The 72,089-nt window shown below is 30.0% G+C and overlaps 1 protein-coding gene across 1 annotated transcript; it reads left to right on the forward strand.

Annotated features, from left to right (window-relative positions):
* Positions 1-32,634: 32,634 nt before the first annotated feature.
* LOC145097003 (2-oxoisovalerate dehydrogenase subunit alpha 2, mitochondrial-like) lies at positions 32,635-39,648 on the forward strand. The gene is made up of 9 exons (XM_079034462.1): positions 32,635-33,067; positions 34,181-34,345; positions 34,444-34,626; positions 34,718-34,875; positions 36,150-36,249; positions 36,792-36,903; positions 37,156-37,295; positions 38,094-38,279; positions 39,406-39,648. Exons 1-9 carry the CDS (start codon positions 32,783-32,785, stop codon positions 39,571-39,573), a joined length of 1,497 nt encoding a protein of 498 aa, XP_078890588.1. The 5' UTR covers positions 32,635-32,782; the 3' UTR covers positions 39,574-39,648.
* The last annotated feature ends 32,441 nt before the right edge of the window (positions 39,649-72,089 follow it).

Here is a 72,089-nt window from a genome sequence, read left to right on the forward strand (position 1 = left end):
TGTTGTACAGTTGAGAGATGTCCCTTATCATGTGCCAGGAGCAGCCACTACCAACAAACCGAAGTTTGATGATATGCCTCCATAGCTGCTCCGACATAGAGTGAGATTAGTTGGTCTTTGGAACCCAGTCCATTTTGAAATTGGGTTGACCGTTTTCAACCTTGCACGGTACTCTCTCCCATGACATATCCTGTTTATCACAAACAAAAGATGAAGAAATATTAAAATCGTTAGAAAATTTGGGAGAGTGAGCCTTTGGAAACCATTTGTAGTTAGGTTTAACCCATTTCTTTTTCGATCGGATGGGTGGCTCAATACTTGCTTTTGAGCTTAATGTCGGCTGTTGAGATGACTTTGACCTAACCGGTCTTTGTTTGATTTTTTTAATTTTTTAATTTTTGTTTGATTTTTTTAATTCTCCACCTAAATTTGTGCCTAGAGGAAAACTATGAACAAATTTAACAAAAACAAAAATATTTGGGATCAAAGTTGCGAGACAGCCTGAACTTGTTTATCAGTACCTTCACCTTTATGAATAGATTTGGTCAATTGCGGGTATTATGGTCCACTTAAACATGAAGGTTATCGACAAATTTTTCTAAATATACCGTTTAGCTGACGACGACCTCGGGTATTGTTGTCCACTTAAATTAAGCAGCGAGATCTACAGACAACCTCTAAATGGTTAAATTTTAGTTGCACTAGAACGTGTTCCCCACTTCCCGGTATACCCTGGTTATCAAGAACTTCCTTAGGACTCCTTAATTTTGCTGAGTAAACAATTATTAAGGAGGAAGTTAGATTTAGAGATAGGTGCATATGTTGTGTCCCAGGTCGAATCTCTTTCAATCACGCAGAGGGGACAACATATGACTAACAGAGATAGAAGGATTGAGAGGTAGAATGTTGCATATACTATGTTCTAGGTCGGATATGTTTCAATCATGTAGAGGAGACAGCATATGACTAACAGATAGAAATAATTTCATAGATAGGAAGGTGCGTAGAAATAGAGTTGCATATGCTGCATTCCAAGTCGGATCTCTTCCAATCACGCAGAGGAAGCAACATATGACTAACAGATAGAAAGGAAGAAAATAATTTCCTACAGACCTACTTTATCAGAACCCCCCAGTCGCCCTATCTGAACCAGAATTAAGGACATAAGTCCATACATCAAGGAAAAGTTGAACCACTGATCTAGATGCGTATTAATTTAGTGTATCCTGTGGGTTCCTGTGTTTATCTCATTGCTCAATCTACTAGAGCATCGTATGGTCAGTCCAAACAATCCTATCTAAGTCCACACTCTCAAATCCTTTGTGCCTACCATCACATTTAACACAGAGTCTAGGCAATTCAGATTTAGTCATTTACACATGTTTTAGACTGCCCGTTATCACTTTATCTTTATATCACTTCCCAAACAATACCTACTGACGAAAAACTATAAGAAAATTAAAGAAAAATGTCTTTGAAATGAATCAATGTAAGAGAAACTCACGAGTATAGAGAGCAAAACGCAAACCGTAATTCACCGATTGAATTTGCATCCAGAAGGTCTGAGAACAGCATGCATAATCTCATAACAGATCCGAAAATTCTTCATGTCATTAAGCACTAACCCCATTTGTGATACCTTCCTTTCTTCCTTTCTTTCCCGCAAAGGACGCATACTCTCAAACAAAGTTCTGAATGTTGTACAGTTGAGAGATGTCCCTTATCATGTGCCAGGAGCAGCCACTACCAACAAACCGCAGTCTGATGATATGCCTCCATAGCTGCTCCGACACAGAGTGAGATTAGTTGGTCTTTGGAACCCAGTTCATTTTGAAACTGGGTTGACCGTTTTCATCCTTGCACGGTACTCTCTCCCATGACATATCCTGTTTATCACAAACAAAAGATGAAGAAATATTAAAATCGTTAGAAAATTTGGGAGAGTGAGCCTTTGGAACCCATTTGTAGTTAGGTTTAACCCATTTCTTTTTCGATCGGATGGGTGGCTCAATACTTGCTTTTGATCTTGATGTCGGTCGTTGAGATGACTTTGACCTAACCGGTCTTTGTTTGATTTTTTTATTTTTTTAATTTTTGTTTGATTTTTTTTTAATTCCCCCCTAAATTTGTGCCTAGAGGAAAACTATGAACAAATTTAACAAAAACAAAAATATTTGGGATCAAAGTTGCGAGACAGCCTGAACTTGTTTATCAGTACCTTCACCTTTATGAATAGATCTGGTCAATTGCGGGTATTATGGTCCACTTAAACGTGAAGGTTATCGACAAATTTTTCTAAATATACCATTTAGCTGACGACGACCTCAGGTATTGTTGTCCACTTAAATTAAGCAGCGAGATCTACAGACAACCTCTAAATGGTTAAATTTTAGTTGCACTAGAACGTGTTCCCCACTTCCCGATATACCCTGGTTATCAAGAACTTCCTTAGGACTCCTTACTTTAGCTGAGTAAACAATTATTAAGGAGGAAGTTAGATTTAGAGATGGGTGCATATGTTGTGTCCCAGGTCGAATCTCTTTCAATCACGCAGAGGGGACAACATATGACTAACAGAGATAGAAGGATTGAGAGGTAGAATGTTGCATATACTATGTTCTAGGTCGGATATGTTTCAATCGTGTAGAGGAGACAGCATATGACTAACAGATAGAAAGAATTTCATAGATAGGAAGGTGCGTAGAAATAGAGTTGCATATGCTGCATTCCAAGTCGGATCTCTTCCAATCACACAGAGGAAGCAACATATGACTAACAGATAGAAAGCAAGAAAATAATTTCCTACAGACCTACTTTATCAGAACCCCCCAGTCGCCCTATCTGAACCAGAATTAAGGACATAAGTCCGTACATCAAGGAAAAGTTGAACCACTGATCTAGATGCGTTTTAATTTAGTGTATCCTGTGGGTTCCTGTGTTTATCTCATTGCTCAATCTACTCGAGCATCGTATGGTCAGTCCAAACAATCCTATCTAAATCCACACTCTCAAATCCTTTGTGCCTACCATCACATTTAACACAGAGTCTAGGCAATTCAGATTTAGTCATTTACACATGTTTTAGACTGCCCGTTATCACTTTATCTTTATATCACTTCCCAAACAATACCTACTGACGAAAAACTATAAGAAAATTAAAGAAAAATGTCTTTGAAATGAATCAATGTAAGAGAAACTCACGAGTATAGAGAGCAAAACGCAAACCGTAATTCACCGATTGAATTTGCATCCAGAAGGTCTGAGAACTGCATGCATAATCTCATAACAGATCCGAAAATTCTTCATGTCATTAAGCACTAACCCCATTTGTGATACCTTCCTTTCTTCCTTTCTTTCCCGCAAAGGACGCATACTCTCAAACAAAGTTCTGAATGTTGTACAGTTGAGAGATGTCCCTTATCATGTGCCAGGAGCAGCCACTACCAACAAACCGCAGTATGATGATATGCCTCCATAGCTGCTCCGACACAGAGTGAGATTAGTTGGTCTTTAGAACCCAGTTCATTTTGAAACTGGGTTGACCGTTTTCATCCTTGCACGGTACTCTCTCCCATGACATATCCTGTTTATCACAAACAAAACATGAAGAAATATTAAAATCGTTAGAAACTTTGGGAGAGTGAGCCTTTGGAACCCATTTGTAGTTAGGTTTAACCCATTTCTTTTTCGATCGGATGGGTGGCTCAATACTTGCTTTTGATCTTGATGTCGGCCGTTGAGATGACTTTGACCTAACCGGTCTTTGTTTGATTTTTTTTATTTTTTTAATTTTTGTTTGATTTTTTTTAATTCTCCCCCTAAATTTGTGCCTAGAGGAAAACTATGAACAAATTTAACAAAAACAAAAATATTTGGGATCAAAGTTGCGAGACAGCCTGGACTTGTTTATCAGTACCTTCACCTTTATGACTAGATCTGGTCAACTGCGGGTATTATGGTCCACTTAAACGTGAAGGTTATCGACAAATTTTTCTAAATATACCATTTAGCTAACGACGACCTCGGGTATTGTTGTCCACTTAAATTAAGCAGCGAGATCTACAGACAACCTCTAAATGGTTAAATTTTAGTTGCACTAGAACGTGTTCCCCACTTCCCGATATACCCTGGTTATCAAGAACTTCCTTAGGACTCCTTACTTTAGCTGAGTAAACAATTATTAAGGAGGAAGTTAGATTTAGAGATGGGTGCATATGTTGTGTCCCAGGTCGAATCTCTTTCAATCACGCAGAGGGGACAACATATGACTAACAGAGATAGAAGGATTGAGAGGTAGAATGTTGCATATACTATGTTCTAGGTCGGATATGTTTCAATCATGTAGAGGAGACAGCATATGACTAACAGATAGAAAGAATTTCATAGCTAGGAAGGTGCGTAGAAATAGAGTTGCATATGCTGCATTCCAAGTCGGATCTCTTCCAATCACGCAGAGGGAGCAACATATGACTAACAGATAGAAAGCAAGAAAATAATTTCCTACAGACCTACTTTATCAGAACCCCCCAGTCGCCCTATCTGAACCAGAATTAAGGACATAAGTCCGTACATCAAGGAAAAGTTGAACCACTGATCTACATGCGTATTAATTTAGTGTATCCTGTGGGTTCCTGTGTTTATCTCATTGCTCAATCTACTCGAGCATCGTATGGTCATTCCAAACAATCCTATCTAAATCCACACTCTCAAATCCTTTATGCCTACCATCACATTTAACACAGAGTCTAGGCAATTCAGATTTAGTCATTTACACATGTTTTAGACTGCCCGTTATCACTTTATCTTTATATCACTTCCCAAACAATACCTACTGACGAAAAACTATAAGAAAATTAAAGAAAAATGTCTTTGAAATGAATCAATGTAAGAGAAACTCACGAGTATAGAGAGCAAAACGCAAACCGTAATTCACCGATTGAATTTGCATCCAGTAGGTCTGAGAACAGCATGCATAATCTCATAACAGATCTGAAAATTCTTCATGTCATTAAGCACTAACCCCACTTGTGATACCTTCCTTTCTTCCTTTCTTTCCCGCAAAGGACGCATACTCTCAAACAAAGTTCTGAATGTTGTACAGTTGAGAGATGTCCCTTATCATGTGCCAGGAGCAGCCACTACCAACAAACCGCAGTCTGATGATATGCCTCCATAGCTGCTCCGACACAGAGTGAGATTAGTTGGTCTTTGGAACCCAGTTCATTTTGAAACTGGGTTGACCGTTTTCATCCTTGCACGGTACTCTCTCCCATGACATATCCTGTTTATCACAAACAAAAGATGAAGAAATATTAAAATCGTTAGAAAATTTGGGAGAGTGAGCCTTTGGAACCCATTTGTAGTTAGGTTTAACCCATTTCTTTTTCGATCGGATGGGTGGCTCAATACTTGCTTTTGATCTTGATGTCGGCCGTTGAGATGACTTTGACCTAACCGGTCTTTGTTTGATTTTTTTATTTTTTTAATTTTTCTTTGATTTTTTTTAATTCTCCCCCTAAATTTGTGCCTAGAGGAAAACTATGAACAAATTTAACAAAAACAAAAATATTTGGGATCAAAGTTTCGAGACAGCCTGAACTTGTTTATCAGTACCTTCACCTTTATGAATAGATCTGGTCAGTTGCGGGTATTATGGTCCACTTAAACGTGAAGGTTATCGACAAATTTTTCTAAATATACCATTTAGCTGACGACGACCTCGGGTATTGTTGTCCACTTAAATTAAGCAGCGAGATCTACAGACAACCTCTAAATGGTTAAATTTTAGTTGCACTAGAACGTGTTCCCCACTTCCCGATATACCCTGGTTATCAAGAACTTCCTTAGGACTCCTTACTTTAGCTGAGTAAACAATTATTAAGGAGGAAGTTAGATTTAGAGATAGGTGCATATGTTGTGTCCCAGGTCGAATCTCTTTCAATCACGCAGAGGGGACAACATATGACTAACAGAGATAGAAGGATTGAGAGGTAGAATGTTGCATATACTATGTTCTAGGTCGGATATGTTTCAATCACGTAGAGGAGACAGCAGATGACTAACAGATAGAAAGAATTTCATAGATAGGAAGGTGCGTAGAAATAGAGTTGCATGTGCTGCATTCCAAGTCGGATCTCTTCCAATCACGCAGAGGAAGCAACATATGACTAACAGATAGAAAGCAAGAAAATAATTTCCTACAGACCTACTTTATCAGAACCCCCCAGTCGCCCTATCAGAACCAGAATTAAGGACATAAGTCCGTACATCAAGGAAAAGTTGAACCACTGATCTAGATGCGTATTAATTTGCGTATCCCGTCGTCTTTATCTCATTGCTCAATCTACTCGAGCATCGTATGGTCAGTCCAAACAATCCTATCTAAATCCACACTGTCAAATCCTTTGTGCCTACCAGCACATTTAACACAGAGTCTAAACAATTCAGATTTAGTCATTTACACATGTTTTAGACTGCCCGTTATCACTTTATATTTATATCACTTCCCAAACAATACCTGCTAACGAAAAACTATAAGAAAATTAAAGAAAAATGTCTTTGAAATGAATCAATGTAAGATAAACTCACGATTATAGAGAGCAAAACGCAAACCGTAATTCACCGATTGAATTTGCATCCAGAAGGTCTGAGAACAGCATGCATAATCTCATAACAGATCCGAAAATTCTTCATGTCATTAAGCACTAACCTCATTTGTGATCCCTTCCTTTCTTCCTTTCTTTCCCGCAAAGGACACATACTCTCAAACAAAGTTCTGAATGTTGTACACTTGAGAGATGTCCCTTATCATGTGCCAGGAGCAGCCATTACCAACAAACCGAAGTCTGATGATATGCCTCCATAGCTGCTCCGACACAGAGTGAGATTAGTTGGTCTTTGGAAGCCAGTCCATTTTGAAACTGGGTTGACCGTTTTCAACCTTGCACGGTACTCTCTCCCATGACATATCCTGTTTATCACAAACAAAAGATGAAGAAATATTAAAATCGTTAGAAAATTTGGGAGAGTGAGCCTTTGGAACCCATTTGTAGTTAGGTTTAACCCATTTCTTTTTCGATCGGATGGGTGGCTCAATACTTGCTTTTGATCTTAATGTCGGCTGTTGAGATAACTTTGACCTAACCGGTCTTTGTTTGATTTTTTTAATTTTTTAATTTTTGTTTGATTTTTTTTAATTCTCCACCTAAATTTGTGCCTAGAGGAAAACTATGAAAAAATTTAACAAAAACAAAAATATTTGGGATCAAAGTTGCGAGACAGCCTGAACTTGTTTATCAGTACCTTCACCTTTTATGAATAGATTTGGTCAATTGCGGGTATTATGGTCCACTTAAACATGAAGGTTATCGACAAATTTTTCTAAATATACCGTTTAGCTGACGACGACCTCGGGTATTGTTGTCCACTTAAATTAAGCAGCGAGATCTACAGACAACCTCTAAATGGTTAAATTTTAGTTGCACTAGAACGTGTTCCCCACTTCCCGGTATACCCTGGTTATCAAGAACATCCTTAGGACTCCTTACTTTAGCTGAGTAAACAATTATTAAGGAGGAAGTTAGATTTAGAGATAGGTGCATATGTTGTGTCCCAGGTCGAATCTCTTTCAATCACGCAGAGGGGACAACATATGACTAACAGAGATAGAAGGATTGAGAGGTAGAATGTTGCATATACTATGTTCTAGGTCGGATATGTTTCAATCATGTAGAGGAGACAGCATATGACTAACAGATAGAAAGAATTTCATAGATAGGAAGGTGCGTAGAAATAGAGTTGCATATGCTGCATTCCAAGTCGGATCTCTTCCAATCACGCAGAGGAAGCAACATATGACTAACAGATAGAAAGCAAGAAAATAATTTCCTACAGACCTACTTTATCACAACCCCCCAGTCGCCCTATCAGAACCAGAATTAAGGACATAAGTCCGTACATCAAGGAAAACTTGAACCACTGATCTAGATGCGTATTAATTTAGTGTATCCTGTGGGTTCCTGTGTTTATCTCATTGCTCAATCTACTCGAGCATCGTATGGTCAGTCCAAACAATCCTATCTAAATCCACACTGTCAAATCCTTTGTGCCTACCATCACATTTAACACAGAGTCTAGACAATTCAGATTTAGTCATTTACACATGTTTTAGACTGCTCGTTATCACTTTATCTTTATATCACTTCCCAAACAATACCTACTGATGAAAAACTATAAGAAAATTAAATAAAAATGTCTTTGAAATGAATCAATGTAAGAGAAACTCACGAGTATAGAGAGCAAAACGCAAACCGTAATTCACCGATTGAATTTGCATCCAGAAGGTCTGAGAACAGCATGCATAATCTCATAACAGATCCGAAAATTCTTCATGTCATTAAGCACTAACCCCATTTGTGATCCCTTCCTTTCTTCCTTTCTTTCCCGCAAAGGATGCATACTCTCAAACAAAGTTCTGAATGTTGTACAGTTGAGAGATGTCCCTTATCATGTGCCAGGAGCAACCAATACCAACAAACCGCAGTCTGATGATATGCCTCCATAGCTGCTCCGACACAGAGTGAGATTAGTTGGTCTTTGGAACCCAGTTCATTTTGAAACTGGGTTGACCGTTTTCATCCTTGCACAATACTCTCTCCCATGACATATCCTGTTTATCACAAACAAAAGATGAAGAAATATTAAAATCGTTAGAAAATTTGGGAGAGTGAGCCTTTGGAACCCATTTGTAGTTAGGTTTAACCCATTTCTTTTTCGATCGTATGGGTGGCTCAATACTTGCTTTTGATCTTGATGTCGGCCGTTGAGATGACTTTGACCTAACCGGTCTTTGTTTGATTTTTTTTTCATTTTTTAATTTTTGTTTGATTTTTTTTAATTCTCCCCCTAAATTTGTGCATAGAGGAAAACTATGAACAAATTTAACAAAAAAAAAAATATTTGGGATCAAAGTTGCGAGACAGCCTGAACTTGTTTATCAGTACCTTCACCTTTTATGAATAGATTTGGTCAATTGCGGGTATTATGGTCCACTTAAACATGAAGGTTATCGACAAATTTTTCTAAATATACCGTTTAGCTGACGACGACCTCGGGTATTGTTGTCCACTTAAATTAAGCAGCGAGATCTACAGACAACCTCTAAATGGTTAAATTTTAGTTGCACTAGAACGTGTTCCCCACTTCCCGATATACCCTGGTTATCAAGAACTTCCTTAGGACTCCTTACTTTAGCTGAGTAAACAATTATTAAGGAGGAAGTTAGATTTAAATATAGGTGCATATGTTGTGTTCCAGGTCGAATCTCTTTCAATCACGCAGAGGGGACAACATATGACTAACAGAGATAGAAGGATTGAGAGGTAGAATGTTGCATATACTATGTTCTAGGTCGGATATGTTTCAATCACGTAGAGGAGACAGCAGATGACTAACAGATAGAAAGAATTTCATAGATAGGAAGGTGCGTAGAAATAGAGTTGCATGTGCTGCATTCCAAGTCGGATCTCTTCCAATCACGCAGAGGAAGCAACATATGACTAACAGATAGAAAGCAAGAAAATAATTTCCTACAGACCTACTTAATCAGAACCCCCCAGTCGCCCTATCAGAACCAGAATTAAGGACATAAGTTCGTACATCAAGGAAAAGTTGAACCACTGATCTAGATGCGTATTAATTTGCGTATCCCGTCGTGTTTATCTCATTGCTCAATCTACTCGAGCATCGTATGGTCAGTCCAAACAATCCTATCTAAATCCACACTGTCAAATCCTTTGTGCCTACCAGCACATTTAACACAGAGTCTAGACAATTTAGATTTAGTCATTTACACATGTTTTAGACTGCCCGTTATCACTTTATATTTATATCACTTCCCAAACAATACCTGCTAACGAAAACTATAAGAAAATTAAAGAAAAATGTCTTTGAAATGAATCAATGTAAGATAAACTCACGAGTATAGACAGCAAAACGCAAACCGTAATTCACCGATTGAATTTGCATAATCTCATAACAGCATGCATAATCTCATAACAGATCCGAAAATTCTTCATGTCATTAAGCACTAACCTCATTTGTGATCCCTTCCTTTCTTCCTTTCTTTCCCGCAAAGGACGCATACTCTCAAACAAAGTTCTGAATGTTGTACAGTTGAGAGATGTCCCTTATCATGTGCCAGGAGCAGCCATTACCAACAAACCGCAGTCTGATGATATGCCTCCATAGCTGCTCCGACACAGAGTGAGATTAGTTGGTCTTTGGAACCCAGTTCATTTTGAAACTGGGTTGACCGTTTTCATCCTTGCACGGTACTCTCTCCCATGACATATCCTATTTATCACAAACAAAAGATGAAGAAATATTAAAATCGTTAGAAAATTTGGGAGAGTGAGCCTTTGGAACCCATTTGTAGTTAGGTTTAACCCATTTCTTTTTCGATCGGATGGGTGGCTTAATACTTGCTTTTGATCTTGATGTCGGCCGTTGAGATGACTTTGACCTAACCGGTCTTTGTTTGATTTTTTTATTTTTTTAATTTTTGTTTGATTTTTTTTAATTCTCCCCCTAAATTTGTGCCTAGAGGAAAACTATGAACAAATTTAACAAAAACAAAAATATTTGGGATCAAAGTTGTGAGACAGCCTGAACTTGTCTATCAGTACCTTCACCTTTATGAATAGATCTGGTCAATTGCGGGTATTATGGTCCACTTAAACGTGAAGGTTATCGACAAATTTTTCTAAATATACCATTTAGCTGACGACGACCTCGGGTATTGTTGTCCACATAAATTAAGCAGCGAGATCTACAGACAACCTCTAAATGGTTAAATTTTAGTTGCACTAGAACGTGTTCCCCACTTCCCGATATACCCTGGTTATCAAGAACTTCCTTAGGACTCCTTACTTTAGCTGAGTAAACAATTATTAAGGAGGAAGTTAGATTTAGAGATGGGTGCATATGTTGTGTCCCAGGTCGAATCTCTTTCAATCACGCAGAGGGGACAACATATGACTAACAGAGATAGAAGGATTGAGAGGTAGAATGTTGCATATACTAAGTTCTAGGTCGGATATGTTTCAATCATGTAGAGGAGACAGCATATGACTAACAGATAGAAAGAATTTCATAGATAGGAAGGTGCGTAGAAATAGAGTTGCATATGCTGCATTCCAAGTCGGATCTCTTCCAATCACGCAGAGGGAGCAACATATGACTAACAGATAGAAAGCAAGAAAATAATTTCCTACAGACCTACTTTATCAGAACCCCCCAGTCGCCCTATCTGAACCAGAATTAAGGACATAAGTCCGTACATCAAGGAAAAGTTGAACCACTGATCTACATGCGTATTAATTTAGTGTATCCTGTGGGTTCCTGTGTTTATCTCATTGCTCAATCTACTTGAGCATCGTATGGTCAGTCCAAACAATCTTATCTAAATCCACACTGTCAAATCCTTTGTGCCTACCAGCACATTTAACACAGAGTCTAGACAATTCAGATTTAGTCATTGACACATGTTTTAGACTGCTCGTTATCACTTTATCTTTATATCACTTCCCAAACAATACCTACTAACGAAAAACTATAATAAAATTAAAGAAAAATGTCTTTGAAATGAATCAATGTAAGATAAACTCATGAGTATAGAGAGCAAAACGCAAACCGTAATTCACCGATTGAATTTGCATCCAGAAGGTCTGAGAACAGCATGCATAATCTCATAACAGATCCGAAAATTCTTCATGTCATTAAGCACTAACCCCATTTGTGATCCCTTCCTTTCTTCCTTTCTTTCCCGCAAAGGATGCATACTCTCAAAGAAAGTTCTGAATGTTGTACAGTTGAGAGATGTCCATTATCATTTGCTAGGAGCAGCCACTACCAACAAACCGAAGTCTGATGATATGCCTCCATAGCTGCTCCGACACAGAGTGAGATTAGTTGTTCTTTGGAACCCAGTTCATTTTCAAACTGGGTTGACCGTTTTCATCCTTGCACGGTACTCTCTCCCATGACATATCCTGTTTATCACAAACAAAAGATGAAGAAATATTAAAATCATTAGAAAATTTGGAAGAGTGAGCCTTTGGAACCCATTTGTAGTTAGGTTTAACCCATTTCTTTTTCGATCGTACGGGTGGCTCAATACTTGCTTTTGATCTTGATGTCGGCCGTTGAGATGACTTTGACCTAACCGGTCTTTGTTTGATTTTTTTAATTTTTTAATTTTTGTTTGATTTTTTTTTTAATTCTCCCCCTAAATTTGTGCATAGAGGAAAACTATGAACAAATTTAACAAAAAAAAAAATATTTGGGATCAAAGTTGCGAGACAGCCTGAACTTGTTTATCAGTACCTTCACCTTTATGAATAGATCTGGTCAATTGCGGGTATTATGGTCCACTTGAACATGAAGCTTATCGACAAATTTTTCTAAATATACCATTTAGCTGACGACGACCTCGGGTATTGTTGTCCACTTAAATTAAGTAGCGAGATCTACAGACAACCTCTAAATGGTTAAATTTTAGTTGCACTAGAACGTGTTCCCCACTTCCCGATATACCCTGGTTATCAAGAACTTCCTAAGGACTCCTTACTTTAGCTGAGTAAACAATTATTAAGGAGGAAGTTAGATTTAGAGATAGGTGCATATGTTGTGTCCCAGGTCGAATCTCTTTCAATCACGCAGAAGGGACAACATATGACTAACAGAGATAGAAGGATTGAGAGGTAGAATGTTGCATATACTATGTTCTAGGTCGGATATGTTTCAATCACGTAGAGGAGACAGCATATGACTAACAGATAGAAAGAATTTCATAGATAGGAAGGTGCGTAGAAATAGAGTTGCATATGCTGCATTCCAAGTCGGATCTCTTCCAATCACGCAGAGGAAGCAACATATGACTAACAGATAGAAAGAAAGAAAATAATTTCCTACAAACCTACTTTATCAGAACCCCCCCCCCCCCCCCAGTCGCCCTATCAGAACCAGAATTAAGGACATAAGTCCGTACATCAAGGAAAAGATGAACCACTGATCTAGATGCGTATTAATTTAGTGTATCCCGTGGATTCCCGTGTTTATCTCATTGCTCAATCTACTCGAGCATCGTATGGTCAGTCCAAACAATCCTATCTAAATCCACACTGTCAAATCCTTTGTGCCTACCAGCACATTTAACACAGAGTCTAGACAATTCAGATTTAGTCATTTACACATGTTTTAGACTGCCCGTTATCACTTTATCTTTATATCACTTCCCAAACAATACCTACTGACGAAAAACTATAAGAAAATTAAAGAAAAATGTCTTTGAAATGAATCAATGTAAGATAAACTCACGAGTATAGACAGCAAAACGCAAACCGTAATTCACCGATTGAATTTGCATCCAGAAGGTCTGAGAACAGCATGCATAATCTCATAACAGATCCAAAAATTCTTCATGTCATTAAGCACTAACCCCATTTGTGATCCCTTCCTTTCTTCCTTTCTTTCCCGCAAAGGACACATACTCTCAAACAAAGTTCTGAATGTTGTACACTTGAGAGATGTCCCTTATCATGTGCCAGGAGCAGCCACTACCAACAAACCGAAGTCTGATGATATGCCTCCATAGCTGCTCCGACACAGAGTGAGATTAGTTGGTCTTTGGAAGCCAGTCCATTTTGAAACTGGGTTGACCGTTTTCAACCTTGCACGGTACTCTCTCCCATGACATATCCTGTTTATCACAAACAAAAGATGAAGAAATATTAAAATCGTTAGAAAATTTGGGAGAGTGAGCCTTTGGAACCCATTTGTAGTTAGGTTTAACCCATTTCTTTTTCGATCGTACGGGTGGCTCAATACTTGCTTTTGATCTTGATGTCGGCCGTTGAGATGACTTTGACCCAACCGGTCTTTGTTTGATTTTTTTTAATTTTTTAATTTTTGTTTGATTTTTTTTAATTCTCCCCCTAAATTTGTGCATAGAGGAAAACTATGAACAAATTTAACAAAAACAAAAATATTTGGGATAAAAGTTGTGAGACAGCCTGAACTTGTCTATCAGTACCTTCACCTTTATGAATAGATCTGGTCAATTGCGGGTATTATGGTCCACTTAAACATGAAGGATATCGACAAAATTTTCTAAATATACCATTTAGCTGACGACGACCTCGGGTATTGTTGTCCACTTAAATTAAGCAGCGAGATCTACAGACAACCTAAATGGTTCAATTTTAGTTGCACTAGAACGTGTTCCCCATTCCCGATATACCCTGGTTATCAAGAACTTCCTAAGGACTCCTTACTTTAGCTAAGTAAACAATTATTAAGGAGGAAGTTAGATTTAGAAATAGGTGTATATGTTGTGTCCCAGGTCGGATCTCTTTCAATCATGAAGAGGGGACAACATATGACTAACAGAGATAGAAGGATTGAGAGGTAGAATGTTGCATATAATGTGTTCTAGGTCAGATATGTTTCAATCATGTAGAGGAGACAGCATATGACTAACAGATAGAAAGAATTTCATAGATAGGAAGGTGCGTAGAAATAGAGTTACATATGCTGCATTCCAAGTCGGATCTCTTCCAATCACGCAGAGGAAGCAACACATGACTAACCGATAGAAAGCAAGAAAATAATTTCCTACATACCTACTTTATCAGAACCCACCAGTCACCCTATCAGAACCAGAATTAAGGAAATAAGTTTGTACATCAAGGAAAAGTTGAACCACTGATCTAGATGTGTATTAATTTAGTGTATCCCGTGGGTTCCCGTGTTTATCTCATTGCTCAATCTACTCGAGCATCGTATGGTCAGTCCAAACAATCTTATCTAAATCCACACTGTCAAATCCTTTGTGCCTACCAGCACATTTAACACAGAGTCTAGACAATTCAGATTTAGTCATTTACACATGTTTTAGACTGCTCGTTATCACTTTATCTTTATATCACTTCCCAAACAATACCTACTAACGAAAAACTATAATAAAATTAAAGAAAAATGTCTCTGAAATGAATCAATGTAAGATAAACTCACGAGTATAGAGAGCAAAACGCAAACCGTAATTCACCGATTGAATTTGCATCCAGAAGGTCTGAGAACAGCATGCATAATCTCATAACAGATCCGAAAATTCTTCATGTCATTAAGCACTAACCCCATTTGTGATCCCTTCCTTTCTTCCTTTCTTTCCCACAAAGGATGCATACTCTCAAAGAAAGTTCTGAATGTTGTACAGTTGAGAGATGTCCCTTATCATGTGCCAGGAGCAGCCACTACCAACAAACCGAAGTCTGATGATATGCCTCCATAGCTGCTCCGACACAGAGTGAGATTAGTTGGTCTTTGGAACCCAGTCCATTTTGAAACTGGGTTGACCGTTTTCATCCTTGCAAAATACTCTCTCCCATGACATATCCTGTTTATCACAAACAAAAGATGAAGAAATATTAAAATCGTTAGAAAATTTGGGAGAGTGAGCCTTTGGAACCCATTTGTAGTTAGGTTTAACCCATTTCTTTTTCGATCGTACGGGTGGCTCAATACTTGCTTTTGATCTTGATGTCGGCCGTTGAGATGACTTTGACCTAACCGGTCTTTGTTTGATTTTTTTAATTTTTTAATTTTTGTTTGATTTTTTTTAATTCTCCCCCTAAATTTGTGCATAGAGGAAAACTATGAACAAATTTAACAAAAAAAAAATATTTGGGATCAAAGTTGCGAGACAGCCTGAACTTGTTTATCAGTACCTTCACCTTTATGAATAGATCTGGTCAATTGCGGGTATTATGGTCCACTTGAACATGAAGCTTATCGACAAATTTTTCTAAATATACCATTTAGCTGACGACGACCTCGGGTATTGTTGTCCACTTAAATTAAGTAGCGAGATCTACAGACAACCTCTAAATGGTTAAATTTTAGTTGCACTAGAACGTGTTCCCCACTTCCCGATATACCCTGGTTATCAAGAACTTCCTAATGACTCCTTACTTTAGCTGAGTAAACAATTATTAAGGAGGAAGTTAGATTTAGAGATAGGTGCATATGTTGTGTCCCAGGTCGAATCTCTTTCAATCACGCAGAGGGGACAACATATGACTAACAGACATAGAAGGATTGAGAGGTAGAATGTTGCATATACTATGTTCTAGGTCGGATATGTTTCAATCACATAGAGGAGACAACATATGACTAACAGATAGAAAGAATTTCATAGATAGGAAGGTGCGTAGAAATAGAGTTGCATATGCTGCATTCCAAGTCGGATCTCTTCCAATCACGCAGAGGAAGAAACATACGACAAACAGATAGAAAGCAAGAAAATAATTTCCTACAAACCTACTTTATCAGAACCCCCCAGTCGCCCTATCAGAACCAGAACTAAGGACATAAGTCCGTACATCAAGGAAAAGATGAACCACTGATCTAGATGCGTATTAATATAGTGTATCCCGTGGATTCCTGTGTTTATCTCATTGCTCAATCTACTCGAGCATCGTATGGTCAGTCCAAACAATCCTATCTAAATCCACACTGTCAAATCCTTTGTGCCTACCAGCACATTTAACACAGTGTCTAGACAATTCAGATTTAGTCATTTACACATGTTTTAGACTGCCCGTTATCACTTTATCTTTATATCACTTCCCAAACAATACCTACTGACGAAAAACTATAAGAAAATTAAAGAAAAATGTCTTTGAAATGAATCAATGTAAGATAAACTCACGAGTATAGACAGCAAAACGCAAACCGTAATTCACCGATTGAATTTGCATCCAGAAGGTCTGAGAACAGCATGCATAATCTCATAACAGATCCAAAAATTCTTCATGTCATTAAGCACTAACCCCATTTGTGATCCCTTCCTTTCTTCCTTTCTTTACCGCAAAGGACACATACTCTCAAACAAAGTTCTGAATGTTGTACAGTTGAGAGATGTCCCTTATCATGTGCCAGGAGCAACCACTACCAACAAACCGAAGTCTGATGATATGCCTCCATAGCTGCTCCGACACAGAGTGAGATTAGTTGGTCTTTGGAAGCCAGTCCATTTTGAAACTGGGTTGACCGTTTTCAACCTTGCACGGTACTCTCTCCCATGACATATCCTGTTTATCACAAACAAAAGATGAAGAAATATTAAAATCGTTAGAAAATTTGGGAGAGTGAGCCTTTGGAACCCATTTGTAGTTAGGTTTAACCCATTTCTTTTTCGATCGGATGGGTGGCTTAATACTTGCTTTTGATCTTGATGTCGGCCGTTGAGATGACTTTGACCTAACCGGTCTTTGTTTGATTTTTTTATTTTTTTAATTTTTGTTTGATTTTTTTTAATTCTCCCCCTAAATTTGTGCCTAGAGGAAAACTATGAACAAATTTAACAAAAACAAAAATATTTGGGATCAAAGTTGTGAGACAGCCTGAACTTGTCTATCAGTACCTTCACCTTTATGAATAGATCTGGTCAATTGCGGGTATTATGGTCCACTTAAACGTGAAGGTTATCGACAAAATTTTCTAAATATACCATTTAGCTGACGACGACCTCGGGTATTGTTGTCCACTTAAATTAAGCAGCGAGATCTACAGACAACCTAAATGGTTCAATTTTAGTTGCACTAGAACGTGTTCCCCATTCCCGATATACGCTGGTTATCAAGAACTTCCTAAGGACTCCTTACTTTAGCTAAGTAAACAATTATTAAGGAGGAAGTTAGATTTAGAAATAGGTGCATATGTTGTGTCCCAGGTCGGATCTCTTTCAATCATGTAGAGGGGACAACATATGACTAACAGAGATAGAAGGATTGAGAGGTAGAATGTTGCATATACTGTGTTCTAGGTCAGATATGTTTCAATCATGTAGAGGAGACAGCATATGACTAACAGATAGAAAGAATTTCATAGATAGGAAGGTGCGTAGAAATAGAGTTACATATGCTGCATTCCAAGTCGGATCTCTTCCAATCACGCAGAGGAAGCAACACATGACTAACCGATAGAAAGCAAGAAAATAATTTCCTACATACCTACTTTATCAGAACCCACCAGTCGCCCTATCAGAACCAGAATTAAGGAAATAAGTTTGTACATCAAGGAAAAGTTGAACCACTGATCTAGATGTGTATTAATTTAGTGTATCCCGTGGGTTCCCGTGTTTATCTCATTGCTCAATCTACTCGAGCATCGTATGGTCAGTCCAAACAATCTTATCTAAATCCACACTGTCAAATCCTTTGTGCCTAGCAGCACATTTAACACAGAGTCTAGACAATTCAGATTTAGTCATTTACACATGTTTTAGACTGCTCATTATCACTTTATCTTTATATCACTTCCCAAACAATACCTACTAACGAAAAACTATAATAAAATTAAAGAAAAATGTCTTTGAAATGAATCAATGTAAGATAAACTCACGAGTATAGAGAGCAAAACGCAAACCGTAATTCACCGATTGAATTTGCATCCAGAAGGTCTGAGAACAGCATGCATAATCTCATAACAGATCCGAAAATTCTTCATGTCATTAAGCACTAACCCCATTTGTGATCCCTTCCTTTCTTCCTTTCTTTCCAGCAAAGGATGCATACTCTCAAAGAAAGTTCTGAATGTTGTACAGTTGAGAGATGTCCCTTATCATGTGCTAGGAGCAGCCACTACCAACAAACCGAAGTCTGATGATATGCCTCCATAGCTGCTCCGACACAGAGTGAGATTAGTTGGTCTTTGGAACCCAGTTCATTTTGAAACTGGGTTGACCGTTTTCATCCTTGCACGGTACTCTCTCCCATGACATATCCTGTTTATCACAAACAAAAGATGAAGAAATATTAAAATCATTAGAAAATTTGGAAGAGTGAGCCTTTGGAACCCATTTGTAGTTAGGTTTAACCCATTTCTTTTTCGATCGGATGGGTGGCTCAATACTTGCTTTTGATCTTGATGTCGGCCGTTGAGATGACTTTGACCTAACCGGTCTTTGTTTGATTTTTTTATTTTTTTTAATTTTGTTTGATTTTTTTTAATTCTCCCCCTAAATTTGTGCCTAGAGGAAAACTATGAACAAATTTAACAAAAGCAAAAATATTTGGGATCAAAGTTGCGAGACAGCCTGAACTTGTTTATCAGTACCTTCACCTTTATGAATAGATCTGGTCAATTGCGGGTATTATGGTCCACTTGAACATGAAGGTTATCGACAAATTTTTCTAAATATACCATTTAGCTAACGACGACCTCGGGTATTGTTGTCCACTTAAATTAAGCAACGAGATCTACAGACAACCTCTAAATGGTTAAATTTTAGTTGCACTAGAACGTGTTCCCCACTTCCCGATATACCCTGGTTATCAAGAACTTCCTAAGGACTCCTTACTTTAGCTGAGTAAACAATTATTAAGGAGGAAGTTAGATTTAGAGTTAGGTGCATATGTTGTGTCCCAGGTCGAATCTCTTTCAATCACGCAGAGGGGACAACATATGACTAACAGATATAGAAGGATTGAGAGGTAGAATGTTGCATATACTATGTTCTAGGTCGGATATGTTTCAATCACATAGAGGAGATAGCATATGACTAACAGATAGAAAGAATTTCATAGATAGGAAGGTGCGTAGAAATAGAATTGCATATGCTGCATTCCAAGTCGGATCTCTTCCGATCACGCAGAGGAAGCAATATATGACTAACAGATAGAAAGCAAGAAAATAATTTCCTACAGACCTACTTTATCAGAACCCCCCAGTCGCCCTATCAGAACCAAAATTAAGGACATAAGTCCGTACATCAAGGAAAAGTTGAACCACTGATCTAGATGCGTATTAATTTAGTGTATCCCGTGGGATCCAGTGTTTATCTCATTGCTCAATCTACTCGAGCATCGTATGGTCAGTCCAAACAAGCCTATCTAAATCCACACTGTCAAATCCTTTGTGCCTACCAGCACATTTAACACAGAGTCTAGACAATTCAGATTTAGTCATTTACACATGGTTTAAACTGCCCGTTATCACTTTATCTTTATATCACTTCCCATACAATACCCACTGACGAAAAACTATAAGAAAATTAAAGAAAAATGTCTTTGAAATGAATCAATGTAAGATAAACTCAGGAGTATAGAGAGAAAACGCAAACCGTAATTCACCGATTGAATTTGCATCCAGAAGGTCTGAGAACAGCATGCATAATCTCATAACAGTTCCGAAAATTCTTCACGTCATTAAGCACTAACCCCATTTGTGATCCCTTCCTTTCTTCCTTTCTTTCCCGCAAAGGACACATACTCTCAAACAAAGTTCTAAATGTTGTACAGTTGAGAGATGTCCCTTATCATGTGCCAGGAGCAGCCACTACCAACAAACCGAAGTCTGATGTTATGCCTCCATAGCTGCTCCGACACAGAGTGAGATTAGTTGGTCTTTGGAACCCAGTCCATTTTGAAACTGGGTTGACCGTTTTCATCCTTGCACGGTACTCTCTCACATGACATATCCTGTTTATCACAAACAAAAGATGAAGAAACAATAGAATCGTTAGAAAATTTGGGAGAGTGAGCCTTTGGAACCCATTTGTAGTTAGGTTTAACCCATTTCTTTTTCGATCCGATGGGTGGATCAATACTTGCTTTTTATTTTGATGTCGGCCGTTGAGATGACTTTGACCTAACCGGTCTTTGTTTGATTTTTTTATTTTTTTAGTTTTTGTTTGATTTTTTTAATCCGATGGGTGGACCATTTATCTGACGATGACCAAGGATATTGTTGTCCACTTAAGTTGAGCAGCGAGATCTACAAACAATCTAGAATTGTTTAATTTTAGATGTACTAGAACGTGTTTCCCACTTCCTGACATAGCCCAATAATCAAGAACTTCCGAGATACTCCTTACTTTAGGTGAGCAAACTATTATTCATAGAGAGGATAGATTTAGACTGCATATGTTGTACACCCAGGTCGGATCTCTTCCATTCACATAGAGGGTGAAACATATGACTAACTAGAGTTTCAGATGGATTGAGAAGCAGAATGTTGCATATGTTGTGTACTAGGTCGGATTATTAATCATGCAAAGAAGACAACATATGGCTAACAGGTAGAAAGAATAGCATAGATAGAAGATGCAAAGAGACAGATTTGCATATGTTGCAGTCCAGGTCGGATCTTTCGATCACACAGAGGATGCAACATATGAATAATAGTAAGAAAGAAAGAAAATAACTTTCTATAGACCTAATTTATCGGAATTCCCCAGTCGCCCTATCAATACCGGAATTAAGGACAGAATCCGTACATCGAGGAAAAGTTAAGCCACAGTTCTAGATACGGGTTCTCTTAATGTGATTGGTGGATTCTCATGTATATCTCCCTGCTCAACCTACCCAAGCGTCATATTGTCAGGCTAAACAGAACTATCTAAGTCAAGATTTATCAAGTCTTTAGGTTCCTTAAGTTCATCTGCACCTGGTCAAGTCCGTTAAACTTTTTGTGCCTACCAGCACATCGAACACAGAGCCTAGACAATTCAGTTTTTGTACCTTACACAGATTCAAATTGCTTGTTAACACTTGTTGATATCACTTCCCGTCACATCACTTAACAGAAAAATTTTTGATTTTTTTGATTTTCTAATGTTTTTGGATTTTTTTAAATTTTCTAATTTTTGTTTGGTTTTTGTTTAAATTCTCCCCCTAAATTTGTGCATGGGAGAGAATGAAATTAAAATGCGCAAATTTAAACTAACCTAAACAAAAATTAATCCTCAAAGCGAATTATTTTTGACTGGATGATATGGCATTGGTAGCAGTATTTTTCTTATTGGGGAGTAAATTGTGTTCATTTTTTACTGTAGAGGAGGTATCAACATCACTAGCATCATTCTCATGTTCCTGTTCATTCTCCTGCTCCTCCTCTTCTATCCTTACACTCACATGTACTCCTCACCCTATATATATGAACACCAGTCGTACACCCGTGTACGGCCGTACACAAGTGTGCGGCCGTACAAATTCAGTTTATACTTTGCTTTTTTAGGAAAATATATTTTTCTATAATGTAATATGTAATTTTGTGGCTGTGTACGGCCGTACACGGGTGTACGGCTGGTGTTTCATATATATATATATATATATATATATATATATATATATATAGGGTGAGGAGTGCATGCAAGTGTAAGGCTAGAGAGGAGGAGCATGTTCTAGAGAGAGAAACTAAAGAGAAGAATAGTGTGTGTGAGAGAATCTTGTGTAAGGAGCATCATTCATATCTTCAATACATCATAGATTCATCATCTTCTTCTTCTCCTTCTCTTCTTTTTGTGATCTGGCATCATCCGTTTGATTAAGATTCCGCACCATTAAACGGATCTGATTGATACACAAGCAGATTGGGACTTACAAGTGGTATCAGAGCTTGGATTGTATCAATCAATTTTGTCAGATCTAGAGCTTATTTGATCATATTTTTGAAGGATTTTTGTGTTTTTGAATAGATCTTGGCAAAATAAGGGGGTTTGTTCTTCTCGTTTTTCCTAAAAACGAGTTTTTGATCGAGTTTTGGAGCAAAAAGGGGTGAAAAACGTCGTTTTTTTGCGAATCTGTTGAAGGTGTGCGGCCAGGGAGTGTGCGGCTTCGCACCTCATTCTCAGGTTCGCTTCGGTCTCGGTCCAGCATCCTTGCTTCGCAGCTCATCCTCAAGGCCCTTGGTTTACAATCCAACCACCTTTCCAATTGAGCTACAAGGCAACTTGTTAAACTTCTCGCTCGTTCAAATTTTATACACTTCGCAGCAGCTTGCTTACTTAATAAAAAAAAGGGAAACGTTTTTGGGGCTGCCAAGTTTCAAACTTGGGTCCCCTAGTTGATCTTTCAGCAGTCTTACCATCTCATCTAGCAAGTATCTTGTTCCATTCCCTTCCATTTTAATTCAAAAACATTCCTTTTCGCATCTATTTTCGCAAAATTGTCAATTTCAGCCCAAAATTCAAAATCTTTTATTTTGAATTTTTATTTTGAATTACATCTTCTCCAAAAAAATTAGTTTTTAATTTTTGACTTTATTTTTTAACTTTTGACCTTAAAATTTTGACTTTAACTTTAAAGTTTGACCTTTGACTTTAAGTTTTGACGTTTTCGTTTAACTTTCAAAATTTCAAATTTAGTTTTTCGGTTTGACTGTTAAGTTTGAATTTTTTTGAGTTTAACTTTTAAATTTGGGTGTGTAAGAATTAGGTTGTGACACGCTGGGAAGGGGGAGTTTGTTGGGCCAATTAGAAAAGAAAGATATAAACCAAGAGGGAGATTGTTGGGTCAAAAATATGGTTTATACTTTGTTTTTCTAAGAAAATATATTTTTTGTAATTTAGTAGCTGTGTACGGCCGTACCCGTGTGTACGGTCGCACACCTGTGTACAACCATACATGGGTGTACGGTTGGTAATACTATATATAGGGTGAGGGGTGTGAGGAATGTAAGGCTAGAGAGGAGGAGCATGTTCTAGAGAGAGAAACTAGAGAGAAGAATAGTGTGTGTGAGAGAATCTTGTGTAAGGAGCATCATTCATATCTTCAATACATCATAGATTCAAGTTATTCTTCTTCTCATTCTCTTCTATTTGATCTGACATCATCCGTTTGATTGGGATTCCGCACCATCAAACGGATCTGATTAATACACAAGCAGATTGGGGACTTACAATTGGTATCAGAACTTGGATTGTATCAATCAATTTTGTCAGATCTGGAGCTTATTTGATCTTATTTTGAAAGGAATTTTGCATTTTTGGATAGATCAGGGCAAAATAAGGGGGGTTTGTTCTTTGCATTTTTGATAAAAACGAGTTTTTGATCGAGTTTTGGAGCAAAAATGGTGAAAAACATCGTTTTTTCGTGATCTGATTGAAGGTGTGCGGCGAGTTGAAGCTGTGCGGCCTCGGTGTGTGGCTCGGACGTGTACGGCTCGGTGTGCGGCTTCGGACAGTGTTCTCAGCTAAGCGGCTTCGGACGGTGTGCGGCTTCGGACAGTGTTCTCAGCTAAGCGGCTTCGGACGGTGTGCGAGGCTTCAGTCGTCGGAGTCGTTGGAGCTCCTGGTCAGCTCAAGACTTCGCAGCATCTTATTAAAAAAAAGGGAAGCGAATTTGTAGTTGCCAGGAATTGAACTCACGCCATCCCCTTCATCAAAGCAACGCCTTACCATCTGAAATTGTTGGATGGTTTCTTCGTTCCCTTTTTAAAACTTAAGGCGTCCTTATTTCGATTCAACTTTCGCATTTTTAACACTTTTAACCCCAAAAACAATTTCCTTTTATTTTTAAATTCCTTTTTCACCCAAAAATTTTAGTTTTTAATTTTTGACTTTTAATTTTGACTTTTTACTTAAAATTTTGACTTTGACTTTAAATTTTGACCTTTGACTTTAAACTTTGACTTTTTCGTTTGACTTTCAAAATTTTAAATTTAGCTTTTCAGTTTGACTTTTAAGGTTGACTTTTGAGTTTTTAGTCAAAGGGCATATTTTTTTTTTTATAAAAATGAGTTTCTCATCCATTCCGGTAAATGAAGTTTCATGTACTCCATCTTGTGAAGCTACAATTAAATTTCTTCGCGAACAAATTGATTTGCTAAAAAGAGAAAATGAGGACCTTAAATATGAAGGCTATATTCTAAGGAAATGTCAAAAACCCTTAAAAGCACAACTAGAGGCCAAAACTAAGGATTTCCGAAAACTTCAAGAAGAATAAAGCAATAAATGTGAAAATTATGACTATATTAAGAGATAACTTGCTTCTGTGACTGCCGAGCTTGACACATTGAAAAACAAATTTGAAAATGCAGATTTTAATTTTAGAAAATATGATGTGTCAAGTGAGGTAGTTGCCTCGATGATTGAGAAGCAATTAAAATTCAAAGATAATCAAAACAAGAGTCTAGGGTATCACAGTGTGCCACCTCCTTTTAATGACAACTATAACCCATCCCTTGAGACCAATGAAGAAGAGACACCTGCTCAGTTTGGCCCACTCCCTAAACCTGCTTTAGCTTCAGTTAAGACTGAACAATCAAGGCCTACTAAGGTTATTAAGGTGAATGTTTTTGATGCTTCTACTTCATGTGCAGGCAAAGTAGTAAAGGATGAGAACAAGGAGAACTCTACTGAACAAACAAACGACCCCTTGAACTCTGAATCTGTTGCTTCTAATCAACCTGTTGTTGGTAAATACAGGCCTCCAAAACAAGCAAATCAGAGTGCCTACTGCAATTGTGCTTGTAGGAACAATAAGAGACAAGGCAAGGGTACGCCACCAGGGGCAGGAAGAAACAACTTCCCAGTGAAGAAAAGGACATGTTTTCACTGTGGAACACCTGGACACATTTCCCAAAATTGTCCAAATCGCGCATACGTTCCCTACTATGCACAAGGTTGGTAGAACGCGTAGGGTGGGAGATTCTACAAAAGAAATCATTCGAGGTCACAATCACACAATAGTGACTGGAATGCGCAGAAGGGCAAGAGTTCAACTCCAAAGGCCAAGAAATCAACTCCCAAGGGCAAGAAGGGAATGTCGGCCCAGAAGTCAAGTTCAAGAGATGCTCCTATGAAGCCAAGACCGGTTAGGTCAAAGTCATCTCGACGATCGGCTTCAAGTTCTGAAACAAGTGTCGGGGCACCCATCCGCTCAAACAAGAAATGGGTTAAACCCAATTACAAATGGGTTCTGAAGGCTCAATCTCCCAAATCATCTAATGCTTCTAATATTTCTTCATCTTCTGTTTGTCATAAACAGGATATGTCATGGGAGAGAGTACCGTGAAAGGATGAAAAAGGTCAACCCAATTTCAAAATGGATTGGGTTCCAAAGACCAACTAATCTCGCTCTGTGTCGGAGCAGCTATGGAGGCATATCATCAGACTTCGGTTTGTTGGTAGTGGTTGTTCCAGACACATGATAGGGGACATCTCTCAACTGTACAACATTCAAAAATTTGTTTGAGAGTATGTGTCCTTTGCGGGAAAGAAAGGAAGAAATGAAGGGATCACAAATGGGGTTAGTGCTTAATAACATGAAGAATTTTCGGATCTGTTATGAGATTATGCATGTTTTTCTCAGACCTTCTGGATGCAAATTCAATCGATGAATTACGGTTTGCGTTTTGCTCTCTATACTCCTCCTGAGTTTATTTTACATTGATTCATTTCAAAGACATTTTTCTTTAATTTTCTTATGTTTTTCGTCAGTAGGTATTGTCTGGGAAGTGATATAAAGATAAAGTGATAACGGGCAGTCTAAAACATATGTAAAGGACTAAATCTGAATTGTCTAGACTTTGTGTTCAATGTGTTGGTAGGCACGAAGGAATTGACAGTGTGGATTTAGATAGGATTGTTTGGACTGACCATACGACTCTCGAGTAGATTGAGCAATAAGATAAACACGGGAACCCACGGGATACACTAAATTAATACGCATCTAAAACAGTGGTTCAACTTTTCCTTGATGTACGGACTTATGTCCTTAATTCTGGTTCTGATAGGGCGACTGGGGGGTTCTGATAAATTAGGTCTATAGAAAGTTATTTTTTTCTTTTATACTGTTAGCCATATGTTGCCTCCTTTTTGTGATCGAAAGATCCGACCTGGACCGCAACATATGCAACTCTGTCTATATGCATCTTCTATCTATGCTATTCTTTCTGTCTGTTAGTCATATGTTGTCTCCTTTACGTGATTAATAATCCAACCTGGTACATAACATATGCAACCTTCTACTTCTCAATACCTCTAAGTCTCTAGTTAGTCATATGTTTCACCCTCTACGTGATTGGAAGAGATCCAACCTGGGTGTATAGCATATGTAGTCTAAATCAATTCTCTCTCCTAATAATTTTCTGCTCATCTAAAGTAAGGAGTCCTTAGGAAGTTCTTGATAACCAGGGTATATCGGGAAGTGGAGAACACGTTCTAGTGCAACTAAAATTGAACCATTTAAGAGGCTGCCTGTAGAAAAGTTTGTCAATATCCTTCGTGTTTAAGTTTGTCAATACCCTTTGTGTTTAAGTTTGTCAATACCCGTGGTCGTCGTCAGCTAAATGGTTTATTTAGAAAAGTTTGTCAATATCCTTCGTGTTTAAGTGGACCACAATACCGGAGATTGACCAGATCTATTCATGAAGGTGAAGGTACTGATAAACAAAGTTAAGACTGTCTCACAACTTTGATCCCAAATATTTTTGTTTTTGTTAAATTTGTTCATAGTTTTCCTCTATGCACAAATTTAGGGGGAGAATTAAAATAATAATAATAATAATAATAATAATAATAATAATAATAATAAATTTAAAAATCAAATAAAAATCAGAAAAAAAATTAAATTAATTTTTTTTTCAAAAATCAAACAAAAATCAGAAAATTAAAAAAAAATCCAAAAATAGTGTTATATTCTTGTTCAGAAAACCCAAAAAATTTTTGTTTCTGTTTTATTTTTTCAAAAAATATGAAAAACCCAAAAATATTGTGTGCTAAAGTTTTCTTTTAGTTTTGTTTTGTCTTGAAAAGTGAATTCAGGTGTAGATGAGACTCATGGAGACTATATCGAGATTTCTGAGCCAAGGCTTCATTCGTGATCATCGAAGAATTTTCATTCGAAGGAGAAAGAAATGAAGATTATTCTTTAAACATTCAATCCTTCAACCCAAGAAGCAAGGTGAAGCTGCACTTGAAGATTATGTGACAGATTGCATTGAAACCTCCTCAATCAGTTTGCTACTATCTTGAACCTGCTGGAGTGATCCAGAAGATTCGTTCTCTCTATTCTCTCTGGAGATTCTCAAGCCGAAAGCGCCATCTTTCATGAATCTCTTCAAGAAGCCTCCTCACCCAATGTGCGTTCAATGTCAAAATTTGAAGATAAGCCCAACCGCTCAAGATGAAGTCATTCATGGAAGATTCATATGTTCATCTTGATGCTATGAAGAATTTGAAGATTAATGTTGAAGCCAAAGCTCCCATTGAAGATTAACAAGAAAAGCCAGCTACTTTTTAGGGGGAGCTTGTTGGGTCATTTAGAAAAGAAAGTTATAAACCAAGGGGGAGATTGTTGGGTCAAAATATTGGTTTATACTTTGCTTTTCTAAGAAAATATATTTTTCTGTAATTTAGTAGCTATGTACAGTCGTACTCGTGTGTACGACCGCACACCTGTGTACAGCCGTACATGGGTGTACGGCTGGTAATACTATATATAGGGTGAGGGGTGTGAGGAGTGTAAGCCTAGAGAGGAGGAGCATGTTCTAGAGAGAGAAACTAGAGAGAAGAATAGTGTGTGTGAGAGAATTTTATGTAAGGAGCATCATTCATATCTTCAATACATCATAGATTCAAGTTATTCTTCTTCTCCTTCTATTCTATTTGATCTGACATCATCCGTTTGATTAGGATTCCGCACCATCAAACGGATCTGATTGATACACTAGCAGATTGGGGACTTATAAAATTCTTTGTACTATAATGGTTACTTATAAGAGACCTGATCTAGCAAGACTTATCATCACTTATCCATGGAACCCCCAAATCCTAAAACTACATTTGCCATCACAATATTTGGCTAATAACCGTCTACTATCATTTTTCACAACACATAATTGATAACCGTTTGCCACTGCATAATTACAAAGCATGTGTTTCAGTTCTTAAGGATTCTCAAACGTCATACCTAACAAAGGTTGTTACTTCTTCTAGTATAGCTTTTCATTAAAAAGATATTAAGCGATTTAGGATCAACATCTTCATTGTCTCCCATTTCTTTATCAACAGGCTCACCTAGAACTACATTCTCACCGATCTAAAATCTGGCCCATTATCCTTTTTGAAAAAATAAGGGTTGCTATTATCATCCTCATGCCATGTGTGGATTGTTTCCGTATCATCAAGCACTTCTTCCTGTATATTATCAACAATTTTCTATGTTTCTTCATCCAACCATTCTTGCACGTTAGCATTACTAAAATGGTCTACATATATAGGGAGTTCAACACCACATTCATTAGCAACTGCTATTAATTAGGCATAATCTAGCTCGTTCCGAATTAACCTCAAACCATTTGTAAAATCAATATCAAGAAGATAGTAATAAAACTTCTCACATTTTTCTTCAACACATAGCACTCATCCTTGTCATGCTGGCGAAATCAATGTTCACCAGTCACTGACTAATCCCGTTGGTGTATCGTATGGGGTACTTAGAGAAGATACTTTGGAAGTGCAAATCGACAATGATGTATACATCAGTCATGTCTGGGGTTTGAAGATAAGAAATGAAGTAAGGGTTTTCAGTCGAAGCATAAGGAACTAGTAAAAGTGTTTGTCGGTATTAGTCTTATTAAATGCATAAACGACACAGTCAGCAAGCGTATGTGGCATAAATAGATGAGGTGGCAAAGATGTGGTTGGCTTACCCCTTCCAAACTTCAAAAAAGTACGTAGTTGACCCAAAAAAAACAAGTTTATGTCCTCATAAATCAACAAAAATACTTTATGGATTAAATTGACCAATCCTAAAAATTTCGTAGGACATTTATGTCATTTCCCCAAAAGAATTAGTCCATTACATATATCAATTTTTAAATAGATAAAATGATGAAATAAGAGGATAAAATAGTAGAAAATTTACTTTTATTATATATATTAAAAGCAAATGGCTTAACAAAGTAAAAGTGTTCTTTCACAATTTGATTATAATAGTTTTTGTTTCACACTTTTGGTACAATACTTTCCACTTTTGACATGTTTTACTTTTTCTTTCCACTCTTAATTGTTGTATATTTTTATTATTATTATTATTATTATTATTATTATTATTATTATTATGAAACCTCTTAGGAAGATTAAGGTTTTTGGTTTTAAAAAGTTTTGTCGGTTTTGAATTTTGGCTGATTTAGTCCCTATAATTTTGTAATGTATAGAAAAGGTTCTTGTAAAGTTTTTTTTTCACAAAAACAATCCATATGTTCATGATTTCTGTATGTTGGCAGGTTTGATCTTTATGTAGAAAATAAATTATAAAATTTGTCCCTGTAATTTATAAAAAATTCCTTGTGTAGTTTTTTTTACATAAACAATCTATGTGTTTAAAAAATAACAAAATATGCCCTTACCACACAGAAAATTTGCAGATTACGTTCACCGCACGCCCCTGACTGCTTCCCTACGAAGCGGGGCTTAGGCATTTTCTAGTTTACTTCTATTTTAAGATCCCATTTTCAAAGTTTATTTATGGGATAATGACTTAAAAGGGTAATATATTTTTTGATTTGTACATATTTAGTCACTAACTTTTTTTCGTCCACATTTACCCCTTCAACTTGTTAAACTGTACACATTTAGTCCTTATGATCGGCTACTCCAGGTTAGCCGGTAAAAAAGACTTAATATGGTAATATATTTCTCACTTTGTACATATTTAGTCCTTAATATTTTTGTACACATTTAATCCTTAATATATATATATATATATATATATATATATATATATATATATATATATATTTTGCTAAATAAGTCATTTTTGTTTTTGTACTCATTCAATACTTATGAATGATTTATTTAGGTTTTTCTCACGACATTTTACGTGGGATAGCCATATAGTGGTGGGATAGGTTGAGGTGGTCCTGCTATATGCTATATGCCAAGATACCTGGTACGGACCGACTGTAAGCCGTAGGCACGGCGACTCGAGAAAAACGGTTGGGTTAAGGCGGCATGCTGACAAACCCTGGGTATTCTAGTCCAATGACTGATTGAACCTGTTACATGTTGGCATTCCAGTCTGATGACTGAAATCTGATGAGTGTGGGCCCGTTATGCATGATAATACGTTTGTTGTATCGGGTATTTTGGAGGAAACTCACTAAATTTTGTGTTTACCCAGTTGTTTATGTTTTCAGGTTCTATCGTTGATCGTGGGAAGGCGAAGACATCACTGTACACACTCATCAATAGTATTGAGGATTCTGTGTTTCTTATATTACTCTGATTTTCGATAAATGTATTTTGATAAACGTTTTTTCTTAATAATGAATTTATAATTAGGGACTTTCGCCTTATTTAAAAATGAAATTTTTTATTCGTGAAAATGAGACGTTACACATAAACATCAACAACCCCACACACTTTATCAATTACTGTCCCACATGAAATGTCGTGAGAAAAACCTACAAAAATCATTCATAAGTACTGAATGAGTACAAAAACAAAAATGACTTATTTTGAAACAAAAAAAAATATTAATGACTAAATGTGTACAAAAATATTAAGGACTAAATGTGTACAAAATGAAAAATATATTACCTTATTACCCTATTAAGTCATTTTGTGTTTACCCAGTTGTTTATGTTTTCAGGTTCTATCGTTGATTGTGGGAAGGCGAAGACATCACTATACACACTCATCAATAGTATTGAGGATTCTGCGTTTCTTATATTATTATGATTTTTGATAAATGTATTTTGATAAACGTTTTTCTTAATAATGGATTTATAATTAGGGACTTTCGCCTTATTTAAAAGTGAAATTTTTTATTCGTGAAAATGAGACGTTACACATAAACATCAACAACTCCACACACTTCATCAATTATTGTCCCACATGAGATGTCATGAGAAAAACCTACAGAAATCATTTATAAGTACTGAATGAGTACAAAAACAAAAATGACTTATTTTGAAACAAAAAAAAATATTAATGACTAAATGTGTATAAAAATATTAAGGACTAAATATATACAAAATGAGAAATATATTATCCTATTAAGTCATTTTTCTCGGCTAACTTGAAGTAACCGGTCATAATGACTGAATGTGTATAATTTAACAAGTTGAAGGGATAAATGTGGATGAAAAAAAAGAAAATATCAGTGACCAAATGTATAAAAATAAAAAAATATATTAGGTGATTATCCCTTTATTTATTTATATACACACTTATACTATATTTGGAATCATGGTTGGCATAAGCTGTCTGTATATCCCTGCATACCCACTCGCTACATGACAATTGTGACCCATTAAACAATTCGACATCAATATAAAATCAAAAGTAGTGACATTGTTTCTTGTTTTTAACATAAAAATGTTCTAAATCTATAGTTTAATAATTCAAAATCTATAATAATGAACAACTTGATAACCTATTTGAAGTCCTTCATATAAACCAATTAGTTTCGTAAACTCATTCAATAATAAAACTACAAATACAACGACTATAACCATAAGCATAATAATAACAATAATAAAATAGCTTAATAGCTAAACCCATAAATAAAATCATATAACTAGAAAAAAAAATAACATTTTTTTCAATTAACCAAAAAGAACATTGGATCGTTACAAAAAATAACCAACAAAATAACAGAAAATATGTTACATTTTAATATTTAATTCTAATATTAAATATTAAATTATATTATAATATCTTATGTACTTATGTTATATTGTTATTTCCCAACCCATATTTACCAAACGGCTACTAGATTACGTCTCCTGAATATATTATACGATACATTTGAAGAAGACAAACTTTTGACGTATTTGTTTCTATCTATTTGGTAAAGTTTGTTGATTTGGTGCTCCATAATAAATACCCTTTCTTCCTCCTTGAATTCAATCGTTAAACAAACAATGTTCCCTCTCTTCTCTCCAATCTGAGAGCTTTCAATTCTGGTTTTGCTCATTGATTCATTCTTCAATGGCTTCCTACTTCACAAAATCGAAATCTTCCATCATGCATAATCTCAAATCCAGGAGGTTTCTCATGTTAGGCTTAATCAATCGCACGACTTCCAGTTCCATTGGTAGTTCGCAGTTTGCTCATCGTCTTCTTCATACGATTTCACCTCCATCGTTACCTGCTTGGAGTTATGCGAGTTCGTCTCGGATTAATTCCTCCATTGTTTTAACTCGTTGTTTTGCTTCGGTCGCCGGAGGGAGAAGAGCGCATACGGCTACCAGTGTTAGCGACGACGTCGATCAGGTCTGTACTCGGTAACATCTTCTCGTTGTGATTTGCAATTTAGTTTTTTGTATTTGTTTGTGACGTGTTTGTTGATTTAGTTTGTTTTGATTTGATTGGTTTGTGATGAGTTTTGGCTTTTAGCAGTTTGTGTTTTCTACTCATGATTGTGGTATTGGTCAAATTTGCATAGAAACTCAAAAATCAATAATATTAGTTTAGTTGTAATGATCATAATAGTGTTTTCGCTTCACGTTTTTCCTGTTTAGCCTCTGATTTGGCTCTTTGAATTTTTCTGTTTTCACTTGATTTGTGAAATTGAATAGATTAGTTGTAAGAATCATAATGATCAAAATTCAATACTATCAATTTAATTGATGAACTTAGTAAATCGACAGGATTAGCTTTAAATAAAAGGGTTAAATGATAAGTTGAATTGCATATCAAATATCCAAATATGAAATAAGAGGTACATATCTTGAATTCTGCAGTAAAAGTGTAAAACTATTTCTGGATCAAGATTGAAATGGTAATCATTACTGTTTTGGGCATTGTGAAACCAACAAATTACTTCTTTTTCAATTGAAATATTTTACAGGTTTGACTTTATCAAAAAAGTCACTTTTTGACTTAGTAACCGATATGGTATTTTCATGTACAGATTAAAGCTTTGTTTATTCACTTTATTGACAGCCTTTTTCTTCTGCTTAACAACCCATTATTACTTTACTACAGGTCTAACTTTATTCTGTATCTACATCGAATCAGAATTCTTCAGTTGACCATTTTTTATCATTAAAGTCAAACTTCTCTTCTTTGTTAGCACATGGATTCATCTGTACTTTAAAGTCACCCTTCAACTTTACGCGATTTAGATTGCTGTTCCTCTAACACATCCCATATTTAATTTCCTCATGGAATCTATTGATGACTCCTCCTTTTCAAGGTGTTCATTTACGAAATAAAAGAAACAAAATCTATCTTTTTCATATTAAAAACAGGATTTGACTTTTGACTTTTGACTTTTGAGTCAGTGCCACTGCTTTTTGGAAACTGGAATAAACATTTTTCTTATGAATAATCACTTTCATTTTTTTATCCCCTTAATTAACTAACGCACATATCTTGATGCAGTTCTCTAATGAAGCTCCTACAAGGGAACACCTAGATTTTCCAGGTGGAAAAGTCAAGTTTACCCCCAAACTAACTTTCACATCAAAAACTATAGAGGAAAGGGCTCATTGTTATCGAGTGCTTAACGAAAATGGACATATAATCCCCAATAGTGATTCAGTTCAGGTAATAAACTAAAACATGACTTATCTAATTAACAAGATCGATTCTTTTTATATTTCCTAAACATATATAAAGGATATTTTTGTCTTTTCAACATACAGATCAGCAAAGAACTTGCTGTGAAAATGTATGCTGACATGGCAACACTACAAGTTATGGATACTATTTTCTATGAGGCACAAAGACAAGGAAGAATATCATTTTATCTAACAACAATTGGTGAAGAGGCAATCAATATTGCATCAGCTGCAGCTCTTAACATTAATGACTTTGTCTTTCCTCAGGTTTTACTTTATGATCTTTTGTTCATAACTTTCATGGATTAAAATCATCTTTTTTTTTTTATTAATTAAAGTTTGAAATGCTGATATGCAGTATAGGGAGGCTGGAGTTTTATTATGGAGAGGATTTACTTTACAAGAATTTGCAAATCAGTTATTTGGAAATAAATATGATTATGGAAAAGGGAGACAGATGCCTATTCATTATGGGTCTAAGAAGCTTAACTACATTACAGTTTCATCTACTGTAGGGTAAGATATTAAATTTATAATCTACTCCTTTTTTCTTAAAAAGAAATTATTAAACTTTTTATATTAGAGCATTGTAGTTTATAAAATCTACCCAATTATAGCAAGTATCATACAAATACAAAGCAATTTCCATTTCTACAATTGGGTAGATTTTTCAAAGTATGATGTACTAATAAGAAAAATATGGAAGTTAAATCTTATAATCAGGTATATTTTAAACTAAAATGTGTTAATAAGAAGAAGAAAAAAAAAGGGCTAATCTGATAAAAGAACTTATATTTTGTGTTTTTTTTTTTTTTTTTTTTTTTTTTTTTTTTTTTTCGGATTAAACCTCAAATTTATTTTTTGCCTGAAAAGGATCTTGTATTTTTTTCATTTTTTCCGGTCTGACCCTTTTAGTCGTTTTTTTCCAAAAAAAAGGGGAAATTGTCTGAAAAGTTTCAATATTTTGGGAAAAGTCACGATTAAGTTCCAACTTTTTTAATAGAAAAGTTCCGATTATTTGATTTTACACGATAATATGTCATTTCATGTTCAAAGAAAAAAAAAAGACTTTTTTGTTAATTCGAGCAAAAATTAAATAATTGGGAAATTTATATTAAAAAAAATGGGACTTAATTGTTACTTTTCCCAAAATATTGGGACTTTTGTGACAATTTCCCAAAACAAATTGTAAAATATGAGGGTTTTTTCGAGAAGGGTTAATCTCAAAAAAGATTTTATACTTTGTGTTTTTTCCTGATTAACCCACAAATTTATTTTTTTCCTGAAAAAGACCTTGTATTTTTCATTTTTTTTTCCGAAAAAGCCCTCAACTTTTGTAATTTTTTCCGAGAAAAACCGCAACTTTTTTAGTTTTTCTTGAAAAAACCCTCGCATTTTACAATTTTTTTGGAAAAAAAAATGACTAAAAGGCCCAGCTTGGAAAAAATGAAAAAATACAAGATTTTTTTCAGGCAAAAATCAAAATTTGAGGTTTAACCCTTTCTAAAAAAACTAAAAAACTTGAGGGTTTATTTGGAAGCATTTAGAACCTTGAGGATTTTTTCCAAAAAAAAAAAATACAAAGTTGAGGGCTTTTTTGAAAAAAAAAAATGAAAAAATCCAAGGTCTTTTTTAGACAAAAAATAAAGTTCAAGGTTTAACCCGAATACACACACAAAATACGTCTTTTATGAGATTACCCCCCCAAAAAAAATAATAAAAAATACTTGATATAAAGAAATAAAAGTATGATGCTATAATACATAAATAAATCAAAAATATCTTTTCAGACCACAGATTCCACATGCAGTAGGTGCTGCTTATTCTCTGAAGATGGATAAAAAAGATGCATGCACAGTTACTTATTTTGGTGATGGAGGCACTAGCACGGTATATATATATATATATATATATATATATATATATATATATATATATATATATATATATATATATATATATATATATATGATCAATAATTTTATATTTATTTTTATAAAAAATTAGAGTAAATTATACGAATGGTCCCTATGGTTTAGGGTAATTTGCGTGTTTGGTCCCTAACTTACTTTTTTAACTCAGAAGGTCCCTATGGTTTGTTTTTGTTACATGTTTGGTCCCTGTCTTACCTAAAAAAACTATTTTGCTCTTGATTTTCAATTTATTTAAATAAAAACACCCCCAACCCCAACCCCACGCCCTCACCTTACCTTACCTACCCCACCATTTTTTCCTTTTTAAATAATAGTATTTTTAGGTAAGACAAGGACCAAACGCGTAACAAAAACAAACAGTAGGGACTTTCCGAGTTAAAAAAGTAAATTAAGGACCAAACGCACAAATTACCACAAACCATAGGGACCATTCGTGTAATTTACTCAAAAATTAATCACCTTTTTCATTATATAATTGTGATATTTTATTTATTACAGGCAGATTTCCATGCTGGATTAAACTTTGCTGCAGTTATGGAGGCTCCAGTAATTTTTTTCTGCAGAAACAATGGATGGGCTATTAGTACTCCAATCAGTGATCAGTTTAGAAGTATTATTATTATTATACATTCTCTCTCCTCCTTTAACAAAAAAAAAAAAAATTCTTTCAACTTTAATATTTTCAGTTTATTTACTTATCAAGTAATTGTACTTTGAAAAATGAAAAATCTGCACATTTATAGCAATGTGTAGATTTTTCAAAGTATAATCTATTTCATATTTTCAAGTATTTAACTTCTTTTTTTTCAGTATTCTTAATTTGTAATTATATTATTGACTTTTGGACTTTTAAAAAAAAAAGGTGATGGAATTGTTGTAAGAGGGAAAGCATATGGAATTCCGAGCATCCGAGTAGATGGAAACGATGCTTTAGCAGTCTATTCAGCTGTTCATAAGGCACGCAAAATGGCTATTGAAGAACAAACACCTGTTTTAATTGAGGTTTGTTTTGTATTTTATATAGCATCTTATTTTTATAATATTGTTAATAGGATTTTATGCAGAAAAGTGTCATTGTTTTGGGAAAATTTTTGATGAAGTCCTAAATTTTTTTAGGTTAATCTAAAAAAAAAAACACTTATATTTTGTGTTTTTTCTGGATTAAACCTCAAATTTGTTTTTTGCGTGAAAGAAAAAATGTTGTGGTTTTTCATTTTTCCAAATTTGGCCGTTTTAGTCATTTTTTGCCAAAAAAAATTGTAAAATGTAGGTTTTTTTTCGAGAAAAATTAAAAAAGTTGAGGGTTCATATTGGAGCATTTAGAAGGTTTAAAGTTTTTTCGAAAAAAAAAATGAAAAAGTACAAGGTTCTTTTCAGGGTAAAAATAAATTTGAGGTTTAACCCGAAAAGAAATAAAAAAATAAGTTTTTTTTTTTTTTTTTTTTTAAAATTAACCCTTTTTTTAGCAGTTATTTTGGACAAATCACATAATCTGTCATTTCCTGTTAAAAAAAAAAAGAATTTTTTCATTAATCTGGGCAAAATGTTAAATAATCAGGACTTTTCTATTCAAAAAAAATATTCCATGACTTCATCAAAAAATTTCCCAAAATAATGCGACTTTCACTTTTCTACATAAAACCCTATCGCTATATATTTGGGCACTTTTTTCAACAATATTGTAATAAGAAGCAATGAAAGTAAAACGGTATATTAACTATTATTAATTATTAATTATTAATTATTAATTATTAAATAAATGAATGAAAGTACATTGCTATTTGTTAATTCAAACAACAGGCGATGACATATAGAGCAGGACACCATTCGACATCAGACGACTCAACAAAGTATCGATCGGTTGAAGAAATCGAATGGTGGAGAGGTGATCAAAACCCTGTAAAGAGATTTAGAAAATGGATCGAAAATGAAGGTTGGTGGAATGATGAAGCCGAATCACAACACCGTAGCAACATAAGGAAACAGGTAAAAAATTAAAATCTTCATAATAGCAACGTACTTTGTATTTACATTTTTTAGGGTTAATCTCATAAAAGACTTTACATTTTGCGTTTTTCCCAAATTAAACCTTAACTTTTATTTTTTTGCCAGAAAAAACCCTTAACTTTGTCGTTTTTTTTTTTTGAGAAATCTCTGATAAAGGCCTGATATTTTGGTCGGTTTACGGTTTAATCCTAATATTTATTTTTTGAACAGAAAAGGCCTGATTATCTAATTTTATACTTTAATTGAAAAAAAATAAGGGTTGTTTCGTTAATTTGGGCAAAATATAAAATAATCGGGACTTTTTTGTTCAAAAGATAAATGTTGAGATTAAACCGTTAACCGGCCCAAAATATTCGGACTTTATCGGAGATTTTTTTTTTCTGGATAAAACCCTCAACCTTCTAAACATTTCAAAATAAATCCTCAACTTTTGTAGTTTTTCCTGAAAAAACCTTCACATTTTACAACTTTTTTAGAGAAAAATGACTAAAAGGGCCGGATCCAAAAAAATACAAGGTCGTTTTCATGAAAAAATATAGTTGAGGTTTACTCCGGAAATTAAAAACCACAAAATATAAGGTTTTTTCTAAGATGAACCCCAAAAAAATTGTAAAGTATGAGGGTTTTTTTCGAGAATAACTAAAAAAGCTGAGGGCTTATTTGGAAGCAATTAGAAGGTTGAGGGCCTTTTCGGAAAAAAAAGTTGAGAGTTTATTTGGAAGCAGTTAGAAGGTTGAGTCTTTTCGGAGAAAAAAAACGAAGTTGAGGGTTTTTTCAAGAAAAACTAAAAAAGTTGAGGGTTTATTTGGAAGCGGTTAGAAGGTTGAGGTTCTTTTCAGGAAAAAAACAAAGTTGCTAGTTTGTTCCGGAAAATAAAAAAATACAAGGTCTTTTTCAGGCAAAAAATAAAGTTGAGATTTAATCTGAAAAAAACACAAAATATAAAGTCTTTTATGAGATTAACCTCTCTTTTTTATTGATAATAGCAATATGTAATAAAATAAAAATACATTACTATTATGGGTAAAAAATAGTACATTACCCATGTAAATATGTTACTATTTCACTTACATTAATCTAACTTTTGTAAGTAATAATAATATAGTTATCACAAGCAATTCAAGCGGCGGAGAAAGTAGTAAAGCCTCCACTTGGGGACCTTTTCAGTGACGTATATGATGTCATCCCTAAAAACCTTATCGATCAAGAGGCTTTTGTAAGAAAAAGTATGGAGAAACATTCGCAAGATTATCCATCCGATGTTCCCGTGTAAATCAATGGGCTTTATCGTGTATTAAAATTATTATTAATTTTATCAATGAGAGTTCTAAATTAATATTATTTTGCATATTTCGTCTCCTTTAATTGAATTCATTAGTAACTTGAATCTTGTAGTTGTTATATTATGTATATGGATTGCTTCGAAGTACAATGTGATATTACAATGAGTTACGCAAAATTTGGTAAAAGTTGACCAATATACAATTCTTTACCCAAGTTCTAGGGTAGAGGTTTGGGATGAGGTGGATTGAAGTGTATTACGCTTTGACGCCTAAGTTAGGGAGGTCTTACTTGAGAGAGTGTATGAGAGCTTAGAAAGAATTATGGGACTGAATTCTTACTTGGAGATATATCCTATGGAGGAGATACCTATAGTGTTTAAACAAGTGCCATAAGGAACAAAGGGTGGTACAACTAGGCTGACAATGGAGCGGGTTTTGACCCTGATATGATCCAATCTTTTAGGAATTATATGGGTTTGGAGCATAGTTTTTTATTGGTTTACCCTTAACCACTCATAGCTACTAACCCTTTTATTAAAAGGGTCGGGTATGGATCATCACCGATCCACCTCGTATACTTTTTAAATTATTGGTTTATAATTTATATTGCCTAAAGTTTAATTTTAATTCTAATCGAAAGTCCAAAAGGGAAAATGCCAAAGACCAAACTGTTTATACATAAAAATCAAGGAGCCGACTTCTAGACTTTCAATCTTCTATTAAGAATTATGATATCATTTCATTTATATTTCATTAAGCAATCGTCATATTTCATTCATAAATCATTAAATTCAGTCATCAACCGAAAGAAATTTTGTCATTGTTATTCTCTATCACTAAAATCGACAGTCAAAAATAAATCAGAAGTTACTACAATAGTGATTTTTTATTCCAATCGAAAGTCCTCAAGTACGTAATGTGTTTTCTAAACCAACATTTGTTTTATTTAAGAAATATTATTTCATGAATTAAGTAAAATGTGTTTGATAATTCAAAAAGCCTACGGTTACGGGGCGGATTTGGATATTCGTTGATGCTGTGGATAAGAGTATGGATTTGATTATTCAAAATCATGCGTGTTACGGATCGGGTTTGCATCGGATTTTGAAATTTCTTAAAAGGGTTTAGATCAAGGTCGACACGCTTCAAACCCGCCCCATTGCGAGGTCTAGGTACAATGTCATTCTTCATTATTAAAAAGTTTTTTAGAAGTTATATAACTAAAGTTGAAAAACAGGTGAATGTCAATATATATATATATATATATATATATATATATATATATATATATATATATATATATATATATATATATATATATATATATATATATATATATATATATATGGGGTTGAGTTTATTGAAAAAAAGGCAAATCAGGCTATTCTCGTTAACTATTCTCCAAAAAGTTAATCCAAGTATCCAACCACCAAAATAGTCATCAGTTTTGCAAATAACATGTACGAAATTGGCATGTCGTCATCTATGAAATGGTGATGTGGCAACTAAAATGACGTCGTTTTTTAAGAAAAAAATTGCACATGTTATTTAAAAAAAAAAAAAAAATAGTTTTTTGAAGTTTTTTGAGTTAGGAATCTCCACAGCAAAAGAAAGTTTTGTATTTTAGTTTTGACCTACAAAAATTAAAATAAATAAATATATAAATCCCACAATTTTTCAGATGTAGCCGAGATTTTGCAGATAACATCCACAAAATCCTCCTACCCATCTAAGAAATCCTCTAAAAAATGGTTTGAAATCTTTTTTGTGGGGTTTGTATGGTATGAATCTTCAAATATCACTTTTCATAAAAAGAAAAAAAATAGAGCTTGATATTGTAGTTTTGACCTGCAAAAATGAGAAAATAATCTCACTATTTTTCAAAGGATTTCTCAAATGGATTTAACAATTTCGTAGATTTCATCTGCAAAAATTCTCAACTTCATCCAATAAATCTGCTAAAAATCATGAGAAATCACTTTTTTTTTATCATGGTTTCTTTTTAGTTTAAGATAATTATGAACATTGATGGAAGCTCTAATTTTCCTAATGATTATTCCTTCTAAACCTGCTTTTTAAATAGATTTGAGCATTTAAGTTTCAAAATGTCAATTTTCAACTTAGTATTCACCATTAAAATAAGAATGTTGGGATATGCATAGGAAATTTCTAATGCTAGCTCTTTAAGATTACTAGACATTAATAACTACATGGATCAATTTTCTTTGGTTAACATTTTTGTTTCCTTTTCCAATTTCTAGGTTTTAAAGGAAGGAAGAAGAAAGGAAGCTAGAAATATATGTCCGTTTGGAAGCTCTTGAAATTGCATGCTAATATTTAGTTCGAGATTGATCATGTTTCGAGTTTCATCCCAACAAATATTTAGTTTGATTGTACTATGTTTTGAGTACTGGCACAACAATTAATATTTTTAAACTTTTTTTAAGACATTTGTGTTTTAACTATGGAGAATTTTGTTGTAGACAACTTTGAAATTGGAGTAATGATATTGTGTTTTGTATTTTTTTTATCTTAATTATCTTATTTTTCTTTTATATTCTGTTTAAATTTAATGAATTGTTGGACCTAATTTATTAATATAATTTTGCCTAAAAGAAGTGTCACTAATAGTATAAAAATAATGTTTCATTTAGCAGATAAATAGTAGCATAAAATAATGCCACTAAAACCTATAAGTTCTTTAGTGGCATAGTAGAAAAGTGCTACTAAAACCCAATAAAGCTGCAGCGACACAACCAAAAAGTGCCATTAAAGGCCTTTAGTGGCAGCGCTTTTAGTGACACTTTTATTTTGTACCACTGATTGCTCCAGGGGCCTTTAGTGGCACTTTTTTGATTTTTAGTGACACTTTTTATATGCCATTAAATATCATTTTATTTGTAGTGTATTGAAATTTAGTTTATATATGATTACACTTTAGGTTTTATATTTATTTAACCTTATTAACCAACTTATAATCATTATTATAAAGAAACTGAAAAGTCATGGGAGTTTCAAATGAATGTGGTGAAAGGAAAAAAGAATGAGAGTTTCAAATGAATGTGGTGAAAGGAAAAATGCTTCCTTAGTATATGAATTATTATATCAAATTTAACAATAACATCTCTAAATATTATTAAAAGAGAAACCTTATGACATCATCTTAAATAATCTGGACCGTTGATTGTATTTCAATCTTATTTTTTTCCACCCTTAGATCAAATCGCTGACATCATCTTCCTCATACGGAATGTATTTAATTTCAATAAATGCTTTCCAATCGACAAACAATAACTTATATTCGTAGAAATGGAATGTATTTAATTCCAATAAAAGTTTTCCATATTTTAAATTTTGAATTTCCGATTATGAAGATTTTAATATGGTCAATTTTAAAAACATATTACTAACAAACTATTTCAATCAAGGCATTAATATAAATCTGTTTATATTAGTAACCATTAATATAAAATCTATTTTTATTAGGAAATCATTAATACCAAAAATCATATTTAAATTATCACATACATATACGATTCATCCTTGAATCCGCGGCTCACACTTGTTTTTAATTGTTTCTTTTCTTCAAACATTCTCCTACGACATCATTATTATTACTTATAACTTCGATCACCATTCCCCGCTTCAAACATTCGTTCTTTTGCACCAGAAGGTCAGTACCTTCTTTCGTTTTTTATATTTTTTTCGATAATTTTTTTGTTCATTTATCAAATGTATGTATTCATATATTTCGATTTTCTTTATCACAAATTACATGAAATCAGTTAACTACTTTTCTGAAACTCTTCAAATAAACAGGAAAAGATATGGCGTACCTTTAACAAAACAGAAATTAACTATCTTGGGAACTGACATTAATTACGAAAATGTTACTTTTATATATTAGAGATAATTATGAATTTTTTATTTCTATGTCATAAGAATCCGGTTAATTGACATGATTTTAAAATATCATTGAAGTTATTATGTTTTTGTATATCATATCAACCTACTTTTTTATCTTTATATAGTAACAATAAAATTTATAAATTTACACAAGAAATATACATATTTCGAATTTTGTAATATTATTATACCTTACAAAATACAACTCCCGCCAAAATAATTTTCGCCAGTAATTTGATCCTTACTTTCAACAAATTTAAATTTGTATTTTCATTATAAAATTTTTTAATGATCCTGATTTTTTTTCCTCCAAAAATATATCAAGCATTTACGTCTTAGATAATGCCGCCCAATTATAATTATAACTTTCTAAAAGTATATCCATTTAATGAGGAATTTGATATAATGAAGGAAGTAAATGTTAATTAAAATGAGATATATATTACATAATTACTACACGGGATTATTCAAAAAATTAATATGAAGGTGTCAACATTAAGCATTTTTAAAGTGAAATTTTAGAATACATACAAATGATGATATTGTACAATGAAATAAAAAATGGAATAGATAGAAAAAAAACTATTAAGGCAGTCAATCTTGAAAATAACATAGTTATGAAAAATTATAAAGTAAGATAAAATTATAAGATATTAGGAGATTTGTAAAAAATACAATTAGTAAAAGCGTTATGGTTATTAGAAAAAATAAGACCGTTAAGATTAGTAAAAATACAATATATAAACTAAATTATCACGATAGTAATGAAATGTCATTATTTGATATTTCATGTAATTGAAAAATATACCAAATTACACTGATGATATACTAAAATTATTTAAAGTTGCGCCTAAACTAATGCAAAACTCTTGCGAACACCAAATAAATAAGAACAAACATAAAAGCTAGCACTTATGTTCATAATCAATTTAAAATAAACAAATCATGATTTAGAAAAGAATCTTCATTGATGATATACTAAAATTAAATCAATATAACATCTAACATTCTATAAATTATATTATATAACTTTACTTGAATAAATGAAATAGTTGTTCATATTTAATGCGGTAGAAAAAATGGTATATTGGTTGTCAATATATGTTTAAATTAGGTAACATTATTATGGAAAGAACGTCTAATTAAAATGGTTATATCTCTAAATATTATTAAAAGCGAAACCTTATGACATCATCTTAAATAATCTGGACCCTTGATTGTATTTCAATCTTATTTTTTCCACCCTTAGATCAAATTGCTGACATCATCTTTTCCATATGAAATGTATTTAATTCCAATAAATGATTTCCAATCGTCAAACAATAACTTATATTCGTTGAAATGAAATGTATTTAATTCAAATAAAAGCTTTCAGTATTTTAAATTTTGAATTCCAGTTATAAAGATTTTAATATGGTTAATTTTAAAAGCATATTACTAACAAACCATTTCAATCAAGGCATTAATATCAGCGATTAATATAAACCGTTTATATTAGTAAACCATTAATATAAAATCTATTTTTATTAGGAAATCGTTAATACCAAAAAATCATATTTAAATTATCACATACATATATGCGATTCATCTTTGAATCCACGGCTCACACTTGTTTTCAGTTGTTTCTTTTCTTCAAACATTCTCCTACAACATCATTATTATTACTTGTAACTTCGATCACCATTCCCCGCTTCAAACATTCGTTCTTTTGCACCAGAAGGTCAGTACCTTCTTTGGTTTTTTTATATTTTTTTCGATAATTTTTTTTGTTCCTTTATCATATGTATGTATTCATATATTTCGATTTTCTTTATCACAAATTATATGAAATCAGTTAACTACTTTTCTGAAACTTTTCAAATAAACAGGTAAAGATATTACGTAGATTTAACAAAACATAAATTAACTATCTTGGGAACTGTTATTAATTACGACATGTTACTTTTATATATTAGAGATGATTACGATTTTTTTTTAAATATTTATGTCATAAGAATCCGGTTAATTCTAGCATGATTTGAAAATATCATTGAAATTATTATGTTTTTGTATATCATATCAACCTACTTTTTTATCTTTATATAGTAACAATAAAATTTATAAATTTACACAAGAAATATACATATTTCGAATTTTGTAATATTATTATACCTTAGAAAATACAACTCCCTCCAAATCATAGTTTAGAAAAGAATCTCCATTGATGATATACTAAAATTAAATTCATATAACATTTAACATTCTATAAATTATATTATATAACTTTATTTGAATAAATGAAATAGTCGTCAATATTTAATGTAGTAGAAAAAATTGTATATTGGTTGTCAATATATGTTTAAATTAGGTAACCTTATTATGGAATGAACGTCTAATTAAAATGCTTATAATTATATAACAATATCATAACTATATGAGACGAGGATTGTCGTTTAACTAATAAAACAAAAAATGTTGTCTACAAAGAGGTCATTCAATGATTATAGATATCTATTGTTTTCAATGTATTTTCTACACATTTCAATAATACCATAACCGTATTTTTTATAATCATTATGCAATATCTGTAAACGATTATATGTTTTTTATGTGTTTCCCGCATTTAACGCGGACTATAATCTAGTTATTGTTATATTTAAAAAAACATATATTTGTCAAGATTTCAGCTATATAGATGCTTTTGTGCAACACGCGGGCATTCGCCTATATTAAAAGAATATATTTTCTTCTACTTATAAAGTTATGTTTTTAACTTTTAACATATTATACTTAATTTATTAGGTCTAATATGTTGTTGTATATAAACCATTATCATTTTAAGGCTACAATTTTTGAAAATTTTGTATAAAATACTTAAATTGTTAATTTAAATATAACCTTACATGATCAACTTAAATATAAATTTTTGTTCAACTTAAACAACCAAAAGAATATTTTGTAAATAGTTAAAAGTGATAAATTGTAGTGTCTTTCTAATAATGATTATAAGTGGGTTAATAAGGTTAAATAAGTATCAAACATAAACTGTAATCATAAATAAACTAAATTTTAATATTAAAATAATATTTTTACTTCTGCTTATAAGGTTATGCCTTTAAGTTTTAACATATTATACTTAATTTATTAGATTCAATATATTGTTATATATAAATCATTAGCATTTTTCCTTTCACCACCATTCATTTGAAACTCCCATGTATTTTTCCTTGCACCATATTCATTTGAAACTCCCATGACTTTTCAATTTTTTATAATAATGATTATAAGTTGGTTAAAATAGTATCTTTACTTTTTACTTATAAAGTTATGTGTTTAACTTTTAACATATTATACATAATTTATTAGTTTTAATATGTTGTTATATGTAAACCATTATCTTTTTAAAACTACAACTTTTGATTAGTTTTGATAGATACTTAAATTATTAATTTAAATATAGGGTCAACTTAAATATAAATTTTAGTTATAATTAAACAACCCAAAGAATAGTTTGTAAATAGTTAAAAGTGATAAATTGTGTCTTTCTAATAATGATTATAAGTTGGTTAATAAGGTTAAATAAATATCAAAACTAAAGTGTAATCATAAATAAACTAAGTTTCAGTATTAAAATAATGTATCTACTTCTAATTACAAAGTTATGTTTTTAACTTTTAACATATTATACTTAATTTATTAGAGTTAATATGTTGTCGTATATAAACCATTTTCAGTTTAAAGTTATACATTTTGAACAGTTTGGATAAAACACTTAAATTGTTGATTTAAAACTTTACAGGATCTACTTGAATATTAATTCCAATGCCACTTAACAAACCCAAAAAATATTTTTTGAATAATTAAAAATGATAAATTGTAGTGCTAAATACACAAACTAAATTGTAATCTCAATTTAACTAAAATATTTCATAAAGATATTTTTATAATCATTAAAAGTTTTCAAATAAGTAGCTTAAAATAACTTACAATACCAATAGTTAAAATAACTCTATATAAGTGATTATATTGTTACCTTTAAAAACCAAAAACAATGTTTGATGTTTTAAATAATTTCAATGATAAAAATTAAAGTGTTAAAAAAATAAATTTTAAAAAATTAATTAACAATAACAACTATAAATAACATTAAACCATATATTATATATAATTTTTTTTCATGAGTAACCCGCGGGTATAGGTCATTCAAACGATTGAGATTATGCAATTTTAAGAAAACACATAATTGTAAAGATTTCAACTATATAGGTGTTTCTGCGCAACGTGCGGAAATTCGCCTAATAACGGATATGTCGGGGGAGGGGGTGTTTGCGGTGTTATCATGCGTTTGAGGGTAAGCCACACTGGCTGCAGTCTCATTATCAAACAATAGGTAAAGAAAATGATACTTTAAAATACTAGGAATCTCTTAAAATAAAAGAAAATATATGAAAATGTAATATATAATTTGCCTACTTGGAAATTGTGTTTAAAAGAAATTAAATAAAAATGTAATATATAATTTTCCATGCTTCTTCCACGTATCTCCAACCGATAACCCACGTGTTATCAATTTCCTCTTGCCACTAACCTCGATCATATCGAACCCTCTCCTACGTACCCCCTACAACTTCAGTCTCCCATTAGGCCACTACTGATCAGAAATTCTAATGGGTAGCACGGAAATCAATAAGCATCTGGTTCGTCTTCCTCAACATCGTGGTTGGAGGGCGTAGTAGCATCATCAAGCGCAGGTGCCAAAAGGGTGCTTAGTTGTGAAAGTTGGTGAAGCAGGCGATGAACAACAAAGATCTGTGGTTCCAATTATCCGCTTTAACCACCCGCTCTTCATGCAGCTGTTGAGGGAGGCCGAAGAAGAGTATGGGTTCAAACAGAAAGGCACCATCACCATACCTTGTAACATCCACCATTTCTTACTATCATCAGTCGCATCATCCACCACCATCACCAACAATCCTGGTGCTTTAGGGTTTAATTTGAGCTGATTATTTGTGCTATTACTGATCTTGTGGTTGTATTAACATGTACAATACATCTTTCCAAGCTGTTTTAGTTATTTTCCAAACAAATGGGCTCTTAGCTTGTGCAGATTATTATCTAGAATTTTGTGTTGTCGTGTTTTTTTTTTCAGACAACTACTCATCACAACGAAATAGTTCCACTATATGAGTGGCCTTTCAAGTGGTCTCTTTAAATTAATAAGTAAATATTATAATAGATTTTCTATTAATACTTAATTAATTATAACGCTATCACTATGTTTTTTTAAATACAACAATAACATTTTTAAATTTGATATAATAATTCGTATACTAAATTGATATAATATATTGATTATTTTGAATTATATGATAATATATACATCTATTATAATTACATAATCTCAATCGTATAAACGAGTTCTACCGGCAAGTTACTCAGAAATAAAATTAAATATAATATATGGTTTAATGTTATTTATAGTTGTTGTTATTGTTAATTATTTTTTTAAAATTTATTTACATGAGTTTTTAATTTCTATCATTATAACTATTTAAAACATCAAACATTGTTTTTTGATTTTAAAGGTAACAATATAATCATTTATATAGAGTTATTTTTAACTATTATCAGTGTAAGTTATTTTAAGGTAAATATTTGAAAACTTTTAATCATTATAAAAATATCTTTAGTAAATATTTTAGTTAAATTCAGATTACAATCTAGTTTTTGCATTTAGCACTACAATTTATCACTTTTAAATATTTACAAAATATTCTTTGGGTTTTTTAAGTGAAATTTATATTTATATTTAAGTTGACATTATAATGTTATATTTAAATTAACAATTAAAGTATTTTGTCCAAAATGTTCAAAAATTGTAGCTTTAAACTGATAATGGTTATACAACAACATATTAAATCTAATAAATTAAATATAATATGTTAAAAGGTAAACACATAACTTTATAAGTAGAAGTAAAGATATTATATTTAATATTGAAATTTAATTTATTTATGATTAAAATTTAGGTTTGATATTTATTTAACCTTATTAACCAATTTATAATCATTTTTAGAATGACACTATAAATTATCACTTTTAACTATTTACAAAAATATTATTTGGGTTATTTAAGTTAAACTAAAATTTATATTTAAGTTGACCTTGTAATGTTATATTTAAATTAATAATTTAAGTATTTTATACAAATTGTTCAAAAGTTGTAGCTTTAAAATGATAATGGTTTACATCCAACAATTTATTAAAACTAATAAATTAAGTATAATATATTAAAAGTTAAAAAACATAACTTTATAAGTAGAAATAAATATATTCTTTTAATTAAGTCTAATATCTTAAAGGTTAGAAAACATAACTTTATAAGTCGAAGTATATATATTCTTTTAATTTTGAAATTTAGTTTATATATTTATTTAACCTTTTTAACCAACATAGAATCATTATTAGAAAGAAATTGAAAAGTCAATGAGATTTTCAAATGAATGTGGTGAAAGAAAAAATGCACAGAAGTTTTAAATGAATGTGGTGAACGGAAAAATGATTTCTTTATAAGTATACTAGGCGAATGTCTGCGCGTTGCGCAAAAGCATATATAGCTGAAATCTTTACAAATATATGTTTTTTTAAAATATAACAATAATGTTTTTGTTATATTTGATATAATAATTCTTATACTAAGCTTATATAATATATTGATTACTTTGAATTATATGATAATATATACATCTATTAAAATTGCATAATCTCAATCTTTTGAACCACTTTTATCTGCAGGTTACTCATGAATAAAATTAAATATAATATATGGTTTAATGTTATTTATAGTTGTTATTTTTAATTAATTTTTTAAAATTAATTTGCTTAACTTTTAAATTTCTATCATTGTAATTATTTAAAATATAAAACAATTTTTTTTTATTTTAAAGGTAGCAATATAATCATTTATATATAGTTATTTTTAATTATTGTTATTGTAAGTTATTTTAAGTTATTTATTTGAAAACTTATAACGATTATAAAAATATCTTCAGGACATATTTTTGTTAACATTTTTGTTTCCTTTTCCAATTTCTAGGTTTTAAAGGAAGGAAGAAGAAAGGAAGCTAGAAATATATGTCCGTTTGGAAGCTCTTGAAATTGCATGCTAATATTTAGTTCGAGATTGATCATGTTTCGAGTTTCATCCCAACAAATATTTAGTTTGATTGTACTATGTTTTGAGTACTGGCACAACAATTAATATTTTTAAACTTTTTTTAAGACATTTGTGTTTTAACTATGGAGAATTTTGTTGTAGACAACTTTGAAATTGGAGTAATGATATTGTGTTTTGTATTTTTTTTTATCTTAATTATCTTATTTTTCTTTTATATTCTGTTTAAATTTAATGAATTGTTGGACCTAATTTATTAATATAATTTTGCCTAAAAGAAGTGTCACTAATAGTATAAAAATAATGTTTCATTTAGCAGATAAATAGTAGCATAAAATAATGCCACTAAAACCTATAAGTTCTTTAGTGGCATAGTAGAAAAGTGCCACTAAAACCCAATAAAGCTGCAGCGACACAACCAAAAAGTGCCATTAAAGGCCTTTAGTGGCAGCGCTTTTAGTGACACTTTTATTTTGTACCACTGATTGCTCCAGGGGCCTTTAGTGGCACTTTTTTGATTTTTAGTGACACTTTTTATATGCCATTAAATATCATTTTATTTGTAGTGTATTGAAATTTAGTTTATATATGATTACACTTTAGGTTTTATATTTATTTAACCTTATTAACCAACTTATAATCATTATTATAAAGAAACTGAAAAGTCATGGGAGTTTCAAATGAATGTGGTGAAAGGAAAAAAGAATGAGAGTTTCAAATGAATGTGGTGAAAGGAAAAATGCTTCCTTAGTATATGAATTATTATATCAAATTTAACAATAACATCTCTAAATATTATTAAAAGAGAAACCTTATGACATCATCTTAAATAATCTGGACCGTTGATTGTATTTCAATCTTATTTTTTTCCACCCTTAGATCAAATTGCTGACATCATCTTCCTCATACGGAATGTATTTAATTTCAATAAATGCTTTCCAATCGACAAACAATAACTTATATTCGTAGAAATGGAATGTATTTGATTCCAATAAAAGTTTTCCATATTTTAAATTTTGAATTTCCGATTATGAAGATTTTAATATGGTCAATTTTAAAAACATATTACTAACAAACTATTTCAATCAAGGCATTAATATAAATCCGTTTATATTAGTAACCATTAATATAAAATCTATTTTTATTAGGAAATCATTAATACCAAAAATCATATTTAAATTATCACATACATATACGATTCATCCTTGAATCCGCGGCTCACACTTGTTTTTAATTGTTTCTTTTCTTCAAACATTCTCCTACGACATCATTATTATTACTTATAACTTCGATCACCATTCCCCGCTTCAAACATTCGTTCTTTTGCACCAGAAGGTCAGTACCTTCTTTCGTTTTTTATATTTTTTTCGATAATTTTTTTGTTCATTTATCAAATGTATGTATTCATATATTTCGATTTTCTTTATCACAAATTACATGAAATCAGTTAACTACTTTTCTGAAACTCTTCAAATAAACAGGAAAAGATATGGCGTACCTTTAACAAAACAGAAATTAACTATCTTGGGAACTGACATTAATTACGAAAATGTTACTTTTATATATTAGAGATAATTATGAATTTTTTATTTCTATGTCATAAGAATCCGGTTAATTGACATGATTTTAAAATATCATTGAAGTTATTATGTTTTTGTATATCATATCAACCTACTTTTTTATCTTTATATAGTAACAATAAAATTTATAAATTTACACAAGAAATATACATATTTCGAATTTTGTAATATTATTATACCTTACAAAATACAACTCCCGCCAAAATAATTTTCGCCAGTAATTTGATCCTTACTTTCAACAAATTTAAATTTGTATTTTCATTATAAAATTTTTTAATGATCCTGATTTTTTTTCCTCCAAAAATATATCAAGCATTTACGTCTTAGATAATGCCGCCCAATTATAATTATAACTTTCTAAAAGTATATCCATTTAATGAGGAATTTGATATAATGAAGGAAGTAAATGTTAATTAAAATGAGATATATATTACATAATTACTACACGGGATTATTCAAAAAATTAATATGAAGGTGTCAACATTAAGCATTTTTAAAGTGAAATTTTAGAATACATACAAATGATGATATTGTACAATGAAATAAAAAATGGAATAGATAGAAAAAAAACTATTAAGGCAGTCAATCTTGAAAATAACATAGTTATGAAAAATTATAAAGTAAGATAAAATTATAAGATATTAGGAGATTTGTAAAAAATACAATTAGTAAAAGCGTTATGGTTATTAGAAAAAATAAGACCGTTAAGATTAGTAAAAATACAATATATAAACTAAATTATCACGATAGTAATGAAATGTCATTATTTGATATTTCATGTAATTGAAAAATATACCAAATTACACTGATGATATACTAAAATTATTTAAAGTTGCGCCTAAACTAATGCAAAACTCTTGCGAACACCAAATAAATAAGAACAAACATAAAAGCTAGCACTTATGTTCATAATCAATTTAAAATAAACAAATCATGATTTAGAAAAGAATCTTCATTGATGATATACTAAAATTAAATCAATATAACATCTAACATTCTATAAATTATATTATATAACTTTACTTGAATAAATGAAATAGTTGTTCATATTTAATGCGGTAGAAAAAATGGTATATTGGTTGTCAATATATGTTTAAATTAGGTAACATTATTATGGAAAGAACGTCTAATTAAAATGGTTATATCTCTAAATATTATTAAAAGCGAAACCTTATGACATCATCTTAAATAATCTGGACCCTTGATTGTATTTCAATCTTATTTTTTCCACCCTTAGATCAAATTGCTGACATCATCTTTTCCATATGAAATGTATTTAATTCCAATAAATGATTTCCAATCGTCAAACAATAACTTATATTCGTTGAAATGAAATGTATTTAATTCAAATAAAAGCTTTCAGTATTTTAAATTTTGAATTCCAGTTATAAAGATTTTAATATGGTTAATTTTAAAAGCATATTACTAACAAACCATTTCAATCAAGGCATTAATATCAGCGATTAATATAAACCGTTTATATTAGTAAACCATTAATATAAAATCTATTTTTATTAGGAAATCGTTAATACCAAAAAATCATATTTAAATTATCACATACATATATGCGATTCATCTTTGAATCCACGGCTCACACTTGTTTTCAGTTGTTTCTTTTCTTCAAACATTCTCCTACAACATCATTATTATTACTTGTAACTTCGATCACCATTCCCCGCTTCAAACATTCGTTCTTTTGCACCAGAAGGTCAGTACCTTCTTTGGTTTTTTTATATTTTTTTCGATAATTTTTTTTGTTCCTTTATCATATGTATGTATTCATATATTTCGATTTTCTTTATCACAAATTATATGAAATCAGTTAACTACTTTTCTGAAACTTTTCAAATAAACAGGTAAAGATATTACGTAGATTTAACAAAACATAAATTAACTATCTTGGGAACTGTTATTAATTACGACATGTTACTTTTATATATTAGAGATGATTACGATTTTTTTTTAAATATTTATGTCATAAGAATCCGGTTAATTCTAGCATGATTTGAAAATATCATTGAAATTATTATGTTTTTGTATATCATATCAACCTACTTTTTTATCTTTATATAGTAACAATAAAATTTATAAATTTACACAAGAAATATACATATTTCGAATTTTGTAATATTATTATACCTTAGAAAATACAACTCCCTCCAAATCATAGTTTAGAAAAGAATCTCCATTGATGATATACTAAAATTAAATTCATATAACATTTAACATTCTATAAATTATATTATATAACTTTATTTGAATAAATGAAATAGTCGTCAATATTTAATGTAGTAGAAAAAATTGTATATTGGTTGTCAATATATGTTTAAATTAGGTAACCTTATTATGGAATGAACGTCTAATTAAAATGCTTATAATTATATAACAATATCATAACTATATGAGACGAGGATTGTCGTTTAACTAATAAAACAAAAAATGTTGTCTACAAAGAGGTCATTCAATGATTATAGATATCTATTGTTTTCAATGTATTTTCTACACATTTCAATAATACCATAACCGTATTTTTTATAATCATTATGCAATATCTGTAAACGATTATATGTTTTTTATGTGTTTCCCGCATTTAACGCGGACTATAATCTAGTTATTGTTATATTTAAAAAAACATATATTTGTCAAGATTTCAGCTATATAGATGCTTTTGTGCAACACGCGGGCATTCGCCTATATTAAAAGAATATATTTTCTTCTACTTATAAAGTTATGTTTTTAACTTTTAACATATTATACTTAATTTATTAGGTCTAATATGTTGTTGTATATAAACCATTATCATTTTAAGGCTACAATTTTTGAAAATTTTGTATAAAATACTTAAATTGTTAATTTAAATATAACCTTACATGATCAACTTAAATATAAATTTTTGTTCAACTTAAACAACCAAAAGAATATTTTGTAAATAGTTAAAAGTGATAAATTGTAGTGTCTTTCTAATAATGATTATAAGTGGGTTAATAAGGTTAAATAAGTATCAAACATAAACTGTAATCATAAATAAACTAAATTTTAATATTAAAATAATATTTTTACTTCTGCTTATAAGGTTATGCCTTTAAGTTTTAACATATTATACTTAATTTATTAGATTCAATATATTGTTATATATAAATCATTAGCATTTTTCCTTTCACCACCATTCATTTGAAACTCCCATGTATTTTTCCTTGCACCATATTCATTTGAAACTCCCATGACTTTTCAATTTTTTATAATAATGATTATAAGTTGGTTAAAATAGTATCTTTACTTTTTACTTATAAAGTTATGTGTTTAACTTTTAACATATTATACATAATTTATTAGTTTTAATATGTTGTTATATGTAAACCATTATCTTTTTAAAACTACAACTTTTGATTAGTTTTGATAGATACTTAAATTATTAATTTAAATATAGGGTCAACTTAAATATAAATTTTAGTTATAATTAAACAACCCAAAGAATAGTTTGTAAATAGTTAAAAGTGATAAATTGTGTCTTTCTAATAATGATTATAAGTTGGTTAATAAGGTTAAATAAATATCAAAACTAAAGTGTAATCATAAATAAACTAAGTTTCAGTATTAAAATAATGTATCTACTTCTAATTACAAAGTTATGTTTTTAACTTTTAACATATTATACTTAATTTATTAGAGTTAATATGTTGTCGTATATAAACCATTTTCAGTTTAAAGTTATACATTTTGAACAGTTTGGATAAAACACTTAAATTGTTGATTTAAAACTTTACAGGATCTACTTGAATATTAATTCCAATGCCACTTAACAAACCCAAAAAATATTTTTTGAATAATTAAAAATGATAAATTGTAGTGCTAAATACACAAACTAAATTGTAATCTCAATTTAACTAAAATATTTCATAAAGATATTTTTATAATCATTAAAAGTTTTCAAATAAGTAGCTTAAAATAACTTACAATACCAATAGTTAAAATAACTCTATATAAGTGATTATATTGTTACCTTTAAAAACCAAAAACAATGTTTGATGTTTTAAATAATTTCAATGATAAAAATTAAAGTGTTAAAAAAATAAATTTTAAAAAATTAATTAACAATAACAACTATAAATAACATTAAACCATATATTATATATAATTTTTTTTCATGAGTAACCCGCGGGTATAGGTCATTCAAACGATTGAGATTATGCAATTTTAAGAAAACACATAATTGTAAAGATTTCAACTATATAGGTGTTTCTGCGCAACGTGCGGAAATTCGCCTAATAACGGATATGTCGGGGGAGGGGGTGTTTGCGGTGTTATCATGCGTTTGAGGGTAAGCCACACTGGCTGCAGTCTCATTATCAAACAATAGGTAAAGAAAATGATACTTTAAAATACTAGGAATCTCTTAAAATAAAAGAAAATATATGAAAATGTAATATATAATTTGCCTACTTGGAAATTGTGTTTAAAAGAAATTAAATAAAAATGTAATATATAATTTTCCATGCTTCTTCCACGTATCTCCAACCGATAACCCACGTGTTATCAATTTCCTCTTGCCACTAACCTCGATCATATCGAACCCTCTCCTACGTACCCCCTACAACTTCAGTCTCCCATTAGGCCACTACTGATCAGAAATTCTAATGGGTAGCACGGAAATCAATAAGCATCTGGTTCGTCTTCCTCAACATCGTGGTTGGAGGGCGTAGTAGCATCATCAAGCGCAGGTGCCAAAAGGGTGCTTAGTTGTGAAAGTTGGTGAAGCAGGCGATGAACAACAAAGATCTGTGGTTCCAATTATCCGCTTTAACCACCCGCTCTTCATGCAGCTGTTGAGGGAGGCCGAAGAAGAGTATGGGTTCAAACAGAAAGGCACCATCACCATACCTTGTAACATCCACCATTTCTTACTATCATCAGTCGCATCATCCACCACCATCACCAACAATCCTGGTGCTTTAGGGTTTAATTTGAGCTGATTATTTGTGCTATTACTGATCTTGTGGTTGTATTAACATGTACAATACATCTTTCCAAGCTGTTTTAGTTATTTTCCAAACAAATGGGCTCTTAGCTTGTGCAGATTATTATCTAGAATTTTGTGTTGTCGTGTTTTTTTTTTCAGACAACTACTCATCACAACGAAATAGTTCCACTATATGAGTGGCCTTTCAAGTGGTCTCTTTAAATTAATAAGTAAATATTATAATAGATTTTCTATTAATACTTAATTAATTATAACGCTATCACTATGTTTTTTTAAATACAACAATAACATTTTTAAATTTGATATAATAATTCGTATACTAAATTGATATAATATATTGATTATTTTGAATTATATGATAATATATACATCTATTATAATTACATAATCTCAATCGTATAAACGAGTTCTACCGGCAAGTTACTCAGAAATAAAATTAAATATAATATATGGTTTAATGTTATTTATAGTTGTTGTTATTGTTAATTATTTTTTTAAAATTTATTTACATGAGTTTTTAATTTCTATCATTATAATTATTTAAAACATCAAACATTGTTTTTTGATTTTAAAGGTAACAATATAATCATTTATATAGAGTTATTTTTAACTATTATTAGTGTAAGTTATTTTAAGGTAAATATTTGAAAACTTTTAATCATTATAAAAATATCTTTAGTAAATATTTTAGTTAAATTCAGATTACAATCTAGTTTTTGCATTTAGCACTACAATTTATCACTTTTAAATATTTACAAAATATTCTTTGGGTTTTTTAAGTGAAACTTATATTTATATTTAAGTTGACATTATAATGTTATATTTAAATTAACAATTAAAGTATTTTGTCCAAAATGTTCAAAAATTGTAGCTTTAAACTGATAATGGTTATACAACAACATATTAAATCTAATAAATTAAATATAATATGTTAAAAGGTAAACACATAACTTTATAAGTAGAAGTAAAGATATTATATTTAATATTGAAATTTAATTTATTTATGATTAAAATTTAGGTTTGATATTTATTTAACCTTATTAACCAATTTATAATCATTTTTAGAATGACACTATAAATTATCACTTTTAACTATTTACAAAAATATTATTTGGGTTATTTAAGTTAAACTAAAATTTATATTTAAGTTGACCTTGTAATGTTATATTTAAATTAATAATTTAAGTATTTTATACAAATTGTTCAAAAGTTGTAGCTTTAAAATGATAATGGTTTACATCCAACAATTTATTAAAACTAATAAATTAAGTATAATATATTAAAAGTTAAAAAACATAACTTTATAAGTAGAAATAAATCATTATTAGAAAGAAATTGAAAAGTCAATGAGAGTTTCAAATGAATGTGGTGAAAGAAAAAATGCACAGAAGTTTTAAATGAATGTGGTGAACAGAAAAATGATTTCTTTATAAGTATACTAGGCGAATGTCTGCGCGTTGCGCAGAAGCATATATATAGCTGAAATCTTTACAAATATATGTTTTTTTAAAATATAACAATAATGTTTTTGTTATATTTGAAATAATAATTCTTATACTAAGCTTATATAATTTATTGATTACTTTGAATTATATGATAATATATATATATATATATATATATATATATATATATCTATTAAAATTGCATAATCCAAATCTTTTGATCCACTTTTATCTGCATGTTACTCATGAATAAAATTAAATATAATATATGGTTTAATGTTATTTATAGTTGTTGTTATTTTTAATTAATTTTTTAAAATTAATTTGCTTAACTTTTTAATTTCTATCATTGTAATTATTTAAAACATAATACAATTTTTTTATTTTTATTTTAAAGGTAGCAATATAATCATTTATATATAGTTATTTTTAATTTTTTTTATTGTAAGTTATTTTAAGCTATTTATTTGAAAACTTATAACGATTATAAAAATATCTTTAGGACATATTTTAGTTAAATTGATATTACAGTTTAGTTTTTACATTTAGCACTACATTTTATCACTTTTAACTATTCAAAAAATATGATTTGAGTTTTTTAAGTGGAACTGAAATTTATATTAAATTTGACCATGTAATGTTATATTTAAATTAACAATTTAAGTATTTTGTCCAAACTGTTCAAAATTTGTAGCTTTAAACTGATAATGGTTTATATACAACAACATATTAAATCTAATAAATTAAGTATAATATGTTAAAGTTAAATACATAACTTTATAAGTAGAAGTAAAAAAATTATTTTATTATTGAAATTTAGTCTATTTATGATTATATTTTAGGTTTGATACTTATTTAACCTTATTAACCAACTTATAATCTTTATTATAAAGAAAATACAATTTATCACTTTTAACTATTTATAAAATATTTTTTGGGTTGTTTAAGTTGAACTAAAATTTATATTTAAGTTCATCCTGTAAGTTGATATTTAAATTAAAATTTTAATATTTTATACAAATTGTTCAAAAGTTGTAGCTTTAAAATGATAATGGTTTACATGGAACAACATATTAGACCTAATAAATCAAGTATAATATGTTAAAAGTCAAAAACATAACTTTATAAGTAGAAGAAAATGTATATTCTTTTAATATTGAAAGTTTGTTTATATATGATTACACTTTAGGTTTTCTTTTTATTTAACCTTATTAACCAACTTATAATCATTATTAGAAGAAATTGAAAAGTCATGGGAGTTTCAAATGAATGTGGTGAAAGAAAAATGAATGGGAGTTTCAAATGAATATGGTGAAAGGAAAAAATGTTTCCTTTATAAGTATACTAGGCGAATACTCACGCGTTGCGCAGAATATTAGTATATAGTTGAAATATTTATAAATATATATGCTTTTGTTAATCATAACAATGAGGTTGTTGTTAACTTTGATATAATAATTCTTATACTAAGTTGATATTAAACATTGATTATTCTGAATGATATTACAATGTATACATCTTTTAAAACTATATAATATCCATTGTCTCAATGAGTTCTACTCGCGGGTTACTCATAAAAAAAATTAAAAAAAAATACTATGTGGTTTAATGTTATTTATACTTGTTGTTATTGTTAATTAATTTTTTTTTTGCATAATATTTTAATTTCTATCATTGTAATTATTTGAAAACATCACACATTGTTTTTCTTTTTAAGGTAATAATATAATTTTTTACATAATGTTACTTTTGACTATTTTTGTTGTAAGTTATGTTTAAACTACTTGTTTAGAAACTTTTAATGATTATAAAATTAGTTTTTGATTTTTCTTAGTTATTTGTGGATTACAATTTAGCTTTTGCATTTAACACTACAATTTACATATTTTAACTATTTATAAAATAATCTTTGGATTTTATTTTAAGTTTAATTGAAATTTTAACTTAATGAACCCTTTAACGTTATATTTAAATTAATAATTGAAATATTTTATACTATTCAAAGTTGTGACTTTAAAATAACAAAAATTCACATTTAACAACATATATAAACTAATAAGTTGAGTATAATATGTTAAAAGTTAAAGATATAATTTTATAAGTAGAAGTAAAAGATGTTAGTTTAATATTCAATTTTAGTTAATTTAAGATTAAAATTTAGTTTTTGCACTTATTTAAGATTATTAATCAATTTATAATAATTATTAGAGAGATATTAAAAAGTTATGAGAGTTTCAAATGAATGTGGTGTTTTGAAATATGTCTCTTTTATATATGCCTCTTTTGTAATAAAGTGATAATATTGACAATTTGCATTTCAAAAGAGATCTGTATGGATAATATCACATATCCATGATTTTTATAATTTGATTTTATTATTTATAACTATTTTTCGTTAATTTTAAAACTACTTATTATTATTAATAATAAGTGAAATAAAACTTTTAAAATCACTTATTATTATACTTAAAATGTTAAACATATACTAAAATATAAAGTGATAAGATAGACAATTTGCATTTTAAAAGTGACTTACATGGATAATATATATGACATATCTATAATTTTTAATTTTTTATTGCTTTGAAGCAACACAAACATACAAACATATATACAATATTTAATTAAATATTATCTATATCACATTCCATAACATACGATCAATAACATTAATCTAATCTAATTTACATTAAAATTTCAACCACAACATACAATGATTGGATTAAAAAAATACTTAAACCAAGAAAATTAAAATATAAAAAAGAATTAGTATATAACAAACTTACAAATTAAAAACTTTAACATAATAACATGGCTCGAAAAATGGTCAAAAGCCCTCAAACCAACACAAAAACCTTTAGACTTGTTTTCTTTATGAATTTTGTATGTAATTGGTATTTGTGTGTCTACTCAAAGAGATTGGCCTTTTATAATAGACTATCCATTAATTGTTTATTAAACTTATTATATAAGTTATAAAACCTTTGAATGGTTAATCATTATTAAGAGACTTTTGAGTGGTATTCATTCAAATAAGAGGTTTCAAATGAATATGGTTTGAGTAAAATGCATCATGGGAGTTTCAAATGAATGTGGTGAAAGGAAAAATGCTTCCTTTATAAGTATATAAACATAAAGATAAAGACTAGGCGATTGTCCGCGCGTTACGCAGAAACACCTATATAGTTGAAATCTTTACAAATACATGTTTTTTTTAAATATAACAATAACGTTGTTATTAAATTTGATATAATAATCTGTATACTAAATTGATATAATATATTTATTATTTTGAATTATATGAAAATATATACATTTATCATAACTAAATAATCTCAATCGTTTGAATGACTTCTATCCGCGAGTTACTGATGAATAAAATTAATTATAATATATGGTTTAATGTTATTTATAGTTGTTGTTATTGTTAATTAATTTTTTAAAATTTCTTTGTTTAACATTTTAAGTTCTACCATTATAATTATTTAAAACACCAAACATTGTTTTTTGATTTTAAAGGTAACAATATAATCATTTATATAGAGTTATTTTTAACTATTGTTATTGTAAGTTATTTTAAGCTACTTAATTGAAAGCTTTTAATTATTATAAAAATATCTTTAAGAAATATTTTAGTTAAAATGAGATTACAATCTAGTTTTTGCATTTAGCACTACAATTTATCACTTTTAAATATTTACAAAATATTCATTGGGTTTTTAAAGTGGAACTGAAATTTATATTTAAGTTGATGCTGCTATGTTATATTGAAATTAACAATTTAACTATTTTGTCCAAACTGTTCCAAAGTTATAGTTTTAAACTGATAACAGATTACATACAACAACATATTAAATCAAATAAATTAAGTATAATTTGTTTAAAGTTAAAGACATATATTTATAAGTAGAAGTAAAGATATTTTTTAATATTGCAATTTAGTTTATTTATGATTACACTTTAGGTTTGATATTTTTTTAATTAACCTTATTAACCAACTTATAATAATGATTTGAAAGACACTATAATTTATCACTCTTAACTATTTACAAAATATTCTTTGGGTTGTTTAAGTTAAACTATAATTTATATTTAAGGTGACCATATAATGTTATATTTAAATTAATAATTTAAGTATTTTATACAAATTGTTCAAACGTTTTAGCTTTAAAATGATATTGCTTTACATCCAACAATATATTAAAACTAATAAATTAAGTATAATATTTTAAAAGTTAAAAAAAACATAACTTTATAAGTAGAAGTAAAGATATTCTTTTAATATTGAAATTTAGTTTTTATATGATTATATTTTAGGTTTGATATTTATTTAACCAAATTAAACAACTTATAATCATTATTAGAAAGAAATTGAAAAGTCATTGGTGTTTCAAATAAATGCGGTAAAAGAAAAAATGCTTCCTTTATAAGTATACTAAACAAATCCTTGTGCGTTGCCCGAGGCAGGTTAAAAATATATTGTTAGAATATTGAAAAATATATTTTTATAATGGTTATGTTATTGACATTAATTTTGACATAATATTTTTACACTCATATATATATATATATATATATATATATATATATATATATATATATATATATATATATATATAATCTCAACGATTTTGAACAATAATATACATTGACATCAACCTACCTTCCCCATTAATAGAATTAAATATAATTATCTACTTAGTATTATTTTTAACAATTGTTATGATTGATTAATTTAAATTTTTACTTATGTAATTATTTTCTAATTTCATTAATGATATTCATTTAAAATACAATTTAATTGTAGTTAACATTATGAAATTTATAATTTGATGTCATTATCATTTAAAATTATTGTTCATTAATTTTAAATAACTTATTATTATTAATTAGTTAAATAAGACTTTTAAGCACTTAATATTATTATTCATATATGAAACATATACTAAATCATAAAGTGATAAGATTGACAATTTTCATTTCAAAAGTGACTTGCATGGATAATATGACATATCCATGATTTTTATAATTTGATTTCACTTTTTCTAACTATTCTTCATTAATTTTAAAACCACTTGTTATTATTATTAAGTGAAAGAAAACTTTCAAAATGCAGTTATTATTAAACGTAAAATGTTAAAAATATACTAAAATATAAAGTCATAAGATAGAAAATTTGCATTTTCAAAGAGACTTACATGGATAATATGCATAATATGACATATCCATGAATTTTTAATTAATTATTTCTTTGAAGAAACACAAACATATACACAATATTTAATTAAATAATATCTATATCACATTCCATAACATATGATCCATAACATGAATCTAATCTAATTTACATTAAAATTTCAACCACAACATACAATGATTGTCTTAAAAGAATACTTAAACCAAGAAAAATAAAATAAAAAAAGAATTAGTATATAACAAACTTACAAATTAAAAACTTTAAGATAATAACATGGCTCAAAAAATGGTCAAAAGCCCTCAAACCAACACAAAAACTTTTACATATGTTTTCTTTGTGAATTTTGTATATGATTGGTATTTATTGTCTACTCAAAGATATTGGACTTTTATAGTAGACTATCCATTAATTGCTTATTAAATATATTATATAAGTTATAAAATTATTGAATGTTTAATCATTATTAAGAGACTTTTGAGTAGTATTCATTCAAATAAAAGGTTTCAAATGAATATGGTTTGAGTAAAATGCATCATGAGAGTTTCAAATGAATGTGATGAAAGGAAAAATGTGTTATTTATAAGTATACTAGGCGGAACCTCGCGAATTGCGCAAGAATGCATTTAAGTGGTTAAAATAATTATGGAAAAAAATACAAATATGTTGAAATTTACGTTTTTAGTCATGTTTTGGGCATTAACCGAATTATCAAATAACATAAAAATCCATCAACTTATATTTTTATACTATCTAATATAGTCCATACCTTCTAAACTTTACTTTTACTTTTATAATATCCGATATATATTATAAGTTTTTGTATAACATTAATATAATGTACTTTTCTTATGTCCGATAATACTTTTTTGATAAAATAAGAAATACGTTGTTTTGAATGAGCTATTAATAAACAATATTGAACTAATAAACTTTGTATTACACTATTTATATTGCACCAAAACATCTAAGGTTTCATATATGAACTTTAAAATATTAAACATTGAAATTAAGAATGAAGTCATAGAAAATATATCATTATACATAAATGTCATCAAGTGTTTTAAAATAAGTAGATTAGTAAATATGATATTTAATTTTAATTACATATTTTGCAAGGCGTATGTTTGAGTTTGACTTTATGTTTGTGCGTCGAGAATCCTATTCCTTAATTTGTACCTAAAAAATTAATGTGAATAGGAATATAAAATATATATTACTAAGCATTAATATAAATAATTAAAAAGGGTATGCGGATCTCCTACCACCGGTTAAAGACAACATACCTCTCTAGTGGTATCAATTCCTATGAGAAATTGAAGTAGTCATTCTATGTACACCTTGTTTTCTAATTGCATAAACAAATATGAATAACCAAACATAAAAATGTTATCTTTATGTAAGAAAAATATTTTAGTTAACTAACAAATTAAAATAATGTAAGTTTAAGAGTTAGGAGTTTCAAAACATTAATATTTGTATTAATCAATCAATTAAGTAACACATGTTAAAAAAAATTTACAATCTTTATTAAAAATCATTTGAAATATTAGATTTTAAATGAATTTTGGTTGAAGTGTATTTTGACCTCTATTATATATATATATATATATATATATATATATATATATATATATATATAGAGAGAGAGAGAGAGAGAGAGATGGAAAGTATAACATATGTATGAGTTTTAATTAATTATCTTTCTGAACGGTACAATTACCAAACAAAAAAAAACATATTTAAAATATTTAATTAAATATTTTCGAGATCACCCTATATAACATATGATCAATATATTAACGACTAAACCACAATATACAACGATTGTATTACAATAATCAAAAAATGAAGAAAATATAAAAACGAGTTAGTATAACAAACTTACAAATTAAAAGCTCTAATATAATAGCATATCTCCAAAAGTGGTAATAAGACCTCAAACCCACACAAAAACCTTTACATTTAATTGTTTTCTTTCTGAAATTTGTATATGATTTGTATGCATGTCTTCGTAAAAGATTGACATTTTTATAGTAAACTTTTCACTAAATGCTAATTAAACATAATATAAGTTATAAAACTTTTGAGTGTTAAAGTATAATTAAGAAAACTTTTGAGTTGCATTAGTTAAAAAGGGGGGTTTCAAATGAATGTGGTTTGAGGAAGTTAAAAAATGAGGTTTCAAATGCATGAGATTCAAGAAAAATGTTAGCTTTATAAGTATGTATGTATGATATGATAAAGATAAAGATATAGATAGATCATGACTAGTCAAATCCCCGCACGTTGCGCATGAATATAATTATTTAATTAAAATAATAACATTTAACAAAATGTGATTTAATATTTATACATGTAAACCCAATGTCAATAGCAAAACAAACTTTATAGTTAACATGTTAGTTTTATTAATTTTAATAAATTTATATCATTAGTTATTTCCACTATTAATTCATTATTTTATAGACCGTTTTATGTTGTGTAAATTATATATCAAACATATGTTGATTTCTATGTATAAAAAACGATGTAGCATGAAATAATATATACTATAACTTTTGATGATTTTATAAAACATTTTAAGTTGTGGAAATTATATGTAAAATGTATGTCGCTTTGTATATAAGACAAATAACAAATACTATGAAAAACACTATAGCTTTTAATAAAATAAAAACACTACAACATCATAACATTTACATCAAACAAAACTTATTAAAAACTTATAAATCATTCAAAATGAATATTTAGAAATCAATATACATTTGATATATAGAAACATTGTTATAAAAAATTTGTGTTGAAATAGTCATTGATACGACAAAACTTTTTTTTCAACTCTTTCATTTTGAATTACAAATCTTTTCAAATATATGATTCTTTAATCAAAACTTACTTATATACTACTAATATAGCTACAATGTGTATAATAAATAAGTGGAAAATAAAAAATAAAAAAAAACATTGCACATTAATAATCATAAGTTTAAAAAACTTTTGAATGTAGTGGAAAATATAAAGGAAAATTACATTAAATTTGAAATCATAATTACATTTAAATAAAAAAAACTATTGAGTTCTAGTGAGAGTTTTAAACTCTTGATTTGTGTCCAATAATGTAATATAAAAAATTTCAATTATATGTTATAAAAAGAATATTGTAAGTATTTGTCATTGAAATAATAATTTTTATGCTAAGTTGTAACTAATATTATAATAATTTTAAGTATATGATAAGAAAGATATAAAAAGTTGTGTTTAAATGAAATTGAATTAAGTTTTTGATTTAAAATTATTTTAAACTATAGTTATTTTTAACTAATTTATAAATAATTTATTTAAATATTTTTTATTTCCTATATTATTATTATTATTATTATTATTATTTCAAATAACAATAATTTTTTAATATAATATAATATATTCTTTATTTTTATGTTATTTTAAACAATTATTACTTTTTACTAATTAAAAACTACTTCTTTGAAAAATTTTCATTATTATATTTAAAAAAAACTATCATACTTTTTTATTGTACTTTCATTTTTTTTCCTAAAGCTATGAAATATTGGAAGAGAATGAACGGTCCAAATAAAATGGCGATTTGAATATCAAAACTATAGTAATTATTATGTACTGCGACCAATCTTTAAAAAAATATGTTAAGAGTGGGTTAGGGGAGGAGGATTGTTACATTTGAGGTATATTTTGATCACTTATTTTTTCTTTTGAAAATATTAATATTTTATTTATTTTACTTATCCTTTACGATAAAGAATGAATAGAAAAAAAAATGGAAATTGACAAATGTAATAAGATAATTTATTTTTATTACTATAAAAACATTTAAAATTGGGTACATCCATATAAGTTTTGGTAGAACATAAAGTCATATCATATTAAAAATCATCTGTTCTAATTCGTTATTATCACCAACAATTTGGAATAATAATTGTAAACTCCTTTCATCAAAATCAATTATAAAAAACTCCATCGATGTAATTTACAACAAAATAAACGATAGAAACTAACATAGTATATACATAGCATAAAATACATGTTGAATAATGTTCTCTAGTACATAAAATATATTTTCTTAACATAAAAAAGAGAGAGACAATATAAAGATGCATACATGTTAAAAAAGTTAATTGCTCTAACTTATAAATAGCTTGATGGTTGATTTACCAAAAGCGCATGAGAAGTAATTATCAATCCCACTTCATCATCCTGTGATTATAGAAAGATGCATAACACATGAAATTAAAAAACGATCTCAAGTATACCTTTACAAACATACCTAAATTTAAACCTTGGTTAATATCTAAAATTTTATATGCACCCAATTTGAGTTTACATGAATTTATATTTGGAAAAGTTTCAATTGCTTTCTTACATCCATGGAACCACTTATATAACTCTTCAAACCCTACAAAGATAATCTATCATTTTGTGTTGACATACATGCAATATGTAATCTACAAATTTCTTATATAGGCTAAATATTTCATTTAACTCATCAATTAAATAGCATGATTCGAAGAGTTTTTAAGAGTTACAAATCATAATATTTCAATTAATCATAACTTAATTTGTATAAGTTTGAATAGTCTTGGAAGTTTCAAATGCATGAGGTTCAAGGAAAAATGGTCGTAGGAGTTTCAAATGCATGAGGTTTAAGAAAAAATGTTAGTTTTATAAGTTATATATAGATATATAGATATAGACTAGACGAATTCTCGCGCATTGTGCGGCGCAGGTTAAAAATATATTGTTAGAATATTGAAAAATATATGTTTATAATGGTTATGTTATTGACATTAACTTTGACGTAATATTTTTACACTAATTTATATATATATATATATATATATATATATATATATATATATATATATATATATATATATATATATATATATATATATATAATCTCAACTATTTTGAACAATAATATTCATTGACATCAACTCACCTTTCTCATTAACAAAATTAAATATAATTATCTATTTATTATTATTTTTAACAATTGTTATGATTGATTAATTTAGATTTTTATTTATGCAATTATTTTCTAATTTCATTAATGATGTTTATTTAAAATACAAGTTATTTGTAGCTAACGTTATGTAATTTATAATTTGATGTTACTATCATTTAAAATTATTGTTCATTAATTTTAAACCACTTATTATTATTAATAAGTTAAATAAGACTTTTAAGAGACACTTAATATTATAATTCAAATATGAAACATATACTAAATAATAAAGTGATAAAATTGACAATTTTCATTTCAAAAGATGCTTGCATAGATAATATGATATATCCATGATTTTTATAATTTGATTTTATTATTTATAAGTATTGTTCGTTAATTTTAAAACCGCTTGTTGTTATTAATAAGTGAAATAAAACTTTTAAAAAACACTTATTATTATACTTAAAAAGTTAAAAATACTAAAATACAAAGTGATAAGATAAACAATTTACATTTTAAAAGAGACTTCCATCGATAATATGACATATCCATGATTTTTAATTGATTATTTGTTTGAAGCAACACAAACATATATACAATATTTAATTAAATATTATCTATATCACATTCCATAAAATATGATCGATAACATGAATCTAATCTATTTTACATTAAAACTTCAACCACAACATACAATGATTGTCTTAAAAGAATACATAAACCAAGAAAAAAAATTAGTATATAACAAAATTACAAATTAAAAACTTTAACATAATAACATGGCTCAAAAAATGGTCTAATGCCCTCAAATCAACACAAAAACCTTTAGACTTGTTTTCTTTGTGAAATTTTTATGTGATTGGTATTTGTGTGTCTACTTAAAGAGATTGGCATTTTATAGTAGACCATCAATTTATTGCATATTAAACATATTATATAAGTTGTAAAACCTTTGAATGGTAAATCATTATTAAGAGACTTTGGAGTGGTATTCATTCAAATAAAAGGTTTCAAATGAATATGGTTTGACTAAAATGCATCATGGGAGTTTCAAATGAATGTGATGAAAGGAAAAATGCTTTCTTTATAAGTATACTAAGCGGAACCTCGCACGTTGCACAAGAATGCATTTAAGTGGTTAAAATAATTATGGGAAAAAATAGAAATATGTTGAAATTTACGTTTTTAGTTATGTTTTGGGCATTAACCGAATTATCAAATAACATAAAAATCCATCAACTTATATTTTAATACTATCTAATATAGTCCATACCTTATAAACCTTACTTTTACTTTTATAATATCCAATATATATTATAAGCTTTTGTATAACATTAATATAATCTACTTTTCTTATGTCCGATAATATTTTTTGGATAAAATAAGAAATAAGTTGTTTTGAATTAGCTATTAATAAACAATACTATACTAATAAACTTTGTATTACACTATTTATATTATACCAGAACATCCAAGGTTTCATATATGAACTTTCAAATATTAAACATTGAGAATGAAGTCATACAAAATATATCATTATACATAAATGTCATCAAGAGTTTTAAAATAAGTCGATTACTAAATATGATATTTCATTTTAATTACATATTTTGCAAAGTGTATGTTTGACTTTATGTTGGTGTGCCGAGAATCCTCTTCCATAATTTGTACCTAAAAAATTAAGGTGAATAGGAATATAAAATAGATATTACTAAGCATTAATATGAATAATTAAAAATGGTATGTAGATCTCCTACCACCGGTTAAAGACAACATACCTCTCTAGTGGTATCGATTCCTATGTGAAATTGAAGTAGTCATTCTATGTACACCTTGTTTTCTAATTACATAAACAAATATGAGTACCCAAACACAAAAATGTTATATTTATGTAGGAAAAATATTTTAGTTAACTAACAAATTAAATAATATAAGTTTAAGAGTTAGAAGTTTCAAAACATTAATATTTTTATTAATCAATCAATTAAGTAACATATATTGAAATTTTTACAATCATTATTAAAAAGCATTTGAAATATTAGATTTTAAATGAATTTTGATTGAAGTGTTTTGACATCTATCATAATATATATATATATATATATATATAGAGAGAGAGAGAGAGATGGAAAGTATAACATATGTATGAGTTTTAATTAATTATCTTTTTGAAACGGTACAATTACAAAACAAAAAAAATATATTTAAAATATTTAATTAAATATTTTTGACATCACCCTATATAACATATGATTAATATATTAACGATTAAACCACAATATACAACGACTGTATTACAATAATCAAAAACGAAGAAAATATAAAAATGAATTAGTCTAACAAACTTACAAATTAAAAGCTCTAATATAATATCATATCTCCAAAAGTGGTCATAAGACCTTAACCATACACAAAAACCTTTAAGTTTGTTTTCTAAAAATATAAAAACGAATTAGTTTAACAAACTTACAAATTAAAAGCTCTAATATAATAGCATATCTCCAAAAGTAGTCATAAGACCTCAACCCAACACAAAAACCTTAAGTTTGTTTTCTTTTTGAAATTTGTGTATGATTTGTATGCATGTCTTACCAAAAGATTGGTCTTTTTATAGTAAACTTTTCACTAAATGCTAATTAAACATAATATAAGTTATAAAACTTTTGAGTGTTAAATCATGATTAAGAAAACTTTTGAGTTGCATTACTTAGAAATGGGGGTTTCAAATGAATGTGGTTTGAGGAACTTAAAAAATGGGGTTTCAAATGCATGAGATTTAAAAAAAATGCTAGTTATATAAGTATGTATGATAAAGATAAAGATAAAGATAATGATATAATTATATAGATACATAGATATATAGATATACATATAGATATATAGATAGATATAGACTATGCGATATTTCGCGGGTTGTGCAGTTATAATTAAAATATTGATAAATATATGTTATTAAAATAAAAGTATTCTTGTTAGTAAATTTAAATTAATAATTCTTAGACTAATTTATTATAAAACATTCTAAGTAATTTAAATAAATGATAACCATTATCAAACATGGGTGTACAAAATTACTTTCATAATGCATTTATGAGTATCAAATAATAGATCCCATACTATTTTATTTAAAATCATATCATCTCAATAGCCGCTACCCGTGAAAATAAAAATAAACTCAAATTAGATACATATACTTTATGTGATATTATTTTAATAAAATATATCTATAGGTTGTGTGTGAATTTGGAATTACGATGTAGGTTTAT

The sequence above is a fragment of the Lactuca serriola genome, chromosome 1, assembly GCF_051521515.1.
Source record: "Lactuca serriola cultivar US96UC23 chromosome 1, Lser_US96UC23_V15, whole genome shotgun sequence".
NCBI classification, from domain to species: Eukaryota; Viridiplantae; Streptophyta; class Magnoliopsida; order Asterales; family Asteraceae; genus Lactuca; species Lactuca serriola.

Coding starts and splice junctions, on each gene's coding strand:
- LOC145097003 (XM_079034462.1), top strand. CDS start 32,783: ATGGCTTCCTACTTCACAAAATCGAAATCTTCCATCATGCATAATCTC. Junction 34,346..34,443: donor CCAATAGTGATTCAGTTCAG/GTAATAAACTAA, acceptor TTCAACATACAG/ATCAGCAAAGAACTTGCTGT. Junction 34,876..36,149: donor ACAGTTTCATCTACTGTAGG/GTAAGATATTAA, acceptor ATATCTTTTCAG/ACCACAGATTCCACATGCAG.